The sequence below is a fragment of the Helianthus annuus genome, chromosome 12, assembly GCF_002127325.2.
Source record: "Helianthus annuus cultivar XRQ/B chromosome 12, HanXRQr2.0-SUNRISE, whole genome shotgun sequence".
In the NCBI taxonomy this organism is placed as follows: Eukaryota; Viridiplantae; Streptophyta; class Magnoliopsida; order Asterales; family Asteraceae; genus Helianthus; species Helianthus annuus.
The window spans coordinates 61,009,226-61,081,314 of record NC_035444.2 but is presented as its reverse complement, the minus strand read 5'-3'; the positions used below and the strand labels follow the sequence as shown (position 1 = coordinate 61,081,314).

The 72,089-nt window shown below is 38.9% G+C and overlaps 1 protein-coding gene and 1 non-coding gene across 2 annotated transcripts; both read right to left on the bottom strand.

Annotated features, from left to right (window-relative positions):
- Positions 1-8,861: 8,861 nt before the first annotated feature.
- LOC118485313 lies at positions 8,862-8,968 on the bottom strand. Its single transcript, XR_004875617.1, has one exon. It is a non-coding gene; the product is annotated as a small nucleolar RNA R71 (small nucleolar RNA).
- Positions 8,969-16,208: 7,240 nt separating this feature from the next.
- Positions 16,209-33,540, bottom strand: LOC110892965 (zinc finger BED domain-containing protein RICESLEEPER 2-like). Its single transcript, XM_022140094.1, has 7 exons — positions 33,299-33,540; positions 31,088-31,201; positions 28,567-28,660; positions 17,546-18,672; positions 17,368-17,454; positions 16,350-17,197; positions 16,209-16,279 (listed from the first exon to the last, which is right to left on the bottom strand). Exons 1-7 carry the CDS (start codon positions 33,538-33,540, stop codon positions 16,209-16,211), a joined length of 2,583 nt encoding a protein of 860 aa, XP_021995786.1.
- Positions 33,541-72,089: the final 38,549 nt, after the last annotated feature.

Genomic DNA, 72,089 nt, shown 5'->3' with positions numbered 1-72,089 from the left:
GGTACATTCATGAAGCCTCGCCAGGAAATGGATACGCAGATGAAATGCTTGAAGTTTGATAAAGAACGAGATGTGAAGTGTATGCGAATGATCTTGTTTATACATTGTGTGCTAATGTTTTTGAATGTATGTGGTGAATGCAGGTTGTGCGGGTCACGGAGGATCATCAAGGAATAAAGATCGAAGACCGAGTCACTTAAGGGATTGTACGGGGTTGTCTAAGGATGTAAATTTGTTGTACATAAGCTATGATTTATTCTATAATAGAGTCAGTTTGTTGTATTCGATATAAAAGAGTTATTTTAAAAGTGAACTTTCAAGTAAGACGTAAGATTTATAGTGAAAGAATTTTTATGGCACGAACTTCCGCTGCGACTTTCGCTAATTACGTGTTAGGGTGTTACAAGTTGGTATCAGAGCCCTGGTTTGAGAGAATCAAGTACAAGAAAGTAAGTACTCGAACTCAAACTTGTGTGCTCTTATGATAAGGAACCCGTACAATCCAAGACTCGATCAAGGCCTAAAGGCAAAAGCAAATGTAAGTATGTATTAGCCTATGTAATTGAAGGAAATTAATAGTATGTTATGTGAAGGGTAAGCGCAATTGTTTGGAAGGGAAGATCCGTGGATGCGGTCTAGGACCGACATCAAGGCAAGTAATAAGGCGAATTGACCCCAGGTACGTAAACCTAACGTGTGGGCATATGAAATGGTATAATTAAGCAAGTGAAAGAAAATTTTTAGCAAAATATAATAACGACATAACAAATAAGTTGAAAAGGTTACACGAGCCGAAACTAAATTCTTCGACATAAGGTGGCAATTACACGAAGGCACGAAACTAGTACGTGGAATGTGTACCTGGCCAGTACACAAGAAACGTATGACGTTCGTGAGACCGTGATAATTATTACAGGTATGTCCGATAGAGTTTGGTAGCAGCTAGGCGTGTGGGTGAAATGGGTAGTAAGACTCTCGGGGGATTGAGAGTACCTTGTAGGAATGAAAGATGTGAATGCAATGCTTGAATCCGCAAGACGGATTCAAGGAATGAAATATGCGAATGCAATGCTTGAATCCGCGAGACGGATTCAAGGAATGAAAGATAAGAATGATGCAAATCCCTTGCGGATTTGGTTATGATAGCGAATGCTATGATAAGCTATGCAAGTCGACCGGTTCAAGTTGAACAAGTCGAGTAAGGATAAGGTACCATCCGTTTAGAACGGGTGGTCGTGAATGCAATAACGAATGTATAAGTTCGACCCGTTATACGGATAGAACGAAAGATTTATGTTGAAAGCAATTAACCCGATGTGACCGGGTCGTAAGTGGTATGCTTGAATCTCATTACGAGAGTATATGCCGTTACCCATTTAATTGGGTAATCGAATGCGTAAAAGAAATGAAAGTATATAAGTGAAAGGAATGAAAAGTAGAATGAAAAGTTTGAATCCAGAAGTGAGTACGAGTCAAACAAGTAAGAATGAACTATAGGAAAATGTTTGAATTCGTAAGTAAGTACGGACCAAACAAGTAAATATCCTTTAAAGCGGATATTATCCAAATTATGTTTCAAATTTTGCATATATATTTATATGAAAATATGTTGTATGCAAGAATGGTTAAAAGGACAAATGAGTCATACGGGTCAAATGGTAAACGCCATTTGAACCCGGTAAGTAATGTTTTGATTGTCAAGTTTTATGCTTATAGGTAAGCGCAAGGTACGGGCATGCATCGCCACAAATTTGAAAGAAATAACCATCGCAAGGTATTGATAGCGAGTCAATGCTTTTGACTCACGCCAGGTATGTATAAAAGGTTATGCTTTCAATAGTAGCTTATGGCTCGACTAGAGAAGGGTGTGTCAAAATTTGGGTAACTAATAAAACAGAGGTGAGAATGTATTTAGTATGGGACTTTCGAAAAGTCAAACAAATGAAGATGATATACTAAGGAACGAACATGCATTGACCCATTACGAGCGGGCCAAACGAACAAATATTTTAAAGGAATTTGGAAGGGGGGTAGTATGTAAACAAGATAACTTGATAAATTTCATGATTGATGGAATTGAATGAAAGGCGCTAATCATCGATTTTATATGTAAGGATGGTAAAACTCTTGAGGTGATGAAACCAATAGAGTTAGTAAAAGGATGCTCGCGAGCTAGAATATGTCATAAAAATGAATAAAACCCATCCAGAGATGGCACAGACTTGTGACAAAGTGGACCGATCTGTTCTTGCAAGTCGTAATATTGCGCCAAAGTAACAAGGTTAGTGAATTGTTTAATATGTGAATGTAGATATAAGGCTATGGGTTGAATAGGTAATTCCATATGAACTAATGGTAGCACAATTGTGATATGGCAAAAATGTATATATATATATATATATATATATATATATATATATATATATGCGTGAAATAGTAGCTACGTTGTGGTTAGGGTGAGAATTTATAAGTCAACACAGGAAGGACATTGACTCATACTTGAGTCATGGATAGGAACATAAAACCCTAGAACGGGATTTTAGGTCATGATTTATTATCTCGGGGGTTACCTTACAAGGGTACGCCTAGTGGTTATACATGTAATGACAACAGAATGATACTTAATCTTCTAGCAAGTGCGAATTATGAGAGTGAAATAATAGCTATGTAGTAATGATCATAACCCCGAATGAATGTTAGCAAGATGCATGTGTACATGGTCTAAATGAACATGTGTTAATGAGAGTAACTAGAAAGAATGCTAACGGTAGAAGACCAAAGCAAAGCCCTAAGGTATGTATAAGGGTATGTATGAGTGTATGTACGCATGTAGATGTATATGTATGTGGGTATGTAAGTACATATATGTGTATGATTTTGACACATTGAGGATTAACGTTATTAATGGTGTACCTTGAGAATGATAAGTAATGCAGGTACATTCATGAAGCCTCGCCAGGAAATGGATACGCAGATGAAATGCTTGAAGTTTGATAAAGAACGAGATGTGAAGTGTATGCGAATGATCTTGTTTATACATTGTGTGCTAATGTTTTTGAATGTATGTGGTGAATGCAGGTTGTGCGGGTCACGGAGGATCATCAAGGAATAAAGATCGAAGACCGAGTCACTTAAGGGATTGTACGGGGTTGTCTAAGGATGTAAATTTGTTGTACATAAGCTATGATTTATTCTATAATAGAGTCAGTTTGTTGTATTCGATATAAAAGAGTTATTTTAAAAGTGAACTTTCAAGTAAGACGTAAGGTTTATAGTGAAAGAATTTTTATGGCACGAACTTCCGCTGCGACTTTCGCTAATTACGTGTTAGGGTGTTACAATTTAGGCATGTATCTAAGTCCACCCAAAATTTGTTTCTTCAACTCATCGTCTATCAACCTGCAACATGTATTAAAATAATGATCAACAAATATGTTGGTGAGTATACAAGTTTGAATACATAGCAAAATATTTAAATGTTTTAACTGTGCTCATATCCAACATGATAAATGTATACAAGTTACTAACATGTTGTACGGGTGTAAGCTTGATGTGCACAAAATGCAACATATAAATTACATCAATTGTGGCTTAAAACTAACCCTTTTTAGTACTAATGTTGGAAAAAGTGTGCTTTTGTCTTCCTTTTGTATTTTCAGGATTAAATGAGCTCAAAATAACAAAAGAAGCAAAATGACAGCAAAATCTAACATAAATACAAGAAAGGAAACAAAAGTGATATGCCCGACCCCCCGACAGCATCTTCCCAAGCAAAACAAAGAAGACAGAAGACTGAACACGCCCCGTGCTCAGCAAGCACGGGGCCGTGCCCAAGAAGAAGTAGAAAAGACAAACCCATAGAAGCTTCTACTGCCCACCACGGGGCCGTGCCCAGCGGACACACGGGCGTGGTCAACTTCCTGCAGGCGCATTTATTGTAATTGCGAATTACAATTAATGAAGAGAGAGAGAGAGTCAGATGGATACGGGGCCGTGCTCAGCGGACACGGGGCCGTGCCCGAGCTTCTGTTTAGCCTATAAATAGGAGTGCTTGGAGCTCTTGCAACTTATCCCTTGGCACACCACCTCTCTCACACTTCACCCACCACCCACCACTGTGACAACTCGAATTCCCAAGATTTCTATTTCGCATTTATTGCACGTTCATTGTTTGGTTAGTGGTTTATTTGCGCATTTAATTCGTTATGGAACTCTAACGTTTTGATACAAAGAAGTGCATTGTGTGAATGTGCTTGGTTATGTGTTATTTGTGAAAGACTTGTCTAATGCATAAACTGGGTGGTGAAACTGTGAAATTAATTGAGATGGTGCACTATTGTAAAATATAATAATAAAGGGTGTAAAGAGTTATTAGTGAAACCTAAATCATACTTAACCCTAAATCATTCACTAAACCTCTCACAAGAATCCAAGCACGTACTTTCATTTCTTTGGCTCTCTAGCAATCATCACCATCATCATTGGCAAGATATCCATCACTCTTGATTCCTCTCATTTCTCTAGAATCAATACAAGGTAATTGTTAATGATTGTTTGTTATTTGATTGCATCAATTCTTGATTCTTGTAGTATGTGAAAACCCTAGCCTTCATATGATATTTCTGTGATTTTGATTTGATTCTGAATTATTGATGATGATGTTTAGTTGGAGGTTTGATAGATTGTTCTTGTGATGATGGTTGTTGCTAAGTTCCGATTGATTGATTGATCCTGCATTGTGAAAGTATGTAACTAGGGTTTCTGTTCGTATGAAAACAAGAATGTAACTGCCACGATCACAATTGAATATGAACATTCGTATGTCAGAGTTTTGTAACCCTAAAACACTAGTCAGAGTTTTAATGATTTTACTTGTCTGAGTTTTTGAAACCTTGATTTAAATGTCTGAGTTATTAAGAGGGCATGTTCATCCGAGTTTTGTTATATATATACTTAGATCCGAGTTTATGATGTAAGCATAGGGTCCGAATCTATTTAGTATGATGAAGGTCCGACTTTTAAAGGTGAACTTTGTCCGAGTTTTATAGGTGAGACACTAGGTCCGACTTTCAATCTGAAACATGGGAGTCCGAGTTTTGATATAGCAAAACATATCCGACCTTTAACACTTTCATGGTCCGAGGTTGTGGGCTTCCTTTTTGTCCGACCTTTGACATGGGGGGGGGGGGGTCCGAGTTTCATGAGGAAACCCCCCATGTCCGAGTTTGTCATATTGTTACTTGTCCGACTTATATAGAGTTGTGAAGAGTGTCCGAGTTTTTAAGCATAATGTTCTGTCCGACTTTTTTTGAAATGTTTGAATTGGTCCGACCTTGCACAATGCATAAGGTCCGAGGTTTTAACCCCAAGACCCTTGTCCGAGTTTGTATAGGGGACCAGGGGTCCGACTTTTACTACACACTACTAGTCCGACCTTTTTAAATGCCTAAACCTGGTCCGAGTTTTAGATGTTAAACATGTCCGAGCTATGTAAGGGTAATCATGGGGTCCGAGTTGTTTTAAGAGTGTTGTTTGGATACAATTGTCGTTTGATTAATTGATTAGGCTCTTAACATTTGTCGGCCACTTCTTTATGCAAGTGATTGTGAAGTTTAATAAGCTAACAGGCCACCATGTGAATAGTTGGATTAATTAGTCAACCTATGGGATTAGCGGCCCAATATGCTTGTCAGCCCACTAAGTGAGTCGGTCCAATAGGATAACATTCGAACATAGTTGTCGGCCATGATTATCTAAATGCATTGATTGTCAAACGATTTGTTCCTTGATATGCTAATTCATGACATCAAGTGCCAAGCTCTCGTGTGATTACATTTAGTATGTCGATCATCGACAAGGTGCATGAGAAATTATTCTGTTTGCATGTGAATCGTGGGTTTTAATGACTTTCTATAACTTGTATGTGTTATTCGGAGATTACTGTTTGAATGCACTGTGATTACAACTTATATGTGAGCAACGTGAACGTAAACTGACTTCTTACGCCTGAACATTATAGGCTTTGACTGATTTAGTGTGTGCGCGTAACTAGACATACCGAGCAAACCAAGGTGAGTTCACACAGCCAAGGCATGGGGTTCCCAGGGTGGGAATGGGATTTGATTATTTACTGGTACTTATCTATACTGGAACGTAGTGATGTGATTTGATGAACTATTGTACATACTCCGCTGATTGAACTACGACTAGACTAGTAACACTTATTGAACTGATCTTCGCACACCTGCCAAGGGTTGGCCGCGATATTATGACTGACTTCGCACACCTGTCTTTGGAAGGCCGCGAACTGAAATTTACTAATCTTCGCACACCTGCCTGGTAGGCCGCGATACAGATAAACCTAGTCTAGAACACTCGGGATGAACATCCCCTAATATCTTCGCATACCTGCCTGGGAGGCCACGATGGAAACTAATACGATACATGACAAAACGAACGAACATACTACTACTCACACTATACTATTACTGAACTGTTAACTGTGAACTCGCTCAACTAGTTGTTGACTCGTTGCTGCATGCCTTGCAGGTCCTTAGGTACTTATGGAGCTTGTACTGGAGGCGCGGTCGTTGTGGACAAGGATCGTGATTACTACGTTGAACTGTTATGACATTTAAAACTATTAACTATGTTGGGTTACTTACATGCTTCCGCTATTGATACTATGTTTGGTTTAGAACATCAATCATATTGATTTGGGTTTTACGAATTATCTTATTTATATTATGCTATGTTCAATATGATTGATGGCTTGATCCTGGTCAGTCACGCTCCCAAGCGGTGATACTCCGCAGGTGGATTTTGGGGGTGTGACAACCACCATCACAACACCATCATCCACCACCATCATCCATTGTTCATCATAGAGTGTGTGAGTCGTCTCGGGATCCAAGATTGATCGTAAGAGTTCTTGACAATCAAAGGCCATGTTTGCCTAAGTCTCTTACATCACTTGGTGAAGACAAGTGTTTAGTGTAATACTTTTTATTTTTAATCTTTTGCACTTTTTAATTGGTTTTGTATTAATGACTTTAATTACTAGTTTCTTATGTTGAAGGTGATTCTTCCTTATCGTTTGTCCGTGGTGTCTTGGCATTATTTTACTGTCTATATAAAATAAAAGATTTTCACCATTCATATCTCCACTGTCTATATGGAGGTATGTTGGCTACCTGGTCGGGGGTTAAGGGAACGGTTTGGTAAGAGTCTTGCCATTGTTCAGTGTATAGATCCTGCAAAGGACATGGATCAAATTTAGTAGGACCTCCTTCAATACCCAAAGGTATTGGATGGCGGGGGTCCAAACTGTTTGATCCCCTCATAAGTTAAATTACTATTAAAACTTTAACCCGGCTACTTAGGACTGTATCTCTGCTGACTCAGACTACTTAGCCGAGGGTAACCTCGCCTTCAAAAGAGGGGCCTACCACATTATGCATTAATAACTTAATTAATTATCTTTCAATAATCCGACCCTTTAGGATTGTATCCTTGCTGACTCAGACTACTGGGTTGAGGGTAACATCACCTTCAAAAGAGGGGCCTACTACAATAACTAAGATAATCTCTTAAATAAGTTCAAAAGTGCGAAAATAATCAAAGGTTACACTACACACGAGTCGGATCCAAGTGATTCATCTTGTCTATCTGTTTTTATTTTTATTTTATTTTTCAGCATTTTAGTTAGTTTTATTTTCTTAGTTTAAAAACCTTTTTCTGACATTTTGATTTGGTTAGACGTTGAGGATAAACCGGTACTAAAAGCTCTTGTGTCCTTGGACGACCTCGGTATCTTACCAACACTATACTACGTCCACGATGGGTGCACTTGCCCATATGTGTGTTTAGTGTTAGTAAATATCGTGTTTTATAAATTTAAAACTTGGCTAAAAAGTGTAAAAAGGGCTTAAAATATATACCTAATATATATACACACTGACACGCATCAAGTTTTTGGCGCCGTTGCCGGGGACACAAGGATTTTAAGAAAGTTAGGAATCAACGGCTTAATCAATTTTTTTATTTTTCTTTTTAATTTTTTTAGGATTTTCTTAATTTATCAGCTTCTGCAGAGCTCAGCACGGGTCGTGCCTGGTCGGACACGGGCCGTGCCCAGAAGTATCACTGGCAGTTTTTATTTTCCGAGTTGCAGAGGGCTGAGCACGGGGCCGTGTCGGTGCAACACGGGGCCGTGTCCAACTTTCCAGTAACAGGGATCCGGAAAACAATCGCTGTATCTCCGACCACGGGCTGTGTTCAGTGAGCACGGGGCCGTGGTGAACTTTCCGACCAACATTCTTTTCTGTTTTTATTGCAGGATTTGGAACCAGACGCCACCTTCTACGTAGTGTATGAGCTCCAGTTCTAATAAAGACATAAAAGAACCTCTAGAACCCGAACGCTTTCTCAGTAAAAGACTTAAAGCTAAAAACCAAGTGAAGATTTCGGGGGACCCACTTCCAATGGCGGACCAACGTACCCTCATGGATTACCTACGACCCACCGTAGGTAATCTCGGCACCGCCATCAATGCACCGAATGTTGAAGCCAATAACTTCGAACTTCGGCCACATTTGATACAAATGCTTCAAAGCTCCGCAACCTTTCATGGGCTTGCGGACGAGGATCCCCATCTACATATTACTAATTTCTTAGAAATATGTGATACCTTTCGGATCAATGGAGCATCAAATGACGCCATCCGCCTGCGAATGTTTCCATTTTCGCTAAAAGTCCGAGCAAAAGCTTGGCTCAACGCCCTCCCAGTGGGTTCGGTAAACACCTGGGATGAACTAGCCCAAAAATTTCTATATAGGTATTTCCCTCCCGCTAAAACGGCTAAATTAATGACTGAAATTAATACATATTCACAAGAGGATGGGGAATCGTTATATGAAACTTGGGAAAGGTTCAAGGAGCTATTGCGAAAGTGTCCCCATCACGGTCTTGCGGTATGGCAACAAGTATCCACCTTCTATAATGGGTTGTTGCCACACACGAGACAAACACTTGACTCTAGCTCCGGGGGACTTTTAGGTAATCGCCGCCCACATGAAATATACAATCAAATCGAGGAAATTGCTCAAACCAATTTTCAGTGGCACACTCCCCGAGGCAATAAATCTCTTGCCCCGGGCGCCCATAAGGTTGATGAAAGCACTTCTTTGCAAGCCCAAATCGAGGCCCTTTCTTCAAAAATTAAAAAGTTAGAAACAACAAAACCGGTCTCGGTAATGGCTTGCGAATGGTGTGGTGAGCCACATGAAAATTGGAGTTGTATGAAAGAAACAGATGATCAAACAGAGTCGGTAAACTACATTGATAATAGACCTAGGCCGTCGGGTCCCTCAACGGTTACCTACAACCAAGGATGGCGTAACCACCCTAACTTTGGTTGGAGAGAACCCGACAATAATAGTAACCAACAAAGTCTGAATCAATGAACAAACTTTCAACAACCAAGAAACGAGTCACAAAATTTCCTTCAACAACAAGGTGGACGAGAAAGGCTTGAAGATACTATATCTCGCCTCATCTCCGACACTGAAAAGAAAAACTCGGATCGATTTCAACATTTGGAATCAAATTTTAGAAATCAACAAGCTAGTATACAAAACATTGAAAAACAATTAAGTCAACTAGCCCAAAATTTCTCCGAGAGACCACAAGGCGCGTTACCAAGTAATACCGAAACAAACCCAAAAGCTCAAGTTCATCTCATAACATTGAGAAACCGTACCGTGGGTCCCGCGGAAGCTCCGCCACCACCAGCAGAGGAAAGCACAACACCGCCCCAACAAGATAAGGCTTCTCCTCTACTTTAAGAGCCCACCAAGGCTCCTCCAGTTCCGTACCCTGGTAGGTTAATTCGTCAAAAGACCAATGAGCAATTCGCAAAATTCGAAAGTCTACTAAAACAATTGCATGTTAATATTCCTTTCATAGAAGTCCTAACTCAAATGCCTAAATACTCAAAATTCATGAGGGACTTCCTCACTCATAAAAGGAAAATTGAATCATTGCAATTAGTTAACCTAGGCGAAGAATGCTCCGCCCTCGTACTCAACAAACTTCCCCAAAATAAGATTGATCCCGGAAGCTTCACAATTCCTTGCTCGATCGGGGAATGCCCCATTCGTAATGCACTAGCCGACCTTGGGGCTAGCATTAACCTCATGCCCGCATCAATGTTCAAACGACTCGGCCTAGGAAAAACAAGCCTAACCAAGATGAGTATACAACTTGCCGATAGGTCCGTCAAATTCCCGCAAGGTGTCGCTGAAAATCTATTGGTCAAAGTCGACAATTTCGTCTACCCGACCGACTTTGTCATACTAGATATGGAAGAAGACACCGAAGTCCCCCTCATACTAGGGAGGCCATTTTTAGCCACCGCACAAGCAGTGGTAGACATGAATGACGGAACACTCACTTTGAAGTATGGGGATAAGGAAGTAAAGTTCGGGGTTGGGAAGAGAATAGAGGACGATGACCCGGTCAATTACATGAAGGTTATTGATTCGAGTTTGGATGATGCTCTCCGACGGTGCAACATGGGATGCAAAACATCCCACTCGGAAAACATATAACCTCACTTTGGGTCTAGCCAAGGACCCTTATAAACGTGGCGCACCACGGAGGCATTCCGCGGAACTATCCTTAGTTTAGTTTAATCTTTTAGTTTAATTTCAATTTGTAGGAATAAAACACACTCGTGATGGTGAAGGATAACAAGGGAAACGAGAAACATAGCCCCATGCACGAAAATAGGGCCATCCGACAACAATTTCTTCATTACAGTAAGCTCAGCACGGCCGTGTCCGCCCAACACGGCCCCGTGCTGCACACTCTGTAGAAAATTGCCCAGTTCAGGTAACTGGACACGGGCCGTGTTCACTGAACACGCCCCCGTGTCCAGGCTTCTGTTTCTTTTCTTTAATTTTTGTCGCTGGCACCTGAACACGGGGCCGTGCCCGGTCCTCACGGGGCCGTGTCCAGGATGCCAGTAACATAAAATTTTGCTTTTAACACCATTTTACACATTCAATCAACCTAAAAACTTGTTTTTGGGACACATTGAGGACAATGTGTAATTTAAGTGTGGGGGGATGCTAAAACCTTGAATTTTGCAAGTCCTAATAACAAGCCTTACACAAAACTCTATTGGAACCGCTAATCACCCCAAATTTTTTCAAAAATTTTCATTTTTTTTACTTGTCTAAGTTTTAGTTGGGAATTCAAGTTCTAAAAAGGTTATATTTTTACAAATTTACAACCGATAGCGTCGTGATAAAAAGAACCAACATAAGAAAATTACGAAAAGGCATGACAAACTTAGTTAAAATTTGATTATATATACTTGATCACATAAAAACCCTTTCCCGCAAAAGTGAGTTTTGAGCCTTTAACAAGCATACAATTATATATCTTTACACTAAATGCTCATTTTTCGTTTCTTGTGTGAATAGCCGCTTGGTTCGTACGACTCTAGAACTTGCCACAACAATACATTCCCGGTCCTTACCAACTTAAACCCGAGTAAGTAAATGATGGAGGCATTAGGACTAACCCCTTTTTCATTCTACACCATTATTTTTCATTTTTTTTACCACCTACCCAAACTCCCCCTAGTTAACCCCTTTGAGCCTAAACCTTTTCATTTCTTAACCCAAAATAATCACCCTTTTTACCCACCTAAACCTTTTTATTTTTAACCCTTTTCTTTTAGTAACGACGTTCGGTTTTCTTATGACTTATGTTGAAAAATAAATAAATAAACAAATTTTTATATTTTGATGAAACCAAACAAACAAACAAGTTCATCAAAAATAACTTTGGTTGAACAATTCATCAAAATAAAATAAAGATGTGAAAAATAAAAAGTCTTTCAAAAACCGACGTTTGTTACGCTTTTCGCCCTTTTACTAACCACTAACCCAACCACCCACCTTTAGCCCAAGCCTAACCCTTCACCCAAAAAGTCCTCTTGATATTTACAAAGGTATATAGTTAAAAAGGAGGAGGATTGATTGCTTGGCAAGCTTATGGTAGGAGTAAGTTCCATGCCGCTCTCGAGTGATTCACTAAAAATACACCTTCGGCCGAGTGTTGAGTGATTCCCCTGTGAGGTATGTGAACTTGTATATAAATGGAATTTTAAAAAGGTATGTTATGCCCTAATAAATAATTTATCTTATGAAACGTTTTTAATAAATCATGATGAATAGGATTGTAAATAAATAAAAATAAAACCTAAATAATCTTGGAATTCCCGACACTCTATGACAAGCCCAAAAACCTTCTCTTCTACCCATTCCATTTGGGAGTGAATAAAGCCATATTATAAAGAGTTTTGCTTGAGGACAAGCAAAGATTCAAGTGTGGAGGTATTTGATGTGCACAAAATGCAACATAGAAATTACATCAATTGTGGCTTAAAACTAACCCTTTTTTAGTAATAATGTTGGAAAAAGTGTGCTTTTGTCTGCCTTTTGTATTTTCAGGATTAAATGAGCTCAAAATAACAAAAGAAGCAAAAAGACAGCAAAATCTAACATAAATACAAGAAAGGAAACAAAAGTGATATGTCCGACCCCCCGACAGCATCTTCCCAAGCAAAACAAAGAAGACAGAAGACTGAACACGCCCCGTGCTTAGCAAGCACGGGGCCGTGCCAAAGAAGCAGCAAAAAAGACAACCCCATAGAAGCTTCTACTGTCCACCACGGGGCCGTGCCCAGCGGCCACGGGGGCGTGGTCAACTTCCTGCAGGCGCATTTATTGTAATTGCGAATTACAATTAATGAAGAGAGAGAGTCAGATGGACACGGGGCCATGCCCAGTGGACACGGGGCCGTGCCTGAGCTTCTGTTCAGCATATAAATAGGAGTGTTTGGAGCTCTTGCAACTCATCCCTTGGCACACCACCTCTCTCACACTTCACCCACCACCCACCACCATCACAACACCATTATCCACCACCATCATCCATTGTCCATCATAGAGTGTGTGAGTCGTCTCGGGATCCAAGATTGATCGTAAGAGTTCTTGACAATCAAAGGCCATGTGTGCCTAAGTCTCTTACGTCACTTGGTAAAGACAAGTTTTTAGTGTAATACTTTTTATTTTTAATCTTTTGCACTTTTTAATTGGTTTTGTATTAATGACTTTAATTACTAGTTTCTTATGTTGAAGGTGATTCTTCCTTATCGTTTGTCCGTGGTGTCTTGGCATTATTTTACTGTCTATATAAAATAAAAGATTTTCACCATTCATATCTCCACGGTCTATATGGAGGTATGTTGGCTACCTGGTCGGGGGTTAAGGGAACGGTTTGGTAAGAGTCTTGCCATTGTTCAGTGTATAGATCCTGCAAAGGACCTGGATCAAATTTAGTAGGACCTCCTTCAATACCCAAAGGTATTGGATGGCGCGGGTCCAAACTCTTTGATCCCCTCATAAGTTAAACTACTATTAAAACTTTAACCCGACTACTTAGGACTGTATCCCTGCTGACTCAGACTACTTAGCCAAGGGTAACGTCGCTTTCAAAAGAGGGGCCTACCACATTATGCATTAATAACTTTATTAATTATCTTTCAATAATCCGACCCTTTAGGATTGTATCCTTGCTGACTCAGACTACTGGGTTGAGGGTAACGTCACCTTCAAAAGAGGGGCCTACTACAATAACTAAGATAATCTCTTAAATAAGTGCAAAAGTGCGAAAATAATCAAAGGTTACACTACACACGAGTCGGATCCAAGTGATTCATCTTGTCTATCTGTTTTTATTTTTATTTTATTTTTCAGCATTTTAGTTAGTTTTATTTTCTTAGTTTAAAAACCTTTTTCTGACATTTTGATTTGGGTAGACGTTGAGGATAAACTGGTACTAAAAGCTCTTGTGTCCTTGGACGACCTCGGTATCTTACCAACACTATACTACGTCCACGATGGGTGCACTTGCCCATATGTGTATTTAGTGTTAGTAAATATCGTGTTTTATAAATTTAAAACTTGGCTAAAAAGTGTAAAAAGGGCTTAAAATATATACCTAATATATATACACACTGACACGCATCAAAGCTATATGTCAAACCAGAGTTTAACGCAATCGTGATTACCCAACATCGTCGAAATGACGAGGGTGTAATGTGTTTTCTTAACAATACCACAAGTATATGGGCGTTGCGTTAATCCTATAGCGCTATAATTGTTAAGTTAGGCTTGCAAAGTTAATGAGCATATAGACACAATGTAAACAGAGCATATGAGTTTAACAAGTAAAACAAGTCTCATGTTTAATGGTGGATAGAGTGTGATTTGTAAACATGTTTAATAGTGTTGCGTGTTTTGTATAAATGTACATGTTGCACCCAAAGTGTATAAAAAGAAAAGGGGATCGAGTATACTCACAGTTCTGCGTAGGTGAACACGAAACCCAGGAGCTGATTGATTGAAGGTTGGAACACCGAAGTCACCCTGAAATGGGTAAACAGAGGTGCAAGTATTCTAATATGTAAAGGGTTTGGATCAGATTGCAAAATACGAGAAAAGTACGGGATAAAACAGGTAACAGAACCTTTCGGACGAAAGGGCCTCTCGTGCGAAAGGGCAATGACCTTTCGCGCGAAAAAGCGTTTCCTTTCGGGCGACTGGTCTGTTTTAAAATGCGTAAAACTTGATTGTAACTGATTTAAACACAAACCGTACAGTAGTTGTTAAACAAACCGACAACAGAAGGTAAAAATGACCAAACAACCAAGTAAGGACAACCCATCTGTGCCAACACGACATGGAAAGAGTGACCTAAGTGTCGGAGGCTGGATAGGGTTAACTCACTTTATGACTGGCAAACTGTTTGGGGTTCATCACTGATATAAAACAGAAACGAAATCGAAAACAAAACTTATGAAAATAATCCCTTTCGTGCGAAAGGGTACACCCTGTCGCGCGAAAGGAATCCCCTTTCGGGCGACTGGTGACTGTTACGACGAAAAATTGCATGTTAGATCCATCCAAAACAGATCCTTTCTTGATGGAAATTAACCCTAATGCAAACCCTTAACCATGAAATGAGTTGGGGGTCTTATGGGTTCCAGATTCCATCAAGATCGTGCAGAAAATTAGAACAAAAAGTATGAACAAAATGGTAAAAATGTTAGAGTTTGTAAATCTTGATTTGATTCTCATATGGTGATGCTCCAACATCAGTTTGCCAAGCAAATTAGTGGAAACCATCATATGGTGATCGCACTTTTTATTTGGTTATGTATTAATGACTTTAATAACTAGTTTCTTATGTTGATGGTGAATCTTCCTTATCATTTGTCTGTGGTGTCTTGGCGTTATTTTACTGTCTATATAAAATAAAAGATTTTCACCATTCATATCTCCATGGTCTATATGGAGATATGTTGGCTACCTGGTCGGGGGTTAAGGGAATAGTTTGGTAAGAGTCTTGCCTTGTTCAGTGTATAGATCCTGCAAGGACCTGGGTCAAGTTTAGTAGGACCTCCTTCAATACCCACTGGTATTGGATGGAGGGGGTCCGAACTCCTTGACCCCCTCATATGTAAATTACTATTAAAACATTAATCCGGCTACTTAGGATTGTATCCATGCTGACTCAAACTAGGGGTGTGCATGGTTCGGTTCGGTTCGGTTTTGAGCCGTAACCGTAACCGAAACCGATATGATCGGTCATTACAAATCCTTAACCGATCGGTTCGGTTATTTCGGTTTCGGATAATTCGGTTAATTTTTGGTTAATGTTCGGTTACGGTTAAATAAGCGTTTTTTATTTTTTTTAATTTATCAATTTTTTTATATAGTTTGTGTAAGTTGTTGTTGACTTGTTGGGAAGGTGTGAATGATACAAATACAATTAAAAAAAACAACAGCCCACATGAAAGTCCACATGAAAGTAACAAGGATCTTCATTAACAACTAAAGCATAAACAAAATGCAACTTAAACCATTAGCAAGATAGCAGCTAACTAGACAAGCAAATGTTATACAACCCAACAAAAGGGTTTAAATCCAACAAAATAGCATCATAATGTTAACCCGAAAATCTAAAGTAGGCACGTGTTACGTGAAGCCACAACAATACAAAAAAGTGGCTAGAGTTTTAAAGTTAACAAAGTTTTAAACCAAAAATGCTAAAAGTTCTACTTCTAGACGTTAGTCCCAATCTTCATCTTCATCATCTTCAGCAATCGAGTCTTTGGGCGTTTTCTTTTCGGGTATGCAATCTACAAAAGCGCACATAAATAATTAATATCTAAGTAAAAATAAGAACATGTAAATTAAAAATGTTATTACCAATTTCCATATTCTCCAAAGCATCAACCAACACCTCTAGTTGTTCACCATGCACATAAAGATCTTGCAAATCTTTTGGTGTAGACCGTAACCAATCTTGGGCACAAATCAACCCCTCTCCAGTTTTAGGAGTAAGAGAGCTCCTATATTTATCAATCACCCTACCACCGGTGCTAAAAGCCGACTCGGATGCAACAGTTGAGATCGGCATTCCTAAAACATGCTTAGCAATTTCAGAGAGAACAGGGAACTTAATCTTATTTTCCTTCCACCAAACTAAAACATCAAATGTTTCCTCTCTTTTTTCTGTTCCATCCCGTAAATAAATTTCTACTTCATGATCATCAAGAACTTCTTCACCTTCCTCCTCTAAATACTTCTTGTAACCATCTTCTAAGTCAACATACCCAACATCATCAATCAAATTACGCGAGGATGACGAAGTACTTTGTCGCTCCTTTGTTTTAGCTACCTTTAGTTTATAATGATCAAACAACTCCATTAATGTTTCTTTCACTAGCTCCTTGATTAACTTGATTTTTATGGAACCTTTGCCATGTATCAAACTTAAAGAATAACCAAGATAAGACATCTTATTCCGTGGGTCTAAAACAAGTGCCACATACAACAAATGGTTAATATTGTCTAAATTATCCCAATACTTCTCAAACTTTGTGTTCATAGACAAACCCATGGCTCGCTTCTTCTCATCAATACTTAAACACATACTTGCTATACTTGAGTGCATTTTGGAAAGCTCAACAAAAAACCAATTTGCGGTCACATATTTAGACCCCGATATCTTCTTTGTCACATCAAAAAATATCCTAAAAAATTCCATGAATAGCCTAAGACAATAACATCTCAACTATATTATAATACATATACAATAATAAAAGGAACTTGGATCATAAATAGGCTCTATCTCTTTATATATATATCACAATAAAAGGCTAAAAGATAATGTACCTCGCATTTTCCCAATCTTCTTCATCGGGTGCCCCCAAAACTCTATCACTTTTTTTTTCTTTTCCTTGTACTCGTCTCTTCATCGGCGACTTCACTATGAAAATATGTTCTATAATTGATATCCACATCTTGAAGCCTATTAACAAAAAAACATATAGCATCATAAGATATTAGATAATTAGTATCAGACAAAGCAAATAAAATTTTGCGACAAAATATTAAAGTACCTATCAAATGCTTTTGAAAACTTAAGTGCCGTTTCCAACATTAAGAAAGTTGAATTCCATCGAGTATCCACATCAAGACATGGTTTCCTTTTAGAATCAATCTTTTCGTTCTCAACACAATCTTTGAAGGTTAGAAACCTAGAAGGAGATGATCTTATATATCTTACCGCATTTCGAATCCTAGCTATGGAATCAACTTGTTCTTCTAAACGATCCTTGACAACAAGATTTATGATTTGAGCATTGCATCTCAAATGCATATATTTTCCATCTAACACGGAATGAGGACCTTTAAGCATTCTTTTTAAAAACTTAATTGCTCCATCATCATTTGATGAAGCATTATCAACGGTTACCGTAAAAACCCTATCAATGCCCCAATCTTGTAACCAACGATAAACAAGTTTTCCTATTGTCTCACTCTTATGATTTGCTATTTGACAAAAGTTTAGAATTTTCTTCCTCAAAACCCAATCTTCATCAACCCAATGTGCGGTAAGACACATGTAATTAAAGTTTTGAACGAATGTCCATGTGTCGGTTGTAAGAGATACAGTCTGACCTCTTAAAACTTGTTTTAGTTTCTTTTTCTCTTCTTGGTACACCGACAAGCAAACCCTAGCTATTGTCCATCTAGAAGGAAACTTAAACATAGGATTTAAATCCCATACGAATTCTCTAAATCCCTCATCATCAACTATACTAAACGGTTGATTATCTTTTATGCACATACGAGCAAGAGAGATTTTACATTTTTCTTGGCTAAAAGAATGAGAAGCCAAGCTACCAATGCCTTCCCCCGAACTTTTAGGCTTAAAGCTCAATTTAGATTGTTTTAAATCAGCCTTCTTATAAAGTGGTGACTTGTGGCATACTCTCAACAAATGATACTGCAAGGGACTCGTACCATTTGTTTTAGAACCGGCTGCCATCCATTTTAAACAATAACAACATTTTGCTTTCTGAGAAACTTGATCAAATGTAAAATGATTCCACACGAATGATCTTTTACTACCACCTTCATTGTTCTCTTGTTCCGTGTTTTGCTCATCAACACTATCAACTGGTTCGTTCAATGTTTCTTTAGTTACATCAACATCAAGTGTCGCGCTACTCGATTCTTCCATCTACATTTACACAGATTTACCAAACAAATACCCTTATAAGCATTTAAATAGTTAAATTTTTCATTCATATTTGTTCTCCATTCTTTATAACCTGGTAGTTTAAGCCTACTGTTAACTTCAAATTTGCATAAAAAAAGTCAAAATGAATTTCATGAATAGCTACTGTTAAGAATAAAATCTCTTATTAATAATAGCTACCAGCCTACCATTAAGAATTTCCATCAAAAATCAAAATGAATTTCAAGAGCAAATTATACTAGCCAGTAGATATGTTAAATTTAAGAATTTCCATCAATAAAATCTCGTACCCTTTTACAACCATATGTATAGAACAGAACAAATTATACTAACCAGTAACCGTATATAAGTTTCAATCGACCTGTTAACCATTTTTATAAGAACAGAACATAGACTTACAGAGAGAAGCGACGTCGAGCAGAGAAGCGACGTCGAGCAGAGAAGCAGCGTCCAGTAGAACCGAGATCGTATGAGCAGAGCCGGAAAGTTGGAGCGTCGTCTTCTTTGAGCGGGAGAACCAGAATGACGATACGTATTATGATCTCAGTTTGAATTGGTTTTCACTTTCATTTGTTTATTAGTGTAATGGACCTACAGTTGACATTTGTTTTTTATTAATGTAAAATGGGCTTAGTAACTTGGGTCTAAAAACAATGGGCTTCTTAAAAACTTAGGACTAGATATAAATATATTCACAAAAATATGCATTGGGCCAATCGGTTCGGTTATGGATAAATCTGTTCGGTAAAATAGGCTTAACCATAACCGAACCGATTTTTTCGGTTATTATAAAAACGGATAACCGAACCGTCGGTTAAGGCTCGGTTCGGTTATTTTCGGTTCGGTAATTTCGGTTATTTTGGTAACCGTTCGGTTATTTCGGTTATACAATCACCCCTAACTCAAACTACCTAGCCGAGGGTAACGTCACCTTCAAAAGAGGGGCCTACCACATTACGCATTAATAACTTAATTAATTATCTTTCAATAATCCAACCCTTTAGGATTGTATCCTTGCTGACTCAAACTACTGGGTTGAGGGTAACGTCACCTTCAAAAGAGGGGCCTACTACTATAACTAAGATAATCTCTTAAAAAGTGCAAAAGTGCGAAAATAATCAAAGGTTACACTAATGGCAAGTCGGATCCAAGTGATTCATCTTGTCTATCTGTTTTTCTTTTTATTTTTATTTTTCAGCATTTTTAGTTTTTACTTTCTAGTTTAAACCTTTTTCTAAAATTTTGATTTGATTAAACGTTGACGATAAACCGATACTAAAAGCTCTTGTGTCCTTGGACGACCTCGGTATCTTACCAACACTATGCTCACGATGGGTGCACTTGCCCATATGTATGTTTGGTGTTAGTAAAATATCGTGTTTTATAAATTTAAAACTTGACTAAAGTATAAAAAGGGCTAAAAATATACACAAAATATATATACCACCGCACACACACCAAGTTTTTGGCGCCGTTGTCGGGGACACAAGGATTTTAAGAAAGTTAGGAATCAACGGCCTAATTGTTTTTTTCTTATTTTCTGTTTTTTTAGGATTTTTCGTAATTTTTCAGTTTCTGCAGAGCTCAGCACGGGTCGTGCCCGCTGAACATGCCCCCTGCCCAATCTTTGGTACTAGCAATCCTGTTTTAAGTCAGACAGTAGCTGAACACGGGGCCGTGCCCACTCAACACGCCCCGTGCCCAAGCATCAGTTACTGAAAACAGAACCGTAAGATCCCGACGGTTGGTAATTTCTGACACAAACATGAGCGATACTGATTTTTTTTACTATCGGCCCTCTTATGGTACGTGGTGTCAAATATGTGGTGGAAATCATAAAGATTTAGAATGTTATTTTCCAAAATATAAGCCCCACTATATAGACCCATTGTTTTCCTGTAGCCTTAAGAGGGGCGAAAGTAAAAATAATCCTTATCTCTCCCTCGAATGCTCTCAATCGACTCTTCTAGGAGAAATGCTTCTTGATGAATTATTTCAAATGGAAGACCTAATTCTTAATAGGGTAAAGGAACTTGAGATGGATATCATTAATTCATCTCAAGAAGATACCCAAGAAGAATTGTTGAGATCACATTCGGATAAAAACAACTTCGTTGTTCCCGAAACTACCTCTAACCCTCTTGAAGACTTGAGCGATTGTCGTCCCTGTGTCGATTATGCTGTGAAGGACTTCCCATCGACTTCGTTCGATGCATACATAGACCTGAGCGATTAGGCATACACCTTCTTTAACGAGAGCCTGGGAAAGGGTTGGACTTGTCCACCTACATTTAGCATAGGAATCACCCTTACCGACAACCTCTTGCGTTCTCGTCTAAATCTAGATCAATTAAGGTATCTCAGGCACTTTAGGGTTGTTCTGTCCAGTAAGGAACCACCCGATCCGAATAAATTCCTTAGAAATAGACGAAACTTCATAAACAGCCTCTAGACACGGGGCCCTGTCCAGGTCAGCACGCCCCCTGTCCACCAAAAGATTCCCGTCTGACTTTTTGTCAGAATGCGGACAAAATGTGTCAGGATCTTGCCTGCACACGGGGCCGTGTGCAGCATGCTGTCGTTTTCTATAAATGCAGCCAAGATTCCTGCACATTTGGACCACTCCAAAAGACAGAGATTTTGTGGATCTTCACACATACCATCCTAGGTATATTCTAAAGAAGGTTCCCAACAACCATCTTGTCTTTTCTACTTTTGTCTATTGCCTTCTTCTTCATTTTCACCTCAAAACACCTCCATTAAAGCTTGAAATCAACATGGTTCCAAGCTTTATTGTGATGTTTGTTGGGTTTTCATTTAAGGAATCTTGTTAAAAATAAGTTCTACAACATTGTTTTAAGTTATTTCTGCTTAAAAATGTTTTAACAAACGGAAAAATAATTTAAAACTCCAAGATTCCTTGTTTCAAAAATCTGCAGATAGGTGAACACGGGGCCTTGCTCATTGAGCACGGGGCTGTGTCCGAGGTTACTGTTTCATTAAAATGAACTCTCTTCAGTTTATTTTCGTAGAATGTCAAGCCAAAACAGTGGAACTTCGTCAGCAAATTCCAGAAACAGTCGAAGAGAACGGAGGTCCTCAATCGAAGCAACTCTCGTACGCTACGTGATGGCATTACGTGAAGCTCTTGATGAGATGACATCGGTATAGGAGGTCCTAATAGACCGTATAAATTATCTTACGGTGGGGTTGAACGTTCTTGTGACACCTCCCATGGAACCAATCCTCCCCCAAGAGGATTGGAACCTAGCACTTGGAGTCAATAATCCCACCGGAAGAGATGACATCCCCGCGGAACCTCCTCTTGACGATTTGCAAGAAGTCCCGGTGGAAGTTACACCCTCTCAAAATAATGATGCCAATTAGCCCGCCTTTCTTCTCCTTAGGGAGATAGAAGAATGGCTCGCCGACGTGTGAGGGATCCGTATCCAGAGGAAGAAGTTCTTCGAGCCGCATCCAACCGAGAGAATTATCTTTTCGGAAATTTTGCTAATAGAATAAACTTTAGGCTAGAACTTCTTGTTTTAGACGTGTTCTCTGACCTATTTATCTAGAATTTTAATTTATTAGGAATATTATGTAACTTTCTCTATCGAATGAATGATGGTTTTATAAATTATTGGTGTTTGGATGATGTTGTAATGGATAAAACACACTCAGGATGGTGAAGGATATCAAGGGAAACTTAAACCAGCACCCCATGCACAAAAACAGAGCCTCCCGCAAAATTTTCTTCATTACAGCAAGTTCGGCACGGGCCATGTCCAGCTAACACGACCCCGTGCTGAACCGTCTGCAGAAAATCGACCAGTTCAGGTAACTGGACATGGGGTGTGTTCGCTGAACACGCCCCCGTGCCCAGGCTTCTGTTTCTTTTTAATGATTTTTGTTACTGGCAACCTGAACACGGGGCCGTGCCCGGACACCACGAGCCCGTGTCCAGATGCCCAGTAACATAAAAAATTGTTTTTAAACACACTTTTACACATTCAGTCAACCTAAAAACTTATTTTTGGGACACATTGAGGACAATGTGTAATTTAAGTGTGGGAGGGATGCTAAAACCTTGAATCTTGCAAGTCCTAATTACAAGCCTTACACAAAATTCTATTGGAACCGCTAAACACCCCAAATTTTTTCAAAATCTTTTCATTTTTTTACTTGGAGTAAATTGCCACTTTCGTCCCTGAGGTTTGGGCACGTTTGCCATTTTCGTCCAAAATGACACTTTTGTACCATTTTGCCCCTCACGTTTGGCATTTTTTGCCATTTTCATCCAAAACATTAACTGAGTCTGTTTTTTCTGTAAACTTTTAATAAAAAAATAAAAAAAATAATTTTTATCTCCTCTCTTTCTGTCTTCTCTCTCATCTACCATCACCACCACAACCCCATCACCAATACACCACCACACCACTATCACCACCCCACCAACACCGTCACCACCATAACCCCTCACCACCAGACCACCACTCAGTCACCACCCATCACCACCCCACCAACACCACACCATCATCACCGATCGAAGCCCAAATCCAACGCCACCGTAATCCAATTTTCACCACCACCTCTGCTTCTGACCACAAGACACTAAAGTGTATCAACTAAACCTGTATCATGATCTGAACACCAACACTCCGGGACCGCCTTTGCATAATTGGGACCTGAACACCAACAAAGTGGACCACTCTCCCATCTTCCTTGCTGAAAACAGGAACCATGTGAAGCAAAACCAAAAAATGGTGTCCCGTTTTTCATATAATTCAACAAGGTAAGTTGTATGGTCCTCTCCTCCCTAACCGCCTGTTGAATTTCCATAACCTCTCGCCGGTTGGTCTTAATCCCTTGAAATATCCTCCCGTTGTTACCCACAACCTCCTGTCTTGAATAACCGGACCTTTTCAACAGCTTTTTTGAAGCAAACACAATCGGGTGACCCGGAATCCATGGGTCGGTTATGGTGAAGCTATGAGGCAAGTCATCGAGATGTTCTCTTACCCAAGATAAGTAACTGGTGTTAATAGAGGCAGAGGTTTAGACTTTAGAGAGAGAGAATGGGGGTGGGGGTGGGTGGGGTAGGATTTATAATTAGTTTTTTTAATCTTTTTTAGTTTTTTATTAAAAGTTAACAGAAAAACAAACTCAGTTAGTGGTTTGGATGGAAATGGCAAAAAATGCCAAACGTTGGGGGCAAAATGGTACAAAAGTGTCATTTTGGACGAAAATGGCAAACATGGCCAAACCTCAAGGACGAAAATGGCAATTTACTCTTTTACTTGTCTTGGTTTAATTTGGGAATTACAAGTTCTAAAAAGGTTATATTTTTACAAAGTTACAACCGATAGCGTCGTGATAAAAAGAACCAACATAAGAAAATTATGAAACGGCATGACAAATCTAGTTAAAATTTGATTATAAATACTTGATCACATAAAAACCCATTCCCACAAAAAGTGAGTTTTGAGCCTTTATTGAGCATACAAATACACATCTTTAAATTAAATGTTGATTTTTCGTTTCTTGTGTGAATAGCCGCTTGGTTCTTACGACTCTAGAACTTGCCATGACGATACATTCCCGGTCCTTACCAACTTAAACCCAAGTAAGTAAATGATGGAGGCATTAGGACTAACCCTTTTTTATTTCAACACCATTATTTTTCTTCTTTTTTTTACCACCTACCCAAAATCTCCCTAGTTAACCCCTTTGAGCCTAAATCTTTTCATTTCTTAACCCAAAACAAATACCCTTTTTTTACACACCAAAACCCTTTATTTTAGTAACAAAGCTCGGTTTTCTGATGACTTACTTATAAAATATATATATATATATATATACATATATATATATATATGAAGAATAATGAAGCCAAGAAATAAAACAAACAAGTTCATCAAAAAAAAAGAACTTTGTTTGAAGATTTGCTTCATTAAAATAAAAAGTTACGAAAATAAAAAGTCTTACGAAAATCGACGCTTTTTACGCTTTTAGCCCTTTTCTACTAACCACTAACCCAACCACCTACCTTTAACCCAACCTAACCCTTCCCCCCAAAAGTCCTCTTGATATTTACAAAGGTGTATAGTTAAAAAGGAGGAGGATTGATTGTTTGGCAAGCTTATGGTAGAAGTAAGTTCCATGCCGCTCTCGAGTGTTTCACAAAAATACATTTTCGGCCGAGTGTTGAGTGATCCCTCGTGAGGTATGTGAACTTGTATATAAATGGAATTTTAAAGAGGCATGTTATGCCCTAACAAGTAATTTATTTTATGTAATGTTCTACTAAATCATGACGAATAGGATTGTAAATAACATAAAAATAAAACCTACTAAAGAATCTTGGAATCCCGACACTCTATGACAAGCCCAGAAACCTTCTCTTCTACCCATTCCATTTGGGAGTGTAAGCCACATTATAAAGATTTTTGCTTGAGGACAAGCAAAGATTCAAGTGTGGGGGTATTTGATGTGTGCAAAATGCAACATATAAATTACATCAAATGAGATATAAAACTAACCCTTTTTTAGTACTAATATTGTAAAAAGTGTGTTTTTGTCTTCCTTTTGTATTTTCAGGGTTAAAAGAGCTTAAATGGACAAAAGAAGCAAAAATGCAGCTAAATCTAACAATAATATAAGAAAAGGAATAAACGTGGCATGCCCGACCCCTCAACATCATCTCCCCAAGCAAAAACAAGAGAACAGAAGGCTGAACACTCCCCGTGCTCAATGAGCACGGGGGCGTGCCCAAGTGTCTGCAGAAAAGACAAAGTTGTAGAAGCTTCTATCACCCAACACGGGGGCGTGCCCAGCGGACACGCAGAATCTAGGCAAATCTTGATAGTACGGATACGCTTCTGCACATGGGGTCGTGCCTAGCGGACACGGGGGCGTGGTCAACTAATGCAGACAAACTGCAATTAATGAAGAAAGAGAAGATGGATGGACACGGGCCCTGCCCAATGGACACGGGGTCGTGTCCGGGCTTCTGTGCAGGCTTCACCACCACAACCCCATCACCAACACACCACCACACCACCATCACCACCCCACCAACACCGTCACCACCACAACCCCTCACCACCAGACCACCACTCAGTCACCACCCATCACCACCCCACCAATACCACACCATCATCACCGATCGAAGCCCAAATCCAACGCCACCGTAATCCAATTTTCATCACCACCTCTGCTTCTGACCACAAGACACTAAAGTGTATCAACCAAACCTGTATCATGATCTGAACACCAACACTCCGGGACCGCCTCTGCATAATTGGGACCTGAACACCAACAAAGTGGACCACTCTCCCATCTTCCTTGCTGAAAACAGGAAACATGTGAAACAAAACCAAAAAATGGTGTCCCGGTTTTCATATAATTCAACAAGGTAAGTTGTATGGTCCTCTCCTCCCTAACCGCCTGTCGAATTTCCATAACCTCTCGCTGGTTGGTCTTAATCCCTTGAAATATCCTCCCGTTGTTACCCACAACCTCCTGTCTTGAATAACCGGACCTTTTCAACAGCTTTTTTGAAGCAAACACAATCGGGTGACTCGGAATCCATGGGTCGGTTATGGTGAAGCTATGAGGCAAGTCATCGAGATGTTCTCTTACCCAAGATAAGTAACTGGTGTTAATAGAGGCAGAGGTTTAGACTTTAGAGAGAGAGAATGGGGGTGGGGGTGGGTGGGGTAGGATTTATAATTAGTTTTTTAATCTTTTTTAGTTTTTTATTAAAAGTTAACAGAAAAACAAACTCAGTTAGTGGTTTGGATGGAAATGGCAAAAAATGCCAAACGTTGGGGGCAAAATGGTACAAAAGTGTCATTTTGGACGAAAATGGCAAACATGGCCAAACCTCAAGGACGAAAATGGCATTTTACTCTTTTACTTGTCTTGGTTTAATTTGGGAATTACAAGTTCTAAAAAGGTTATATTTTTACAAAGTTACAACCGATAGCGTCGTGATAAAAAGAACCAACATAAGAAAATTATGAAACGGCATGACAAATCTAGTTAAAATTTGATTATAAATACTTGATCACATAAAAACCCATTCCCACAAAAAGTGAGTTTTGAGCCTTTATTGAGCATACAAATACACATCTTTAAATTAAATGTTGATTTTTCGTTTCTTGTGTGAATAGCCGCTTGGTTCTTACGACTCTAGAACTTGCCATGACGATACATTCCCGGTCCTTACCAACTTAAACCCAAGTAAGTAAATGATGGAGGCATTAGGACTAACCCTTTTTTATTTCAACACCATTATTTTTCTTCTTTTTTTTACCACCTACCCAAAATCTCCCTAGTTAACCCCTTTGAGCCTAAATCTTTTCATTTCTTAACCCAAAACAAATACCCTTTTTTTACACACCAAAACCCTTTATTTTAGTAACAAAGCTCGGTTTTCTGATGACTTACTTATAAAATATATATATATATACATATATATATATATATATATATATGAAGAATAATGAAGCCAAGAAATAAAACAAACAAGTTCATCAAAAAAAAAGAACTTTGTTTGAAGATTTGCTTCATTAAAATAAAAAGTTACGAAAATAAAAAGTCTTACGAAAATCGACGCTTTTTACGCTTTTAGCCCTTTTCTACTAACCACTAACCCAACCACCTACCTTTAACCCAACCTAACCCTTCCCCCCAAAAGTCCTCTTGATATTTACAAAGGTGTATAGTTAAAAAGGAGGAGGATTGATTGTTTGGCAAGCTTATGGTAGAAGTAAGTTCCATGCCGCTCTCGAGTGTTTCACAAAAATACATTTTCGGCCGAGTGTTGAGTGATCCCTCGTGAGGTATGTGAACTTGTATATAAATGGAATTTTAAAGAGGCATGTTATGCCCTAACAAGTAATTTATTTTATGTAATGTTCTACTAAATCATGACGAATAGGATTGTAAATAACATAAAAATAAAACCTACTAAAGAATCTTGGAATCCCGACACTCTATGACAAGCCCAGAAACCTTCTCTTCTACCCATTCCATTTGGGAGTGTAAGCCACATTATAAAGATTTTTGCTTGAGGACAAGCAAAGATTCAAGTGTGGGGGTATTTGATGTGTGCAAAATGCAACATATAAATTACATCAAATGAGATATAAAACTAACCCTTTTTTAGTACTAATGTTGTAAAAAGTGTGTTTTTGTCTTCCTTTTGTATTTTCAGGGTTAAAAGAGCTTAAATGGACAAAAGAAGCAAAAATGCAGCTAAATCTAACAATAATATAAGAAAAGGAATAAACGTGGCATGCCCGACCCCTCAACATCATCTCCCCAAGCAAAAACAAGAGAACAGAAGGCTGAACACTCCCCGTGCTCAATGAGCACGGGGGCGTCCCCAAGTGTCTGCAGAAAAGACAAAGTTGTAGAAGCTTCTATCACCCAACACGGGGGCGTGCCCAGCGGACACGCAGAATCTAGGCAAATCTTGATAGTACGGATACGCTTCTACACACGGGGTCGTGCCTAGCGGACACGGGGGCGTGGTCAACTAATGCAGACAAACTGCAATTAATGAAGAAAGAGAAGATGGATGGACACGGGCCCTGCCCAATGGACACGGGGTCGTGTCCGGGCTTCTGTGCAGGCTTCACCACCACAACCCCATCACCAACACACCACCACACCACCATCACCACCCCACCAACACCGTCACCACCACAACCCCTCACCACCAGACCACCACTCAGTCACCACCCATCACCACCCCACCAATACCACACCATCATCACCGATCGAAGCCCAAATCCAACGCCACCGTAATCCAATTTTCATCACCACCTCTGCTTCTGACCACAAGACACTAAAGTGTATCAACCAAACCTGTATCATGATCTGAACACCAACACTCTGGGACCGCCTCTGCATAATTGGGACCTGAACACCAACAAAGTGGACCACTCTCCCATCTTCCTTGCTGAAAACAGGAAACATGTGAAACAAAACCAAAAAATGGTGTCCCGTTTTTCATATAATTCAACAAGGTAAGTTGTATGGTCCTCTCCTCCCTAACCGCCTGTCGAATTTCCATAACCTCTCGCTGGTTGGTCTTAATCCCTTGAAATATCCTCCCGTTGTTACCCACAACCTCCTGTATTGAATAACCGGACCTTTTCAACAGCTTTTTTGAAGCAAACACAATCGGGTGACTCGGAATCCATGGGTCGGTTATGGTGAAGCTATGAGGCAAGTCATCGAGATGTTCTCTTACCCAAGATAAGTAACTGGTGTTAATAGAGGCAGAGGTTTAGACTTTAGAGAGAGAGAATGGGGGTGGGGGTGGGTGGGGTAGGATTTATAATTAGTTTTTTAATCTTTTTTAGTTTTTTATTAAAAGTTAACAGAAAAACAAACTCAGTTAGTGGTTTGGATGGAAATGGCAAAAAATGCCAAACGTTGGGGGCAAAATGGTACAAAAGTGTCATTTTGGACGAAAATGGCAAACATGGCCAAACCTCAAGGACGAAAATGGCAATTTACTCTTTTACTTGTCTTGGTTTAATTTGGGAATTACAAGTTCTAAAAAGGTTATACTTTTACAAAGTTACAACCGATAGCGTCGTGATAAAAAGAACCAACATAAGAAAATTATGAAACGGCATGACAAATCTAGTTAAAATTTGATTATATATACTTGATCACATAAAAACCCATTCCCACAAAAAGTGAGTTTTGAGCCTTTATTGAGCATACAAATACACATCTTTAAATTAAATGCTGATTTTTCGTTTCTTGTGTGAATAGCCGCTTGGTTCTTACGACTCTAGAACTTGCCATGACGATACATTCCCGGTCCTTACCAACTTAAACCCAAGTAAGTAAATGATGGAGGCATTAGGACTAACGCTTTTTTTATTTCAACAGCATTATTTTTCTTCTTTTTTTTACCACCTACCCAAAATCTCCCTAGTTAACCCCTTTGAGCCTAAATCTTTTCATTTCTTAACCCAAAACAAACACCCTTTTTTTACCCACCAAAACCCTTTATTTTAGTAACAAAGCTCGGTTTTCTGATGACTTACTTATAAAAAATATATATATATATATATATATATATATGAAGAATAATGAAGCCAAGAAATAAAACAAACAAGTTCATAAAAAAAAGAACTTTGTTTGAAGATTTGCTTCATTAAAATAAAAAGTTACGAAAATAAAAAGTCTTACGAAAACCGACGCTTTTTACGCTTTTCGCCCTTTTCTACTAACCACTAACCCAACCAGCTACCTTTAACCCAACCTAACCCTTCCCCCCAAAAGTCCTCTTGATATTTACAAAGGTGTATAGTTAAAAAGGAGGAGGATTGATTGTTTGGCAAGCTTATGGTAGAAGTAAGTTCCATGCCGCTCTCGAGTGTTTCACAAAAATACATTTTCGGCCGAGTGTTGAGTGATCCCCCGTGAGGTATGTGAACTTGTATATAAATGGAATTTTAAAGAGGCATGTTATGCCCTAACAAGTAATTTATTTTATGTAATGTTCTAATAAATCATGACGAATAGGATTGTAAATAACATAAAAATAAAACCTACTAAAGAATCTTGGAATCCCGACACTCTATGACAAGCTCAAAAACCTTCTCTTCTACCCATTCCATTTGGGGGTGTAAGCCACATTATAAAGAGTTTTGCTTGAGGACAAGCAAGGATTCAAGTGTGGGGGTATTTGATGTGTGCAAAATGCAACATATAAATTACATCAAATGAGATATAAAACTAACCCTTTTTAGTACTAATGTTGTAAAAAGTGTGTTTTTGTCTTCCTTTTGTATTTTCAGGGTTAAAAGAGCTTAAATGGACAAAAGAAGCAAAAATGCAGCTAAATCTAACAATAATATAAGAAAAGGAATAAACGTGGCATGCCCGACCCCTCAACATCATCTCCCCAAGCAAAAATAAGAGAACAGAAGGCTGAACACGCCCCGTGCTCAATGAGCACGGGGGCGTGCCCAAGTGTCTGCAGAAAAGACAAAGTTGTAGAAGCTTCTATCACCCAACACGGGGGCGTGCCCAGCGGATACGCAGAATCTAGGCAAATCTTGATAGTACGGATACGCTTCTGCACACGGGGTCATGCCTAGCGGACAAGGGGGCGTGGTCAACTAATGCAGACAAACTGCAATTAATGAAGAAAGAGAAGATGGATGGACATGGGGCCGTGCCCAATGGACACGGGGTCGTGTCCGGGCTTTTGTGCAGGATTCAGCACCACAACCCCATCACCAACACACCACCACACCACCATCACCACCCCACCAACACCGTCACCACCACAACCCCTCACCACCAGACCACCACTCAGTCACCACCCATCACCACCCCACCAACACCACACCATCATCACCGATTGAAGCCCAAATCCAACGCCACCGTAATCTGAACACCAACACTCCGGGACCGCCTCTGCATAATTGGGACCTGAACACCAACAAAGTGGACCACTCTCCCATCTTCCTTGCTGAAAACAGGAAACATGTGAAGCAAAACCAAAATATGGTGTCCCGTTTTTCATATAATTCAACAAGGTAAGTTGTATGGTCCTCTCTTCCCTAACCGCCTGTCGAATTTCCATAACCTCTCGCTGGTTGGTCTTAATCCCTTGAGTGTGTGAGTCGTCTCGGGATCCAAGATTGATCGTAAGAGTTCTTGACAATCAAAGGCCATGTTTACCTAAGTCTCTTACATCACTTGGTGAAGATAAGTGTTTAGTGTAATACTTTTTATTTTTAATTTTTTCGCACTTTTTATTTGGTTATGTATTAATGACTTTAATAACTAGTTTCTTATGTTGAAGGTGAATCTTCCTTATCATTTGTCCGTGGTGTCTTGGCGTTATTGTACTGTCTATATAAAATAAAAGATTTTCACCATTCATATCTCCACGGTCTATATGGAGATATGTTGGCTACCTAGTCGGGGGTTAAGGGAATGGTTTGGTAAGAGTCTTGCCTTGTTCAGTGTATAGATCCTGCAAGGACCTGGGTCAAGTTTAGTAGGACCTCCTTCAATGCCCACTGGTATTGGATGACGGGGGTCCGAACTCCTTGACCCCCTCATATGTAAACTACTATTAAAACATTAACCCGGCTATTTAGGATTGTATCCCTGCTGACTCAAACTACTTAGCCGAGGGTAACGTCACCTTCAAAAGAGGGCCCTACCACATTACGCATTAATAACTTAATTAATTATCTTTCAATAATCCAACCCTTTAGGATTGTATCCTTGCTGACTCAGACTACTGGGTTGAGGGTAACGTCACCTTCAAAAGAGGGGCCTACTACTATTACTAAGATAATCTCTTAAAAAGTGCAAAACTACGAAAATAATCAAAGGTTACACTAAAGGCGAGTCGGATCCAAGTGATTCATCTTGTCTATCTGTTCTTCTTTTTATTTTTATTTTTCAGCATTTTTAGTTTTTATTTTCTAGTTTAAAACCTTTTTCTAAAATTTTGATTTGATTAGACGTTGAGGATAAACCGATACTAAAAGCTCTTGTGTCCTTGGACGGCCTCGGTATCTTACCAACACTATACTACTCTCACGATGGGTGCACTTGCCCATATGTGTGTTTGGTGTTAGTAAAATATCGTGTTTTATAAATTTAAAACTTGACTAAAGTGTAAAAAGGGCTAAAAATATACACAAAAATATATATACACCACCGCACACACACCAATGGGCGAGAGGACCATTCACGCGAGAGGGGTCTTTCCCTTCCTCTCGAGGTTTAAGTTCGATTACGTTATGTGTTTTAGCCGGTTTTACATATAACGAACATAAATGTATATTGTACAATTATGAAACATGTACAATAGTGTTTAAAATGTCGATTGTGAGTATAAATATGCAAACAAGTCTAACATAAATGACATGAATATGAATAAAATACTTGTGTTTTCATTATGATCAATTGTCTCGGACTACAAAATGAAACGAGATAGAATACGACATGAGTACAAGTTTCTAAAAAATAGAATGTACAACAATACTTGCTAAATTGGGAAAGTACAAATATGCGAGGCGTTACACCATCATTGGGAAGAAAGCCAATGTTGGGTCAGTGATGTCGGGAATCTCTCCTGGTAAGTTGTTTATAACTTTACATCTCTGTTACCTATCCCTTATGTTTTTTCTAACACCGAGTATATTATCCAAAACCGAAAGTGGCGCAGCCAAAGTTCAGATTCATACATTCCAAGTCTGCGCCCAAGGCACCTTCACCTCCTCCTGCTGGTGCCATAAAAAAAGGTGGAGGGAGCTCATGGGACTACGAGTGAGAAATTAGTTGAGCCAATAATTGAAGTCCCTGTCTTTGTTGTCGCTCCTAGTACTGAAGGCGTCACTCCTAGCAGCGAGCCTGTTAAAACAGCAGAGAAGGTCTTTCAGGCGGAGAAGACAGTTGGGGTTGAAAACCCGTTGAAGTGGAGAAGACTGCAACCGATGGGGTTGAAAAACCTGCACCAGCGGTTGAGAAGCCAACTCAGGAGATTAGGCAAAAAGCCAGTGATGCTGGTAAGGGTAAAGGGTAAAGGGGCTGGTGTGCAGCAGACATGTGAAGCAGGTGCGGCGCGGGTGGTGAGGGTGTTAGCTCATTTCGTGTTCGACACAAGGAGCCCTCACCAATCCCACGTTTCTTCTTCACCAAATCACCTCCATTACCCAACTCCACCTCACCTTCACCGGCAACACCAGCATCCGCCGGATCTCTGACAGCCTTCACGCCATAGGTTTCCTGAATCGGTTGAATTTGGTCTGAGCTTTGACTATCAACTCCTGAATTTGGAACTTGCATCGAGTAATTGAATCAATTGAATCGAAGTAAAGTTGAATTTAGTTCATGATGAAATTGAAAATATGAAACCCTAGATTTCTGAAATTGAAGATGAGTTGGAACGGAGGTGGTGGTGTTTTTGTTTGACTGCTACGGCGTCATTTAGTGTATGTGAGAGGGATGATCAGGTGAGGGTGAGTTTTTGCGTTTGGAGTTGCGACAGAGAGATTGTTGAAGACTACTTGGTGTTGTAGATTCTCTCGGATTCGGGTTTCTTTTGTGTTTCCTGGGTTTTGTGTTGTCCAGGATGTTCTCAGTTGGGTTGGGGCTCCACATGTACATACCACCATTGTCGATCAGACGGTTGCAGGGGGAGAAGATAAGGGATTAGGGATTAGGGTTTGGCTGTGGGGAGAAGATGAAGAAGGTGAACATATATCTGCTTTTATAGGGTAAAGGGGTATTTAATTTAATTAATTTAATGTAACTTGGCAAGTATGAATGAAACGAAGGTAACTAGAGGTGAAAAAATAATTTAATTAAAAATATGTTATAATAAATTCAGATTGACCATTTTGTCCCTAAGGAAAAAGACAAAATAACCAGATTTTATTAGCCAAATATCAGGTGATTTGATTTTTGGACCAAAATGGCAATAAAAGTGAAACCACAGGGACCTAGATTAAAAAGGTTTGAGGTTTGGATTAAAATGGTAAAAGTGACCAAACCTCAAGGACTAAAATGGCAGTTTAACCTTTTTTTTTTGTTTCTCTCTCACTTTATATTAGGCTACACGGTATGGTGATGGTCCTCCCTTGGAAGATGGTCCGCCACGTAAGCGTCACGTAGGATGGGCATGAGGATGTGGCAAAGAGGATGGAGGTAAAGAAATGGGGGGATGATCCTAAAATATATGTATATGTTGTATGTATATATGTGTGTGTGAGGAGGTTTTGTCATCATGTGGGACGACTTGAACGGCCTGAAGAAGCCGGAGAGGACGCGACGGAAGGGGGGAGAAATGGGTGGAGGATGGGCGCCGCACCGGGACGGAGGACGGAACTCCATACCGTCAGCCTTATAGGATGATTAAACATATCCCAAAAATAAATATCTATACTATCTATAATAGGAGAAGATGAGCTAATGTAAATCTACCTATGTGTCAACTCCTAAGGTATGCCACATGTCAATTATGATGTCATAATCGTTTTATAAATTTCCAATTAAATCAGTTTTAATTAATAAATAATAATGAATAATAAGTTGGTAGAGAAAGAGGGAGGAAAATTTGAATTTCAAAATTCAAAATTCAAACATGTGAACCTTGAAAATGAAGTGGAGAGAGAAAGTCCCCGCCTGTGAACCTTGAAAAACCCTGCTTTCTCTCTATTTGGTCTCTCTTTCTTCTTTATGAGACCAACAACAAGAAATTCAAGCTTTCGGGAATCAATCCAAGCCTTCAGTCTTTTCTTATCGAGCTAAGACAACACAACAAACAAACACACGTGAGCCATTTTCTGTTTGTTTTTCTTCTCTCATGGTCTTACAGTCTAGGGTTTTGCTTTGTTCATCCTCTTTGATGAACGAATATGTGGATTTTGTTGCTGATTATTGTGTAATATACATCATGTTTGCTGAGTCATGGAGTAATATACATCTGTTTCGCCTGTATAGATGAGATTGAACTTGAAGAGGATGAGCGAGAAGAGCCTGATGGTGAAGATGTTGATCCTGGAGATCGAGATGATGATGAAGATGAAGAGGATGGTATGAAGTTTGTATAATTGGTTATATTTTATTTCAATTTGGATACTGGTGATGTTATTGATTGTGTAGAAAGATTGTTAGGGTTTCGTTATGTTTTGCCCCAATTTTACAGATTATTGTTAAATTATTTGTCACTTATTTGCAGAGGTAATGAAAGTTTTGATATTTTTAGCTTCATATTAGTCAATTTATTATGTCATGTTGTTAGGGTTTCTTTTTTATTCCTATGTTTTCCCCAAATTTCAGATGTTATGTTTGAGGTCAGGATTTAATTTCAATGATTTTGTTGGGTGTTTTGAAATTTGAAGGTCATTTGGGCTTTAGGTGATTTCGCTAATTTTGGATTTTGTAGGTTCCTGCTTATCTAGGGTTTCTAAATTTTCAACATCTCATTATCGGGTAAGAAGATGCACAACAATTCAGTTCCGTTTGATCCTCAGTCACTCATTAGATCTGTGGTTTTGACTTATTATAGCGTTTGAGCTCCACTTGAATTTGAGGGAAGGATCATGAGACCTAGGATTGCATAACAACCAAGGTTTTTAGTTTTGACTCATCACAGATATGTTCATGTTTTTTTTCTTTTTTTTTTCCTTTTTAATTTGTGCCTGATTTCCATTCATGGTTTTTATAGGGCTATTTACGGGATTTTTCACCATTGCTCTTCGCTGGGAGATCCAACAGAACACACGTGTTGCTTATTTCGATGGTTAGGCCAACATTTATTTGTTCACATTTACTTGGATATGATTTCTTATTTAGGCTTTAGCATGTATGGCTTTCTCATTTTTAGCTACTTTAAAAAAAACTTTCCCATTTGACCCGTTATTAATAAAGTGGACTCTAATTGTGGACTTTATTGGATCCTTTTGAGTATCATTTATATAAATTTATAACAGCATGAGGCTTTTGTTACTTTTGTGAACTTGTGAGCATGGAATAATATTTGTAAATCTATACTATCTATAATAAGAGAAGATGAGCTGATGTAAAACTGTCTATGTGTCAATTCTAAGGTATGCCACATGTCAATGATGATGTCATAATTCTGGTTTATAATCCATCCAGCTGAGCTGTCGAGTTCTTGAACAACTCTTATGCATGTTCGACATTATTTTATAGTAGTGATATTGTTTTGCAGTCCATGATTTGAATGTGTAATTGTCAGTAAGTTTGAATTACTTCACTGAGATTTGAGAATCAAATTGCAAAAAATTGCAGGTTTTTTTATGCCAGGAGCACACATATATGAACATATTTGAGAATCAAGCTTTTTCTATTTTTTTTTGATGTTTTCTTCCTTTTCGATTCTGGCATGTGTGCAGCAAATATGGATGGACATATGTGAACATGAAGCAGAGAAGACAATATGTTAATTGAATTAGAAAGAGAGTGAGTTGAAGTGTATAGAAGAAAGGTTCATGAGGCTTCAACTCTTGTGTTTGCAAAGCATTGAAGCCCAAGAGCGTGAAAAATGGTTGCGGTAAAGAAAGGCCAAACCGAGCGAGAACTTGGTAACACCATCATGTTTCTAGAGGAGACTATTCACAAGTATTGTAATTTACATTTTCATTAATTATTTGTGGTGAGATTGTTATTATATCAATGACTTATAGTTATTCTTTTCTTAAAGCTTTGTGGATCATCAAAAACTACAAGCCGAGCTTGACGGTAAGGCATGTGCGGCTGTTCGACAAAATGGTCTTATGGCACTTTATGATACACTGTTTAGCCAGGTAAAATCCTAACAACATGATTATATTTACAGAGTTGATTCTTGAATTTGTTTTGTTTTGTTTTGTTTTGTTTTGTGATTGTTTGTTGGTATGTGGTTTATGTTTAGGTTGATCAGTGGTTTATAATCGGACCATCAAGTTCCTTCATCAGGTATTATTTCCTTTTCATTTTCACTACACTGATTTAGCGTTACCTGATGTTGAAGAGGCTTTGTTTTGTTACCTGATTATTTTCTTTTTTAGGGTTAGTGATTTAGGGTTGGAATAAGAAAATTAGATTTGCTGATCTGATTTGCTAAGAATTGATTTGAAGAACAGGATACGTCACCTGAACCGTTTGAAAACTTTTGTTGTGTTAGGACCATCATAACTTGAATACATATAATCTCCGATGAAAACAACCGTTTTTCCGGCGTGGAGGCGGTGGAGGAACCGGGTGCCGCGACATTATTTTCTGGAAACATGTTTACTTTTTCGTCGTCGTTCAACTTCACAGATGGATTGTATTGATGGTAAGTTTCTGTCTCGGATTTTCGTAATTCGTAACTTATTTTGAACAAAGATTGTTAATCTGTTTCATGTTTCAAGTTCGATTTTAGGTTTTGGGTGGTTTTTGTTTTTTCTATTTTTTAAAATACAAATATCTTTATTGATGTTGATTATGTTTTTGTAGTTGGTGTTCAATCTTGATTTTAGGTCAATATCGATTCATCCATTTTCCACCCATTGTTGTTGTTGTTTTTTCCCAAAATGTTGTTTTTTCCGACTTATTTTGAACAAAGATCGTTAATCTGTTTCATATTACTGTGAAATGAATGTTGTTTACTTTAGAAAGTCAAGTAGGATGATTGATTTTTTAAAATATTTCTTATGAATTTCCATTGCAAATGAAATGTTGATTAGTTTAAAATTCAATGCTAAAGTTAGTGTATTTGGGTGACTGTTTCTATTTTCGCAAGAATGCAAGTCGGTTTAAGTGAAATGGTTTGTAAAGTTGAGTGATGACCTGGGTGAAAACCCTTTGTGAAGAAGTATCAGCGATTAGATTCAGAGAGTCAAAACCCTTTGCTGCAATTTACCAGTGTTCTTATCCCTAACTAATCCAATTTGCAAGATTTATGTGTTGTATGCAGTTATGAGAAGGGTATTGTTTTCGAGTGAAAGAAGGTGACCATGTCCTTGTTGGATCTGTGCAGGCCTCCACTGATTGTGTTAGGATCTGAGTTTGGTTTTGATTGTGTTTTACGTTTGAATTAAAATGAAGATGAATGAGTTGTGCAGCGGAATTATAATGGAAACAAACTTTATACACAATCAAACAGGAGAATTGCTTTAATCAAACATTTTCAACAAAGAACCGAAAGACTGAATTTATTTCAATAACGATTACAATGCATGAATGAATACAAACTCCCCCTCAGCCTGAGCTCACAGTATTTGTTCGTGCAGGAAGAAGATGGTGAAAGAGCTAATAGAACAGTACAGAGCACTGTTCTATTTATAGACACGAGCAAACCACTGAAGCATCTAAGCTGACGTCACCATGAAAGTGACATCTAACCTCCTAACAAACTCTAACCTCTGATCTATACAACCTCTGCTATGCTAACTACTGATATTACAATACATTACATAAAGTAAACAAAACTACTGCTGCATTCTTCCACTGCTGTGAACCCAGCAGTACTTGTGATGATCAGCAGTGCTTGACTCAAGGCAGTAGATTGGGCAGTAGGGCTTTAGTTCTTCATCAGTCTTTGACTAGATCAGCAGTTGTAGGTCAGCAGTTTGTATGATTAATAGATAGGAGGTCAGCAGATGTTGAAATCACTTTCAAGGGGAGAGACTTGTATGCATAACATCTGCTTATTCTGGATCCACTGACCTGATCCAGTTTTGGCTCTAATTATCTGTTCCTCTGATAGGGTTCAATCCCAACAATCTCCCCCTGGAACAGATAATGCCAAAACTCTTCATTATTGTAGATCTTTATTGTCTCATCAGCAGTTCCCTTATTTGCCCTTTGAGTTGAAGTTCAAAGGCTAAGGCATCTGAGTCATCATCATCCCTGCTAAGTGGAAGATCAAGGAGATCCTGCAAATCTTCAAGACTCAGGCCAAGAGCTTGTTCCCTTGATATATTCTTCACTTCTCCACTAGACTTGAGCAATGTCAGTACGTGGGTCTGTTTGTCAGTTTTCCACTTTAGTACTTTTGAGTCTGGTGGGTTTCTTGGGAGATTTTTATTGGATGAGGTGTTTGGTGATGCAGGCCTGTTCATGACTGTCTGAGCAGTACTTGCAGATTGTTCCAATCCAACTTCTTTAATCATTATCTTAATGCCCTCTTTTACAAGGTCATTACTAGCCATTAGATCTTGGATTGTTTCAACACCCAACTGTTTTTGTGGCTTTCTTTTAAAGATGGCTGCACCAGCTGGAGCAGTGGATCTCCTGATTTGCAGCTTTGATGGTCTTTTTGAAACCACTGCTTCAGGATAGTCAGGCTTTTGTGGAGCAGTAGGATCTGTCTTTCTTAATTTCTCCAAACTTTTGTAGGTAGCCCTGACTTTATCTTCTTTCCATCTCATCACTTGATTCAAAGACCCATAATCTGCAGCAGCTAATTCCTCTTTCATTCTTTTCAGCTCTACCTTTTTATCAGGTATATTCTTTTTGAACTTTGCCCAATCTGGAGGAGTGTGCTTGACCTTATTCTTGATCATTTCTTGAATCCTGGCTGCTTCACTTTCAAGCTCAGGAATGGTCCACTCTTTGGACATGTGTTTTTTCCTTTGTACTTCTTGGTTGCCATGATGCTTTCAATGTAGTCTTTTCTTAGAGTTTCATCTGCTCTCTTTGAGATTTGTTGACACACATTTTTTTGGAAATTGCTCCAAGGAACTGACTTGTGTGAGTAAGAATTGGTAATTCTGCTGAATTTCTCTATCAGATTTTCCTTGAGCATTTCTTTTTGAGATATCCTCTGCTTGTTTGGCTTTGACTTTCAAATATTCTTCAATATTGTTTGGCCTTGGATATCCTTCAAATGACGGCAAACTCCTTTTAGCAGGGTCATCCTCATAATAAAAAGACTTGATTTCTTCTCTGACTGTTATAAGTCCAAGAGGAAATTGAACACCTGCAGGAGGTAAGGGCTTTAGAATTTGAGTTGATGTGAGAGGAACAGGCTTGGGTATTGTAACAAGTGATAGAGATTTTGAAGATGTTGGTGGTGGTGATGGAGAATCATCATCTGGTATGAGAATCCTTCTCCTTTTTATTGTAGGAGAGGCAGATGATGTTTTGGGTGGAACAGTGGTGATGGTTTGAGTGGCAGTGATTTGTGATTGAAACAGATGTTTCAACCACTGTTGTCATTACAACAGATGTTGTAACATCTGCTGTCTTCTGCTTTTTGGCAGGTGGTGATGGTGGAGATGATGTTTTTGGTGGTGATGGTGGTGGTGGTAAGGCAGTTGTTGTGGTGTGTGTTGAAGTGATAGCAGATGTTGAAACAACTGAAGTACCAGCAGATGTTGATACATCAGGAGTTACAACAACTGTTTTGGTGAAGGTTTGATGTTGGAGGCTTTTGGATGGTGGTTTTGGAGTATGCTTTGTGAGTCTGGATGGTATGGACTTGGGTTCCCTTACTTTTCTAGTAGGATTTCTTTTTGGCACAGGATTTTGAACATCCTTTAGCCCAGAACAACCATGTGCATTCAGCTCCATGTAAGCTCTTTTCTCCTCATTCCACCTTGACATATCCTTTGCCGCTCTGTCCCTTTTTACACTTGCTACTCCTTCATCAAGTGCATTTTGGGTAACATTAACCTTTTTGCTACCATCTGGCAAGGGAATGTTTCTGGTCATAGCATCCTTTTCAGGTTCAACATACAACCCATCATCTATACCCTTCTTTTTCCACTCCTGAATTTTCTCCCCCTTTTTAGCATTATCTGGGGGCAGTTGATCAATGAATAGAACAATTGGAGGTGCAGTGCCAGTGGTTGTCAATAGATGGGCCTTTATAGCCTTGATGTCAGCTTATGTGTTCCTGAACCTAGACTCCATTGTGTTCCTCAGCTCTTGGACATGTGTTTCATGTTGCTGAGCAGCCATTTGTTGTTGTTGTTGTTGGAGAAAAGGTTGGAAGAAGTTCCAGATCTCATCTGCAGCAGATGCTTGTGGTGGAGCAGGTGCTTGAGGTGGAACAGCAGTGGATTGCACCTTTTGTACTGTTAACAACTGTTGCAGCATTTCTTTGATCTCTGCAACCGAAGTATCCAGTTTTTCAACACGTTCCGTCAATTCCAGGTACTTTAAACCATCACCCAATTTAATGGGATCATCTGATTTCCCACTAGCAGTGGTTTTATCAGTGGTTGAGGTAGGGAGTGTACTCCAAACATTAACCACTGATGCCCCTTTTTCTTGGTACTTGGGGTCTTCTTCCTTCAACACTTGACAACCTGTTGATGTTGCCAGTGGTCAAAACAAATCCACTGGAGGATGTCAGAGGTGCTATGGAAGGAATTGCCTCCAATGAAGTCTCATTGATGTAACCACTGTCCAAATGCAAACCAGTGGGTTCAGCACTTGTAGTGGCTGCTTCACTTGGATTACCACCAAGAGTTACTTGTAACTCAAGGGGTGTAACCTCCTCAGGCATTGTTGGTGGGTTAACTATGATTGATACATCAGACCCAATCATTGGTTGAAGTATATTCTCATTGACAGGTGATTGAGAAGGACTGGTTTGTGCCTGGTTCAAAACAATAGCATCGAACAAAAGTTTAGTTGGTGTGGGAATTGTGGATGTGAGGCTGGGTGTAGAAAGAGAATTTGCCCCGGGCATTGGGCTGTGGATGATGGAAACAGTGATTCCAGAGCATCATAGAGTGGTGCCCGTTGTTGTACAACCTGTTCTTTTTGAGAAGAAACAGGAGGAGTTTCGGCCATGGTGGGAGATATTTCTACCAACTGCTGTGAGTAAGTAGCAGCAGTGGTTTTTTGTGACTTTTGTGTTGTCACAGGCAGTTGCTCTGGTATCTCATCTTCCAGAGTTGCCTTTTTGGTAGGTTTGGGGGGTTTTTGAGTTTTCTTTTTCTGTGGCTTTTTGTGATTGTAGGTATGGGTTTCAAAGCAGTTGTTTTGCCACTTTGATCACCTTGAGCAGTGGGCTCAGCAGCAGATACCTGAGGAGCAGTGTTTGCTGCTAAATTCTGCTCAGGCACCTCTGCTTGTGTTTTGCAAGGTGTTGACATTCTTGTAAAAGTTTCAGCAGTTAAGCTGTGCATTTGAAAAGATTCACCTTGGTTTATTATAGAAATATCATCCTTACTGAATTTCTTTTCAAAATAATAGCTTAGAAATCTTGGAAACAGTAAGAATGATTTTGTTTCAACATTTTTAACCATATCATTAAAGATTACCTGGGAATAATTAAAATTTTCTTCTTGAAGAATAGCATACCCCAGGTTTTGAATCTTTAATGGTATTTCATTAAAAGAAGTTGTTTTATTTGAAGCACACATTAACAGGGTATGGAATAAAAATCTTGTTGCATGAGGGAAGAAACCTTTTTGTAAGGTATCCCTCTTCATCATTGTATCAGCATACCCTCTTTCAATGAAGTCAATTTTTAACTCATTTTTGGGAAAGGAAGTTTTACCTTCTTGATCATTGAGTGCAAAGACTTCATGTTGGACCGGTTTCCGACCCTAAACAATCAGTATAAGGCAGTTCATCTCCAAATACAAAGGCGGAATCAATGCAAATGAAGTTACACAGCTTTTCCTTTCAATTCCTTCTCTTTTTATGCTTTCTGAATCATTTTTGACAGAGTTTGGTTACACAAAGCATGACCAGGTTTCGCTCTAACGTACACAACTGAATTACCTGGTTTCGCTCATCATGACTATATATAGTGCCTGTGGTTTCGCTCATAAGACTTGACACAAAAGCGAAACCTCCAAGATACCACATGAGCGAAACCCTAGATGACTAATAAGTGAAACCTCTCACTTACTATGACATATAAGCGAAACCTATAATACAAACCCTAATTTTGACTTTCAAGCTCCTATGTTGACTTATCTTGACCTAAGACTCAATGTAAACGTAGTCAACAGACATTTCATGCACCAACAGACTCCCCCTTGGATGTTGACGAAGTCTTCAGCTTCGAGTCTTCAGTCTTGGTCTTTTCTCCAACTCTCTGTCTTCACATCATAAGCATTCTCTCTTCACAGGTTCACAATCTTGTCCTGGCTTCATCTTCAGACTTCCCTTTGATCGTTGATCCAGATTCCCCCTTTCACAGACTCCCCCTCTCAGTATGCTAGAATCTGAGGTCTTGATCTGGTTCAAGCTTTGACAAATAACTTCCATGGGAATAATGAAGTCCAAAACCTGTGTCTCAAACATCAAACATTACAATCTATCTGTTCAATAATATATCACAAACTCAATCAGCTTTTAGAAATCCAATCAAGTATTCAGGTCCAAGCTAATGACCCTAATTACTCGATTAATCTACCAAGTTCAACTTAATGACCTTGGTTGATCATTTGACGAATCAAACTGATTTTAAAAACATTTTTCAAAGAATTTCTGAAAATAACAAGTATCAAGTTAATGAACTTGTTTTGACTTTTCAATAATTCAAACTTCAACAAGATAAGCTCTCCTCATTCTTCAGTCCAGAATCTCCTGCATCTGCTTCAATCTTCGAGAATCCAACGATCAACTCTCCACTTTGGTTTGTCAAAAATAAAGCAGAAATAAAATCTTTTTGGATTTTATAATGTGTTCTAAACTAAGAAATGAAATGCAGAAAACTTAAATTGCAGAAAGTAAACAAAATAAACTATTTACAAACTATTTTTGGCGAGCGTGTCAGGGAATCATATCAGCTTTTCAGACAAATTACTAGTACCGTTAAGCTTCATTTCATATTCACACTTAAACAATTCACCTCGATTATCGATATACTGATCCATCTTAAATTCTCACACAGATTTCAATTTACTCAGGATACGATTTAGATGTTTTATGAACTTAGCTCATTCATGTGTCCCACCTCTTGAATATACTCCCGTATCCAGAATCCCAATATTCAGTCTTACAGGTGAGTATACTACAATGATATCTGTACATAAATTAGGTATGCGAGGGCCGAGGGATCTCAGGTCGATACTTCCGTATGCGCAGAGAGATATCAGCTTCGACTTTTCAGTATGTCCCCTTTAGAGGATCTTTTAGTTACAACAGCAGCGACTATCAATTTTATTGTTTCATCTGCATGCTGAGGGTTTATGCTATGTTTCAAGCATTTGCAGAAAGTATTATCCAAGGACTAGGTCAGAACTTCCATTCAGCAGAAGTCCCGGAATAATACCCCAGACATCATTAAGTATAAAAACCTAATATATCAGAATACGAGACCTTTCAAACGAGATTTCAGGGGTTACCTATATATCCAAGTAGTGTTCCCCACAAATTTCGCAAGTTTGAAATTTTAGGTTTATATCCCGAATAAATCTACTAAATGTGCGAAAACCTATCGACACATCATTAGTGAGACTGTTTAACTCATTTAGACTTTACAATTCTTTAGCATACTGTAATTGTCTAGCCGATGTACTATCATTTTCCCTATATACACAAGCTCTTTTTCAGATTTTATATTGTTTTTGGATTTTGAAATTTTTATCATGTTTTTGTATTTTTGCATTTTTTACTGTTTTTGTATTTTCTAAAACATATCTATTTACATCAATCTACTCCCCCTAAATACCAAAACAAGTAAAAATTCGACAAACCATTGCAGATTGTTTCTCGTATTCATCCACAACAGTACTCTCATCAACGCCGATAATGTCGTCCGACACCGACAGAAGCTTCATACCGTTCAGTTTTAACAAATATTTAAACCGATTTTTATCAAAAGCTTTGGTATGTAAATCAGCTTTCTGTTCGTCAGTGTGGATTTTCTCAATTCATATCAACTTTTTCTCGAAACAATCGCGAATAAAGTGATGACGAATTTCTATGTGTTTAGTTTTAGCGTGATGTACTGGATTCTTTGTTATATTAATAGCGGCCTCATTATCAACAAAAAGAGGTGTGTTAAGAAACTGCAAACCGTAGTCGCGCATCTGTTGCTGTATCCACAGGATCTGAGAGCAGCAACTGCTAGCAGATACGTACTCCGCTTCACATGTAGATAACGCCACAGACGTTTGTTTCTTACACTGCCAGGTAACCAATGTAGGTCCAAAGAACTGGCATCCTGCAGTCGTTGATTTAGCATTGACTTTGCAGCATCCGAAATCTGAATCGGAATACCCTTCGAGCGTAAAATCACCTTTCCTAGGATACCACAACCCCAATGAAGGAGTTCCTTTCAGGTAGCGTAATATCCTCTTCACAATAATCATGTGCGAGGGTTAGATTGATATCTTGCTGCGAGGCACGTTGGGTACATGATATCAGGACGTGAAGCAGTTAAGTTGTAGGATCGAATTCTGACCCGAACGAGTCGTTCAGAGGTTTACTCTTGCAATTCAGATGCGGAATAATAAGAAAAGCAAGTAGATATAGCTTGTTCTTCCTCCTAACTGTCTTTTGTATTGATTAGAAACGATTTACAGCTTGATCTTCACACCGGCAGAGCTTCGGCGTGGAATACAATGACTGAACTACTAAGGATCGCTTATGAACAACTATATATAGGCTTCTGGAACCGCTCATGTGGACATGTGACACATGAGCGGTCCAGGTTAGTCCACATAAGCGGTCCATATGACATAAAAGCGGTCCTAACCCTCTATAACCATATAAGCGATCCACACACATAAAATCTATACAATCTCCTGTTTTCTCGTATAACGTGCCCTATACTATACAATACAATGTAAGACCTGAACCTAGACACCTAGACGGAATCAACAGATGTAGTGCACCAACAGACTCCCCCTCAGATGTTGATGGAGTCGCCAACACACCTTGACTGTAAACTTGTGTCTTCTCATCTGCAGTCTAGATCAGTCTCTGGGCTTTCTCTATCTCTCTATCTTTAGACTCCCCCTCTCGATTTACTGGCATTCTTTTGTTCTTCAGTAACATCTTCAGGATCTTTGTCTGGCAATAAACTCCTCTAATTCTCTTGATCAGATCTCTTGATTCCTTAAGTTCATCAGCATCATCAGTTTGACATGATCTTCAGAATCAGAATCTGATCTTCACAGACTTTTAGAATCGAATATCCTGGCTCTATCAAAAATCTTTAGCATTAATTTCTGAGATCGAAACCTGGCTACCTGCACAATCTTAACCCAGAAATAAATTTTCTAATTTTATCACATATCAGATACCTCTTCACCAACATATGACTCCCCTCAAAACAATCTATGATGAACCACTTGAAGAAGGTTAGATTTAACAAATACAGTTAGATTTACACAAACACTCCCCCTCAAATATTGCTCATCATGTTTAGCATTTGGAATTTTGAAAATCAGTTTTCCAACATCAGTTGTCGAAAATCTTTTTGACTCTTAAAAAAAATTTATGCTAAAACATCCAAAAATCTTTTTGGATTTTCTGAGAGACATTATCTGACATCACTAGAAAATAAAAACAGAAATAAACTATTTACAGACAATATTTTTTTTTTGTGAGTTCGTGCAAGAGGATCATATCAGTTTATGAAACCTATCACCAACACCGTTAAGCTTGATTTTCATTTTAAGCTTTAAACAATTTACCTAGATTGTCAGTATGTTTTTCCTCTTAAATTCTCAACACAAATTTCAATCGATTCGAGATACGATATTAATGTTTTAGAGACTTAAACTTAATTGTGTATCACTCCACTAGAATATACTCCTGTATCCAGATCCCAAATATTCAGTCTTACATGTGAGTATACCACAGATGATATCTGTAAAGGGGTTAGTTGATAAACCGTGAGAGCTCAGGTCAGAACTTCCGTTCAACAGAGAGATGACGGCTCGACTTTTGGTGGGTCCCCTTTAGAGGATCTTTTTGCATTTCAACAGCAGCGACTATCAATTTTATTGTTTCATCAACATGCTGAGGGCGAAGCTTATGTTTCAAAGCTTTAGCAGAAAGCATTATCCGGGGACTAGGTCAGTACTTCCATACAGCAGAAGTCCCGGGATAATACCCCAGATATCACTGAGTATAAAGACCTAGTATCTCAGAATATGGGACCTTTCAAACAAGATTTCGGGGGTTACCCATATATTCAAGAATAGTTACCCACAAATCAAGCAAGTTTGAATTTAGGTTTATATCTCGTTTCAATTTACTAAGTGTGCGAAAATCTACTGACACATCCGCAGTAAGATTGTTTAACACTTTTTAACTTTACATTTCTTTAGCGTGCCGTGATAGTCCACTGATGTACTATCATTTCCTCTTTTTCGCAACAAAACTCATTTTTGAATTTTATCATGTTTTTGGCTTTTTCAAATTTTCAAATGTTTTTGGATTTTCTGAAATTTCCCTACTCCCCCTAAAATGCAAACACATTTTAAAGAAAATTTGAAAACTTCAAGACTCTTGACCTACTAGAAACATAAAATGCAAAAACAAACTATACAAAAACTTGACAACTAACACTGAATCACATCAACTCGCCATTCACTATGCATAAACAATCTGAACTCCCCCTTTCACAAATCATTTTCTCATTTAGATTTTAAAACACTTAAGTTTGTTTTAATCAAAATGATTTTTTCGGAAAATGAATTTGTGTTGATAACAACCACTTGTAGGAGTATCAATTTTAAGAACGGGGATGTGGTTCATCATCTTGTCTATATTTTGCCATGAATAGTAAATCAAATACAATTTAATGTCCCTGATTTACCATTTGCAATTAATAGCCTCCTGTACCACTTGTAAATGTAATTACTTCAAAGTAACCAAGCATCTCAAAATTTAACCACAATTACCACTTGTGGGATCAAGATTATGATGCGTGTTAGTGTATATATGTTTTTTAGATATATATTTAAGCCCTTTTTACACTTTTAGCCAAGTTTTAAATTTATAAAACACGATATTTACTAACACTAAACACACATATGGGCAAGTGCACCCATCGTGGACGTAGTATAGTGTTGGTAAGATACCGAGGTCGTCCAAGGACACAAGAGCTTTTAATACCGGTTTATCCTCAACGTCTAATCAAATCAAAAAGTTAGAAAAATGATTTTAAACTAAGAAAAATAAAAACTAACTAAATGCTGAAAAATAAAAATAAATAAAAACAGATAGACAAGATGAATCACTTGGATCCGACACGTGTATTAGTATAACCTTTGATTATTTTCGCACTTTTGCACTTGTTTAAGAGATTATCTTAGTTATTGTAGTAGGCCCCTCTTTTGAAGGCGACGTTACCCTCAACCCAGTAGTTTGAGTCAGCAAGGATACAATCCTAAAGGGTCGGATTATTGAAAGATAATGAATTAAGTTATTAATGCAAATTATGGTAGGCCCCGCTTTTGGCGGTGACGTTACCCTCGGCTAAGTAGTCTGAGTCAGCAGGGATACAGTCCTAAATAGCCGGGTTATAGTATTAATAGTAGTTAACTTATGAGGGGGTCAAAGAGTTTGGATCCCCGCCATCCAATACCTATGGGCATTGAAGGAGATCCTACTAAATTTGACCCAGGTCCCAAGCAGGACCTCTAAACGCTGAACAAGGGCAAGACCCTTACCAAACCGTTCCCTTAACCCCCGACCAGGTAGCCAACATACCTCCATATAGACCGTGGAGATATGAATGGTGAAAATCTTTTATTTTATATAGACAGTAAAATAATGCCAAGACACCACGGACAAACGATAAGGAAAGATCACCTTCAACATAAGTAACTAGTTATTAAAGTCATTAATACAAAACCAAATAAAAAGTGCAAAAGATTAAAAATAAAAAGTATTATACTAAACACTTGTCTTCACCAAGTGATGTAAGAGACTTAGGCAAACATGGCCTTGATTGTCAAGAACTCTTACGATCAATCTTGGATCCCGAGACGACTCACACACTCTACGATGGACAATGGATGATGGTGGTGGATGATGGTGTTATGGTGGTGGTGGGTGGTGGATGAGGTGTGAGAGAGGTGGTGTGCCAAGGGATGAGATGGAATGAAACCAAACACTCCTATTTATAGGCTGAACAGAAGGCTGGGCACGGCCCCGTGTCCGCTGGACACGCCCCCGTGCCCGTCTGACACTCTCTCTCCTCATTAATTGTAATTCGCAATTACAATTAATGCGCCTGCTGTACTTTCACCACGCCCCCGTGCTCACTGGACACGACCCCGTGGTGGGCAACAGAAGCTTCTATCACTTTTGTCTTTTCTGCCAGGGCTGACCATCCTGGACACGCCCCCGTGCTCGCTGAGCACGGCCCCGTGTTGAGCTGGACACGCCCCGTGTCCGCTGGACACAGCCCCGTGTTCAGCTGGGTACAGCCCCATGCTCAGCTGGGCACAGCCCCATGCTCAGCTTTCTTCTTGTTTTTTGCTTTGGGAGATGCTGTCGAAGAGTCGGGCATGCCACGTTTCTTCCTTTTCTTTGTATTTATGTTGGATTTGGCTGCATTTTTGCTTCTTTTGTTCATTTAAGCTCTTTTAACCCTGAAAATACAAAAGGAAGACAAAAGCACACTTTTTCCAACATTAGTACTTAAAAAGGGTTAGTTTTATGCCTCATTTGATGTAATTTATATGTTGCATTTTACTCACATCAAATACCCCCACACTTGAATCTTTGCTTGTCCTCAAGCAAAACTCTTTAATATGTGGCTTACACTCCCAAATGGAATGGGTAGAAGAGAAGGTTTTGGGCTTGTCTTGAGTGTCGGGAATCCCAGATCTTTATTGGGTTTTATTTTTATACTATTTACAATCCTATTCGTTATGATTTATTTAGAACGTTTCATAAGAGAAATTACTTATTTGGGCATAACATGCCTTTTTAAAATTTCATTTATATACAAGTTCACATACCTCACGTGGGATCACTCAACACTCGGCCGAAGGTGTATTTTTAGTGAATCACTCGAGAGCGGCATGGAACTTATTCCTACCATAAGCTTGCCAAGCAATCAATCCTCCTCCTTTTTAACTTTATACCATTGTAAATATCAAGAGGACTTTTTGGGTGAAGGGTTAGGCTTGGGCTAAAGGTGGGTGGTTGGGTTAGTGGTTAGTAAAAGGGCGAAAAGCGTAAAAAGCGTCGGTTTTCGTAAAACACTTTGTTGTTTTTTTTTTTCTTTTTTTCTTCTTTTTTTTTCTTCACTTTTTTTTTCTAATGAAGCATTTTTCAAACAAGGTTTCTTTTGATGAGCTTGTTTGTTTATTGCTAACTTCATCTCTTTTTTTTTTTTTTTTTTTGTGTCACAAGAAAACCGAGCTTTGTTACTAAAATAAAGGGTTTAAAATGAAAAAGGTTTTGGTGGGTAACGGGTGTTTGTTTTGGGGAAAGAAACGAAAAGGTTTAGGCTCAAAGGGGTTAACTAGGGGGATTTTTGTGTAGGTGGTAAAAAAAAAGGAAAATTAATGGTGTAGAAATAAAAAGGGGTTAGTCCTAATGCCTCCATCATTTACTTACTCGGGTTTAAGTTGGTAAGGACCGGGAATGTATCGTCGTGGCAAGTTCTAGAGTCGTAAGAACCAAGCGGCTATTCACACAAGAAACGAAAAATGAGCATTTAGTTTAAAGATGTATATTTGTATGCTCAATAAAGGTTCAAAACTCACTTTTGTGGGAATGGGTTTTTATGTGATCAAGTATATATAATCAAATTTTAACTAAGATTGTCATGCCGTTTCATAATCTTCTTATTTGGTTCTTTTTATCACGACGCTATCGGTTGTAAATTTATAAAAATATAACCTTTTTAGAACTTGTTATTCCCAAATTAAACCAAGACAAGTAAAAAAAATGAAAAGTTTTTTGAAAAAATTTGGGGTGATTAGCGGTTCCAATAGAGTTTTGTGTAAGGCTTGTTATTAGGACTTGCAAAATTCAAGGTTTTAGCATCCCCCCACACTTAAATTACACATTGTCCTCAATGTGTCCCAAAAATAAGTTTTTCGGTTGATTAAAATGTGTAAAAGTGGGTTAAAAACAAGATTTTATGGTACTGGGTAGCTGAACACGGGGTGGTGTTGGCTGAACACGGCCCCATGTCCAGACTGCCAGTACCAAAAGTAAACAGAAGGCTGGGCACGGGGGCGTGTTCAGTGAGCACGGCCCCGTGTCCAGGTACCTGAACTGGGCATTTCTGCAGATTTTTGGGCACGGGGGCGTGTTGGGTGAGCACGGCCCTGTGCTGAACTTGCAGTAATGAAGAAAAATTGTCGAGAGGCTCTGTTTTTGCGCATGGGGTGTTGGTTCAAGCTTCCCTTAGTATCCTTCACCATCCCGAGTGTGTTTTATTCCTGCAAATTAAAACTAAACTAGAAAGCATAAAAGTTAAACTAATCTAAAACTAAGGATAGTTCCGCGGAATGCCTCCGTGGTGCGCCACGTTTATAAGGGTCCTTGGCTAGACCCTCCTTGTCGGGTGGTTCAGGCTCATCTTCAATTAGGGGGTCATTATTGCCAAAAGGATATTTCATTGAGCGCTCAAGATCTATGCTCCTTTTGAATGCCCCTAATTGAAGAGGTAGATTATTAAACTTCCGGTTTTTCAAAGCGTCATGAGTTTTTACAAAAGGTTTTCCCAAGACTAGAGGAGCGTCATCGAGGATGACAAAGTCGGTTGGAATAACCATTTGATTTGTTTGAACCAAGAAATCCTCAACTACACCGATTGATTTTATTACTTTCCGATCGGATAGAAAAATGGGTATTTGAAGTGGAGAAAAATCACTAATACTTAATTTTTCGAAAATGTAGTTAGGCATTATGTTAACACAAAGATCTTTATCAATGGTGATATTACTAATAAATGAATTTTGAAAGAAACATGGAACCGGTGTAATGTTAATTTCAAAAGGATCTTCTTTTATTAGCGAGGTTTGATCATTAGTTAACTTAACACTTACCATTTCTTTGATTTTAGCATTAGTGTTTAACTCTTTTAAAAACTTGGCATGAGGGGTTACTAAACAATGATTTTCGAAAGTAGGTGACAAGAGGTTAATTTCTTCAAAATTAGACTCTTCTTGAATTTTAACATTATCGGACTCACCCTTTTCGTTGTTTAACTCATGTGTCGGTTTTTCACTTTCTTGTTCTTCCATTTTTACATTTTCAACTATCTCTACGTTATTATTACAATTTAATTCTTCTCTTGCGCGGGACTCCTCTTCCCTTGCGCGAGATTCTTTTATGCAACGTTCGATAGTTTTAATGTGTTCTAATATCCTATTGGTCACTTCGGTGAGAGAAAAAGAATTTGGATCCTCAAAGCTTGAATCCGGTTGTTCGATCCTTGGCTCCTCATAGTACTCATATGAAGTAGATGGTTCACACCATTGCTCTTCATTGTAAGTATATGATGGGTAAGGGTCGAAACATTGTTCTTCATAATACTCATATGAGGTGGGTTGTTCACGCCATGGTTCCTCATAATAAGAATATGAAGGTGGTGGCTCATATCTTGAATCTTCAAAGTATGAGTATGAAGGCTCATACCTTGGTTCATTAAAATATGAGTATGAGGGAGGAGGTTCATACCTTTGGTCTTCATAGGATGTGTATGAAGTTGATGGCTCGTACCTGGGCTCCTCATAATGGTTGTATGAATTGGATGGTTGATATGAGTTATTATATTGAACCGAGCGTGCGTTACGACAATTAGTGCAATAATTACCCCTATAATCATCCTCATCATAGGTGTAGTTGTAACCTCCTGAGTATTGATCCATAAGAATCACTCAGCAGACCACAACTGAGTCTCGGGACCAGAAAATAAAAATAAGACGGAAACAGAAGCTGGACACGGCCCCGTGTTGGGTGAACACGGCCCTGTGTTCAGGGTCTGTATCTGGGCGTTTTAATTAAATTTACTGGTCACGTTGAGCACGGGGGCGTGTTCAGTGAGCACGGCCCCGTGTTCAGACTCTGTATCTGGGTATCTACTCTAAAAATATGCAGCACGGGGGCGTGTTCAGCGAGCACGGCCCCGTGTTCAGGCTACTGTAAATGCAAAACTAAACTAAAATGCAGAAAAAATGCGCGCGTTTTGGAAAGGTTTTTGAAAAACTGATTAGGCCGTCGATTTTAAGCTTTCTTAAAATCCTTGTGTCCCCGGCAGCGGCGCCAAAAACTTGATGCGTGTTAGTGTATATATGTTTTTTAGATATATATTTAAGCCCTTTTTACACTTTTAGCCAAGTTTTAAATTTATAAAACACGATATTTACTAACACTAAACACACATATGGGCAAGTGCACCCATCGTGGACGTAGTATAGTGTTGGTAAGATACCGAGGTCGTCCAAGGACACAAGAGCTTTTAATACCGGTTTATCCTCAACGTCTAATCAAATCAAAAAGTTAGAAAAATGATTTTAAACTAAGAAAAATAAAAACTAACTAAATGCTGAAAAATAAAAATAAAATAAAAACAGATAGACAAGATGAATCACTTGGATCCGACATGTGTATTAGTATAACCTTTGATTATTTTCGCACTTTTGCACTTGTTTAAGAGATTATCTTAGTTATTGTAGTAGGCCCCTCTTTTGAAGGCGACGTTACCCTCAACCCAGTAGTTTGAGTCAGCAAGGATACAATCCTAAAGGGTCGGATTATTGAAAGATAATGAATTAAGTTATTAATGCAAATTATGGTAGGCCCCGCTTTTGGCGGTGACGTTACCCTCGGCTAAGTAGTCTGAGTCAGCAGGGATACAGTCCTAAATAGCCGGGTTATAGTATTAATAGTAGTTAACTTATGAGGGGGTCAAAGAGTTTGGATCCCCGCCATCCAATACCTATGGGCATTGAAGGAGATCCTACTAAATTTGACCCAGGTCCCAAGCAGGACCTCTAAACGCTGAACAAGGGAAAGACCCTTACCAAACCGTTCCCTTAACCCCCGACCAGGTAGCCAACATACCTCCATATAGACCGTGGAGATATGAATGGTGAAAATCTTTTATTTTATATAGACAGTAAAATAATGCCAAGACACCACGGACAAACGATAAGGAAAGATCACCTTCAACATAAGTAACTAGTTATTAAAGTCATTAATACAAAACCAAATAAAAAGTGCAAAAGATTAAAAATAAAAAGTATTATACTAAACACTTGTCTTCACCAAGTGATGTAAGAGACTTAGGCAAACATGGCCTTGATTGTCAAGAACTCTTACGATCAATCTTGGATCCCGAGACGACTCACACACTCTACGATGGACAATGGATGATGGTGGTGGATGATGGTGTTATGGTGGTGGTGGGTGGTGGATGAGGTGTGAGAGAGGTGGTGTGCCAAGGGATGAGATGGAATGAAACCAAACACTCCTATTTATAGGCTGAACAGAAGGCTGGGCACGGCCCCGTGTCCGCTGGACACGCCCCCGTGCCCGTCTGACACTCTCTCTCCTCATTAATTGTAATTCGCAATTACAATTAATGCGCCTGCTGTACTTTCACCACGCCCCCGTGCTCACTGGACACGACCCCGTGGTGGGCAACAGAAGCTTCTATCACTTTTGTCTTTTCTGCCAGGGCTGGCCATCCTGGACACGCCCCCGTGCTCGCTGAGCACGGCCCCGTGTTGAGCTGGACACGCCCCGTGTCCGCTGGACACAGCCCCGTGTTCAGCTGGGCACAGCCCCATGCTCAGCTGGGCACAGCCCCATGCTCAGCTTTCTTCTTGTTTTTTGCTTTGGGAGATGCTGTCGAAGAGTCGGGCATGCCACGTTTCTTCCTTTTCTTTGTATTTATGTTGGATTTGGCTGCATTTTTTGCTTCTTTTGTTCATTTAAGCTCTTTTAACCCTGAAAATACAAAAGGAAGACAAAAGCACACTTTTTCCAACATTAGTACTTAAAAAGGGTTAGTTTTATGCCTCATTTGATGTAATTTATATGTTGCATTTTACTCACATCAATTACCACTTGTAGGTACCCAAAAACTACCAATTGTAGGAATATTACGTCTACATCACCATTTTACCAATCAAAATGCCGATTCCTGCTTCGCAATTATCCACCTGGAAGCTCCGGCGTAGTCCTTTCACCTGTAAAAAACATCCAAACATTAATCACACTCATTCAAACAAACATATCATAAACTAGAATGATGCCGATTCCTGATCCACGATATAAACTTGGGATCTCCGGCATAGTCCTTCGACTATTCTGGAAAACAAACTTCCCTCCAAGTCTTCTCAGACTTGAGGGCTTTCAACTCTTCAGCTGTAGGGTTGTATGTCGCCTTTTTAGTTACGTAAATATCTTTTACCCCTTTAGCTTTCCCATTCAACATTTTCCCGAATATCTTTTTAACATTCCCGTTGAATGTTTTCTCGACATCAAATTCTTTTTCATCGTCATAAAATTGATTTGAAATTTCAATTTTTCCAATTTTCTTTTTAACCTCCTCAAACTTCAATGATGGAAGAACATCATCATATTCTAAAATTTTCTCCACAACTTGTGGCTCTTCTGGCTTTGTGGAACCAGATTCATCGCCGACTTTTTCTTCTACCTTTTTAGCAACCCACACTTGGTTGTCATTTCCTTGTCTTTTGTAAAATTTTGTCTTTTTCTTTGAACATTCTCCAACTTCATTTTTCGAATTTTTAAAAATCTTGGATTTCTCAGATTTTTCTACAACTTTGTCTTTCATCTTCTGAGAAGCTCCCTGTTTTGCTTTGATATCTTTCGAACAATCCGATGCAATGTGACCAGCTTCATTGCATTTCAAACAGGTTTGAGTATTTCTTGGATGAAATACTCCAGTTCCATTCTTTCTCTTCTCAGCAAGAAACTCTTTGTTAGTTTGTCTCCAAAATGGTTTCTGTTGTTCATCTTCCGAGCTTCCACCTGTCACAAATTCAGTGTTTGAATTAGAATTTTTCTCATTTTTATGATTTTCTTGTGGAACAAAACCTAAACCTTTCTTTTTGTAGCTACGATTTTGGTTAGGTTTCTTTGGAAAACCAGGACCAGAATTGTAACCTTTTTTCTTGTTTAAACGTTGTTGAACTCTAGAAGTATATTTTTTAGCTTTATCAAAATTTTTCAAAGCTTTTAATTCAGGAATATTAACTTCTATTAGTTTAAAAGTTTTGTTGATTAATTCCGTTTTGATGCTCATTATCGGAAACTCTTTGTTGTAATATAATTTGTCAGAACCATTCAAAGTATAAACAACTTCGAATGTTTCATCATTTAAATCTGCCTTTGATAACAAAAATTCTTTACTATAAGACCGTTTAACCGACGAATTTTGACTGTTGACTGACGACTTTGGCTTTTCAGACTCAGATTTCGACTCTGTCTCCTCATCAGTATCCAACACCTGATCGACCACCTTTTTTATTATTTCAGACTCATGATCAGTATCGGATGAGGTAAACGTCACATCAATGTTTTCTGGTAAGATGTCATTTGTGTCGGTTTTAAGCTTTATATTGACTGCTTTTGCAAGTTGCTCCTCATTTGGTTTCCTAGGTGAATACCCATCCCAAATTGGAGGCGGACACTTGTTATAGCTAACAGTTGTTTTCTTACCACAGTCTTTCTTTTCTTTTGGTTTCTCGTCTTGAAAAGCTTTCATACCTGCAACAGTTGGGTAAACACGATCAATAACATAATCAGAGGTAGAATAACTCAATAATAACCTCCTGATTCTCTCATTTTCAATCTTTTCAGTTTCCAACTCTTGCTTCCATCTTGCACTTTCTTCAATGTAGAAATTTATAGCTTTTTGCTTTGACATTAAAGTTGCATTCATCATAGTCAGCGCCTGTTCTCTTTCTGTGTTTGTCTTTTGGAGACCAGTTACTGTTTTGTTCAACACGTCGTATGATTCCTTCACATAATTGAGATTGAACAATAACTGCTCTTTCTTTTTCTCATACTCGGCTATGATGTCATCTTTGGCTGCACAATCCTTGCAGGCTTCCAGACACTTCTCACATGGCTTGACGACTTCAACAATTTTTTCAACTTCGACTGTTTTAATAACTTCAACCACTTTTTCTACTTCTTTCACAACCTCACCAATCTTCTCAGCAACATTTTCAGAATTCTGAACATCACTTTCAGATTCAGATTGTTGTTCTTTTTCAGCTTGTTTCTCTTTTAGCTTCTCCATTTTTTCTGCAAAATAAAAATGAAAACTTTCAGGAGACATATGAGATTTTGCAATATTTATATGTTTCTCTTCCTCATCATCACTGCTGTTGTGATCAGGTGATTGATCAAAATGTACAGACTTATCAGAATGACCATCTGATACATCAGAATCCGATGGTGTTTTGTCAAATACAACATCCTGTTCTTGCACAGTTTCATCTTGTACAATTTCATCTGAACTATCTGAAACATCTCCAGAGTTTTCTGAAAGTTTATCAGTACTATCTAAACTTTCATCAGATGATACAGACTTTTCATCTTCACTTCTCATATTCTCTCCAATTGATCTCATCCAAGTAGCAAACAAATTTGGCTCTCGGACGATCTTGGCAATGAAAGCTTTAAAACCTCCCTTTTCATCCATAAACATATCCCAACTAAAACCATCTGGTAGTTTCTCATCATCTTGATCGATAATACGTTCTGCTGAAGCTTCAGATGATATGTAATCACTCCAGCTGAAATCTACAACACATGCTCTTTTGGAATCTTCAATCTTTCTCCCATAAGCTGCCTGAGGTTCTTGGGATTGACCAACTTGTTGATAGATAGCTTTGCGGTAGTAATCATCTTTCCCGAATGGATTCTGTGCTCCGCTAGCTTCTCTTCCTTTGCACTCCCGCTTGAAATGGCCCTTCTCCCTGCATCGAAAACACGTAACTTTAGATTTATCAAAACCTAAAGTAGAAACATGTGCATCAAGAAAGTCATTTCTCCCGGTAATGGTTTTGAATTTCTCAGCCCGACGAAGAACACTCGCAAGACACCATTTGATATCCATAAGTTCCATTTCCTCGGGGTCTATTTGATCATAATCCTCTTTGGTGAGCATAGGATTTCCGATCCGACCAGCAACAAGACCTTCATAAGATAACAGAACTGAACCCAGAAGTGCCATGTGGTCTTTAGCAGTGTCTTCAGAGAAGCTTTGACCTTCTGGAAGGTTGAGAGCTATGTTGCACTGAATCACATATCCGTTTCCAGTTTTTGTACTCTGAGACTGAAAACTTGTGTTAGTCTCTTTTGGATTCACACTTGGAAACGATGAAAACCCGCTGCTGCTCTTGTTTGAACCCTGATCATTTTTTTCTGATGAATCACCAGCACTGAAAGCGGTTTGAATTTTCGGACTTCTTTCAGCTTCAGAAACTGGAATACTACCTTTATAGTACATTTTAACATCTTGTTGACCACTAGGATTATTCATCCTCGCGATCTTTTGCTGTTCAAGATCCTGACTCTCAATTTTTTCAATAAACTGACCAATTGTTAGTTTGTCATAAACACCCGTGTTTTTCAGTATCATCAAATACGTTCCCCACTCTTTCTAAGGTAACGCGTCAGCCAACTTATCAACCCATTCCTCACGACCTTTTTCAACTCCCAACATCGATAACGAACGCACTAAGTGACAGTATCTCTCAATCAGCTTTTTAGTATCCTCTCCCGGCAAACTGCTAAACAAATCAAATTCCTTTTTAAGCAATGCCTTCTTGCTTTTGATCATACTTTCACTACCCTCGAATTTAACCTTAAGAGCGTCCCAAATCGATTTTGCAGTTTTGTCATGTTGTAGCAGAATGAATATATCTTCTTTAATCGCCTGCTGTAACAGACTGATCATCATTTTCTCTGCTCTATACATTGCACGTTCTGGTTCTGAGAATTCAGATATCTGTTTAATGACTTGCAACTCTGTTCTAGGCAATGTGTACTTTTCCAATATGCATTCCCACGATCTGAGATGATTTGCCTGAACCCAGTTTTCAAAACGATCCTTCCACCCGTAGTATTCTTCAATACTCATCAGTTTCGGGGGTTTCTGGGTGGTTCCCGTCTCGTTTTCAAGATTCATGGCTTGAGCAATCGCGGCTGGCGATGATGATGTAGCAAAGGCGTTGTAAAACTCAGAATTCATGAAGACTTGGCACGATTTTCAAGACAACTGACAGAAAAGCGGTTCAACAGTGAACAGAAAAGCGATCCAAAACGATTCTTTGGAGCGGTCCAGAAATTAATCTAAGAGCGATTCAAAACTTTCTTTTCGAGCGATCCAAGAATGAACTAAGAGCGGTCCAAAGATGTTCACTCGAGCGGTTCAAACACAAATTTTAGAGCGGTTCAGAATCCGAATTTCGAGCGGTCCAGGTTCTGTCTTACGGGCGGTCCAAGAATGCACTATGAGCGATCCAGAAATAGGTTTTGGAGCGATCCAGATGCCAAACTGTATGAATGAGCGGTCCAAACCAATTATCTAAGGGCGGTTCATGATGATGTCACTACGAGCGGTCCACATTTCGAACAAGTTTTTATCTGTTTTTAAACTGAATTTTGGTCTGAAACTTCCAAGGGTTTGTCTCGGTACTATAACGCACAGTTTGTGAGCTTTTGAATGAATTTCAACCGTGAAATCTCTCTGAATCAGAAATAGAAGGTGTAGAAGTAAGAAAAAACAGTGAAATCCGGCTATAATCTGCATAAAACCTCCTCCCAAGCTCTGATACCACTTATAGGATCGAATTCTGACCCGAACGAGTCGTTCAGAGGTTTACTCTTGCAATTCAGATGCAGAATAATAAGAAAAGCAAGTAGATATAGCTTGTTCTTCCTCCTAACTGTCTTTTGTATTGATTAGAAACGATTTACAGCTTGATCTTCACACCGGCAGAGCTTCGGCGTGGAATACAATGACTGAACTACTAAGGATCGCTTATGAACAACTATATATAGGCTTCTGGAACCGCTCATGTGGACATGTGACACATGAGCGGTCCAGGTTAGTCCACATAAGCGGTCCATATGACATAAAAGCGGTCCTAACCCTCTATGACCATATAAGCGATCCACACACATAAAATCTGTACAATCTCCTGTGTTCTCGTATAACGTGCCCTATACTATACAATACAATGTAAGACCTGAACCTAGACACCTAGACGGAATCAACAGATGCAGTGCACCAACATAAGTACATCAAAGAATCTATCATGGATCGGTAAAATGTTTCATCAGCCCTGTCTCCGGTGAGATCTGGGTGAATCCCATGATTTGTTGCAAGTAGGGTAGCAGCTGGAGTAGAACTTGACATCCCAAATTTCTCTAGAATATCATGAACGTACTTCGTCTGGTGAATGAAAATTCCCTCAGGTAGTTGTTCAGCTTGAAGACCCAGAAAGAATTTCATCTCCCCCATTGATGACATTTCGAACTTTTGCTTCATCACTGATTCAAAGTCTATGCAAAGATTTTCATTTGTCGACCCAGAGATTATATCATCCACATAAATCTGAACTATCAGAAGATGACCGTCGACCTCTTTAGTGAAGAGAGTGGCATCCACTTTTCCACGAATGAACTTGTTGGCTAGTAGGTGTTGAGACAAAGTTTCGTACCAAGCTCTCGGGGCCTGGTGTAAACCATACAGCGCTTTGTCCAATAAGTAGACCTTGTTTTTGTGGATTGGGTCAGTAAAGCCCGGCGGCTGACCAACATAAACCTCCTCTTTAACCTTCCCATAAAGAAACGCCGATTTTACATCTAGCTGATATACTTTGAAGTTTTTCCAAGACGCAAATGCAAGGAAAATTCTGATTGCCTCTAGTCGTGCTACAGGAGCATAAACTTCTGTAAAATCAATCCCCTCCTGTTGACTAAAGCCCTGAACAACGAGTCGAGCTTTGTTCCTTACAACAACTCCTCTGTCGTCTCTCTTACATTTAAATACCCATTTTGTATTGATTTTTCTATGACCATCCGGCAAATCCACTAGCTTCCACACTCCCAACTTTTCAAACTGACTTAACTCTTCTTGCATCGCAATGACCCAAGAGTCTTCAGTAAGCACCTCTTTGTAAGTTCTCGGTTCGATCTGCGAGATAAAACAACTTAATGAAAATTCAGTTTGTAAAGGTGCTACTGTAGAATAAAAACATGTAAGGCCCTGGTCAATTTGACGTCTCGTGCGAACGCTTGCTTGCAATTCTCCTATGATCAACTCCTCTGGATGATATGAAAGTGTTCGCGGCATTACTTCGCTTGGAACATCTACATTGCCCTCCAAATTAGTAACATTCTGATCTGCATCTTGTTCACCAACTTGGTTTATTTGACTTGAAATCTGGATTTGCTCCCCCTCAGAATCTGAATCACCATGATCAAATACTGGCATGTTATCAGCTTCTCTATTATCATTCTGATCCGACTGATTACCAGGAGCAACTTCATCATCATGTTCACCAGCATTGCGAGGACCTGCTTCATCGTCATTTGAAGTTTCCCGAGGTCTTCTAAAATACTCAGCTGGGAACCTTTGCTGCGACTCATATTCACGCAAAATATCCAGCTCATCAAAGAAATCTTCATCTTCCTCTGATTCTTCTCTCATGTCAAACGAATCCCAAAGTTTGTCATAATGATAACGCCAGGAATCTCCAGGATTCTGCGGCGGCATAGTATAACCTTGACATTCAACATTTCCAGCTTCAATAATTCGCTTCTCACTTGGAACGAAGACACGTCGCATCGGATTTGCATAACCAACAAATATTCCCTCAATGCACTTCGGACCAAACTTTCCGGGAGGCTCTATAACAGTACAAGGTGACCCGAACGGTTCTAGATACTTCAAATTTGGTTTGCGATTATTGATTAGCTAAAAGCATGTTTTGTTGAACTTCTTAACAGTGAGAACCCTATTGAGCGTATAGCATGCGGCAGAAACAGCTTCAGCCCAAAAATTAATCGGTAACTTTGAATCTGCGAGCATAGTTCTAGCCCTCTCGATTAGTGTCCGGTTGTTGCGTTCTGCGACTCCATTCTGCTGCGGAGTGTACGGAGCACTAAACTCATGCAATATACCTCTTTCATCACAAAATTCTTCCATCTTACTGTTCTTGAATTCAATACCATTATCACTTCGAATTCTTTTGATATGCCTTTGGTACAGATTCTCAATTCTCTTGAACAACGCCATCAAACTGTCAAACGTTTCGTCTTTCGTCTTCAAGAAAGAAACCCACGAAATCTGGAATAATCATCAGTAACGACCAAACAGTAATAATCTCCTGTAATACTTTTGACATTCACAGGATCAAACAAATCCATGTGAAGTCTTTCCAGAGGTCTCGAAACTGAATTGACTTGCTTTGTAGGGTGTGACTTTTTCTTCTGCTTGCCTTTAACACAATTAATGCACTCCCCTTCCAGATGAAAACCTTTGACATGAACTCCTGTAACCAAATAGTTGTGCACCAAGTGATTCATCTTCCTTAGGTGAATATGCCCCATCTTTCAGTGCCACAATCTCGATTCTTTCTCAGTTGCTCTGGACACAAGACAATGATCCTGACCCGTGGTTGTAGTAGCTATGCTCATGTCCAACACGTACAGATCATTAACTCTCGGTGCCCTCATGATAATCCATTCTTCAGGTATTACAAATCCCGGTTTCAAGATCAAACATTCTTTGTCAGTGAAGTGAGTAGTATACATCATGTCACATATCTGGGAGATACTCAGCAGATTATTCTCCAGTCAGCAATGTAGTTAACTCTCTCAAACGTCACAATCCCGTTGGATAACGTTCCTTCACCAATAATTCTTCCTCCTTGATTACCAGCAAAACCTACGTATGCTCCATTTATGTTTCTCATATCATACAGCAACGCAGTCTTCCCTGTCATATGTCTTGAAGCTCCACTATCCATGAACCATCTGGATACAAGTTTTGGAAGATCCTGCACATAACAAACTATGACTTAACCAACTTCAATAAAGATGCCGATTCATGCTTCGCGATCAAGGAAGCTCCGGCAATTCAAACTGCTTATTCAAACACTGAGTCCACCCAGGCCTCATCAGCCTTAGGTGTAACCTTGACTCTCGCAATTTGAATTTTGAAATTTTCAGCCTTAAGAGGTGGAAAATTTGCATCATAATCAATTTGAATTGAATCCTCAGAAAGTGAAATCTTTTTCTCAGTTTTCGGTTTCCAAACTTGTTGAGATAATGCAACCCATTTATAAAACTTGTCGTTTTCAGTTACCACTTTCTTTACAGGTTCATTTTTCATCTTGGTGTTATCATTTTTCACACTCTTTTTCTCAACAACCATTTGTGCTTTATCCTTCACCTCAACTTTCTTTTGTTGAATCTTCACAGTTTCAGTCTTAGGCTTCACGTTGGTACACTTTCGTGTAATATGACCAACTTGATTACATCTGAAACATGTTCTAGTATCAACCACTCGACTTATGCCTTCAGACTGAGCCTGTGAAGCTCTTTTCTCAAAGAACTCTTCATTTGATTTTGAAAAAAAATCTTTCTCTTCATCAGCAAGTGAACTTGAACTGTTCACAAACTTTTTCTTTTCAACAAACCTTTTATTTTGAACATTTCTTCTCTGATAATTCTTACCACCCTGATAACCACCCGACCAATTGTGTCTGTTGTTATTGTAAAAACGCGGTGGATTAACAGATTTCTTGTAGTATGATTTATCTTTCTCAAAACTCATTTTTCTCTTTGTTTGACTCAGATTGTTCACTTCCGACAACTCAACTTTGACCAATTTGAAAACATTTGTCAATTTGTTCACATTAACATTCTCAATCAGAAACTCTGAATCCGAAAACAACTTATCTGAACCCAACATCTTGTACATGACAAGATTTGATTCTTCATTTAAGTTGTTCTTGGACTTTTGTTTCGGAATGTATTTGTCCAAGAAACACCCATCTTCCTCAGTAGTGTCACTATCCGTTTTTAGCACATTTTCAACAACACCTTTTACAATATCATTTTGGACACTATCATCATTGGAAGATGTGAACGTGACATCAATTGAATCTGGAAGATTCATTTCACTTTCTTCTTCAATTTCAACCAACCCAGATTGCTTTTTCGTGTAATTATCCAAAATCGGCGGTGGAACTCTATGAAAACCCACCCCGGTTCCATCAGAATAAACATCTTCGCCTACTTTGTTTTTCCCGATGGGTTTGGGAACAATGTGTTGCAAAACAAAGCTTGCGGAGCTGTAACTTTTAAGCTTCAACTGGATTCGTTCGTTTTCAATTTCAGCCTCTTGAAATTTAAGTTTCGGTTTAGCGATTTCATCCAGTTGTTTGTTGATTGATTCTTCTTTTACTCTGAGCACTGCTTTTAGTTGAACATTTTCTTTATGAGTTTTACCATTTCGATCATCATTATCTTTCATTGTGCTTTTGAGTTTTTCAAACTTCTCATAAATCTGACGGTTTTCAAGAATTAACTTTTCATTTTCTTTTTTAACTCTTTCATGATCAATTTTATCATTTTCAATTTTGGTAGTTAATTCTTTTATCCGTTCAGTTGAAGCTTTAACTCTTTTGTCACGATCAAGAATTTGATTCTCAACGCTTCTGACTTTTGCTGTCAGATCTTCAACTTTCTTTCCGTTGAGATACGTGACTGTATTACAAAATTTGCACTCTTTGTTGCAATTTTTGCAATCAACATTCCCATCAATTTTCTTATCTGACGCATTTGTTGACAAGTTTGAACTGACCTGGCTTTTTGACTCAGACACGGAGTTAGAGTCTACCTCAAGTGCTTTAGCAGCCAGCACTTTGTCAGCCATTTTTCTGAGGTTTTTAGCAGTTAACTCCTGCGTTGTGTCAATAACCCCAGTGTCAACTTTCTTTGCCTTCTCATTCTCTTCTTTCTCCTTCTTCTCTTTCTCTTCTTTCTCTTTCTCGTCTCCAGTTCCCCACCATTTATTCTGCCAATAATCATCCTCATCTTTGAATTCCTTGATTATGGCTTCCAGATCAAGAGTTTTGTCATCGACTGCAATATTTCCATATGGGTCAAGATAACACTCTCTGTCCGGATCCCATCTTCTCGCTCTCTTCGCTTCCGGATAGATACCAGAAATTCGAATTATTCTGTTTTCAGCCAACATTTTTCTGTGTTTATACTTCTGCTCTTCAGTTCTGTTGTCTTTCCATGGAATAGGTTCGGTTTTTGCCATGAATGTGTAGCCAACCGCATCTTCCTCAGGTAGAACATCTTTACTCCAATCATAACTCTCATCATCATAAATCACCGCTAGAGCTCTAGATTTCTCTTTATTGTCTTCAACCTGCTTCAATCTAGGCGGCTCGGATTTATTCTGATGATATATCGCCTTCTTGTAATAGTCTTCTCTAAAAGGGTTCTCTGACTCATCAGCATATGCGTTTCTGCATTCTCGCTTGAAGTGACCTTTCTGCTTACACTTGAAGCACGTCACCTTGGACTTATCAAACCCCAGCTTGGTAGATGGACCACCAATTGTCTTCCTGCCAGTTATTTCCATGAAACGCTGTGCTCGACGAACCGCACTGGCCATGCACCAACGAATGTCGATTAATTCCATTTCTTCAGGATCTATTTGATCATAGTCCTCTTTCGTTAAGTTGGTGTTGCCTATCTTCCCTGCTACTAACCCTTCATACGATTCTAACACAGATGCTAGAAAGATCATCTGCTGTTTAGCCGACTCCTCATCAAAATTCTGAGCATTCTTTAAGTCTATTGCGATGTTACATTGAAAACGATTATTTGCATCAGAATGACTTGCAGATGATGAAGATCCACTGTGATAACCACTGTGATTTCCACTGCTTTGACCACTTTGACTTTCTTTGCTTGCTGTGGACACATTCTCAGCAGAAAAAGCAGTTTTGGGAGAAGTTGCTTTTGGCATCATGCTTTTTGGATAATACAAATCCAAATTCTGCTGGTAAGATGAGTGATTGACTTTGTATGTCTTCTTCAGTTCCAGCTCGTGACTTTCAAGTCTCTCAATCAACAAATCCACAGTCAACTTTGCAGGCTCGATAGTGTTCTTCAGCATCAGCGCATAATATCTCCAATCCATCTCGTCTGGTAACGAATCGAATAACTTGTCTACTAGCTCATTGTTAGAATACGTAATTTCATGCCTGGCTAGCTCCAGTTTCAAATGTCCAAACCTCTCGATCATCTTTGATACTGACTCATTCTTTAGACAGCCAAATAAATCAAATTCTTTCCTAAGAAGTTTCTTTTTACTTTTCACAATTTCAGCACTTCCTAGACATTTTGTTTCTAGCTTTTTCCAAAGATCTTTGGCATTTGAATAATCGATCAATGAGATTATGCCCTCCCGGACGGACTGAAATAACAAAGCCACACATTTTTGCTCAGCCACAAATGATTCAATCTCCTCAGCTGATGTTAAAGTTTCACCATTTTTGTTTCCATCTTGATAACCAGTTTTCAGACTCCTCCAGCTGGGAAATGCAAATGCCATCAACCAATCTTCAAACTTTCTTGACCACCGACTGTATTCCTCGATAGCCATTAGCTTTGGAGGTTTATTGAAGGTTCCAAAGGCACTTTCAGATTCCCAAGCTTCCATTTTCTTCGCATTCGGCGGATTCTCATTCTCTTTGCTTGTAGATGAATCGTCTCCCGAATTTCCAGCAAATGCGTACATGTCACTAAACGGGTTCAAGAATATGTCATCCATCTTGAATATTCCTGCAAAATCAGCAAACACTTAGAACAATTTTCGAAATTTTGAACAACAGTGACAAATAAGCGAAATTAGCTTGTATGTCTACAAAAGCGAAATAGCAGCGTAGTGACACAAAAGCGAAATATCACTTTGACAGAAAAGCGAAATCAGATATGTTCCTTTGAGCGAAACCCTATGAGCGAAATAGGTAATGTATGTATGAGCGAAATAGGTAATGTTCCATTGAGCGAAATCAGACAAAATATGTCCGTATGAGCGAAATAGCAAGATGTCTCTAAGAGCGAAATAGTAATTTTGAACAAAACCCCCTCGTTTACCGAAAAAGCGAAACCCTATTTTTAAGTAGTTTTTACCATTTTTAAGTTGTATTTTAACCTGATTCTTTCTAGGGTTTGTTATTTGTATGTTTTACACGTTATACTCGAAAATCGGGCCATTTCAACCGTAGGAACCAGTTCAAATCGAAAAAGTATTTGAGAAAGAGAGTAGAAATGAGAGAATCTGGTAGAATCAAGCTGTAGTAGTATGAACTCCTCGTCCTGAGCTCTGATACCACTTGTTGGACCGGTTTCCGACCCTAAACAGTCAGTATAAGGCAGTTCATCTCCAAATACAAAGGCGGAATCAATGCAAATGAAGTTACACAGCTTTTCCTTTCAATTCCTTCTCTTTTTATGCTTTCTGAATCAATTTTGACAGAGTTTGGTTACACAAAGCATGACCAGGTTTCGCTCCAACGTACATAACTGAATTACCTGGTTTCGCTCATCATGACTATATATAGTGCCTGTGGTTTCGCTCATAAGACTTGACACAAAAGCGAAACCTCTAAGATACCACATGAGCGAAACCCTAGATGACTAATAAGCGAAACCTCTCACTTACTATAACATATAAGCGAAACCTATAATATAAACCCTAATTTTGACTTTCAAGCTCCTATGTTGACTTATCTTGACCTAAGACTCAATGTAAACGTAGTCAACAGACATTTCATGCACCAACACTTCAGAGATGGATTGTGGTGTGATTTTGACAGCTTTGCCCTTTAAGGAAGAGTTAATGGTAGTGACAGTCTCACCTTGTTTTTCAAGGGTTGCATTTTTCCAAAACTCTCTTTGGGTCGTCAAGTAAATTGGTGCATCTGCTGTTAACAAAGTTTTGTACTTTGAAGCAGTGATCATATCGAGGATGGAATCGAAAGCATCTGTGGTGCCGGGTTTTGTGTGAAGACCCAGAAGATTGTGAGAAGGTTTTTGTGGAATTTTTGTGGTTTTGGCCTTTTGAGAGGCTTCTTTGGAAGATGATTTTGCGGAAGACTTCGACTTAGTCATTTTGAAGAAGACGATCGAAGAAATTTGTGAAGGAATTTGATGAAATGTGAAGGAAACTGCTTTGAGAAGAGAATTTTTAAGAATTCAATTCGACAGTAAAACCCTGTTTGGGGTTTTGAAATGGGGTTTTATGGAAAAAAGTGAGTGCTGACGTGGCAGCGGTTACAAAAGGTCTGACCACTATGTACTGTTCACGTGGCATCCCTTGATGAAGCGAAGGACAGTACTTTTGTGAAAACTACTGATGAAGGCAGTGGTTTCAACGGTAATGAAGACAGTGGATGATTTTTACTATCAGTGGATAGCATATCAGTGGATACAACACTGATTTTGAACAACAGTGCTTATCAAAGGAATATGGGAACAGGGAATGACATTCAACAGTGGACAGACTTTTGAAGTATAGCAGACTTTTGAACTCATCAGTGGTTATGGCAGACTTTTAGGATTTTAATGAAAAATTCATTTTTAGCTATTTTTAAGGATGGATTTTTGATTTTCTAAAAACATTTTAATGCTTTTATTCATAGAAAAACAGGATTTTGCCTGTTATTCCATGTTTAGCATGCCAATCCTAGAGATCAAGCTTTCAAAGGTGGATGTGTCTAATGCTTTGGTTAGCACATCTGCCAGCTGATCCTTAGTTGGAACATGATGCAGAGAAATCAAACCTTTTTCATAGCAATCCCTCACAAAGTGATGTCTGATGTCGATGTGTTTGGTGGTTGAATGAGAAACTGGATTTTGATGATATTTTCTGCTGCCTGGCTGTCCAACATGAGTGGTGTCTTCAAGGCAGTGATACCAAAATCCAGCAACTGATTTTGAAGCTAGAGCAGTTGGGCTGTACAGCTTGCAGCAGCTATATATTCTGCCTCAACAGTGGATGTGGAAACAGCTGCTTGCTTTTTGCTTTGCCAAGACACTAAGCAATTGCCTAGGAATTGGCACCCTCCTGGAGTGGACTTCCTTGTTTTGTCACATCCAGCGAAGTCACTATCTGAGAAACCTGAAAGCTCAATTTTACCATCAGCTGGATACCAGATACCAAGTGTGGGAGCACCTTTTAGGTATCTGAATATCCTTTTTACAGCAATAAGGTTTGACTTTCTAGGGGCTGATTGGGATCTTGCACAGACACATGTTGCAAACATGATATCTGGCCTAGATGCAGTCAGGTACAATAAAGACCCAATCATGCTTCTATATAAGGTCTGATCAACCAAATCATCCTTCTCATCAGACATGACTAATTTATTGGTTGCAATGGGTGTACTGCATGGCTTACAATTATCCATATCAAATTTCTTTAAAAGTTCTTTGGCATATTTGCCTTGATGGATAAAAGTGCCATTTTGCAGTTGTTTTACTTAGAGACCAAGAAAACACTGGAGTTCACCCATTGCACTCATTTCAAACTCAGCTATCATGAGTTGTCTGAACTCCTCACACATTTTGTTACATGTGCTTCCAAAGATGATGTCATCCACATAAATTTGGACAATCATCAAATCCTTCCTTCTCCATTTTAAAAACAGTGTTTTATCAATTCTGCCTCTGGTGAAACCAATGGAAAGTAGAAAGGTGGAAAGAGTTTCATACCAGGCCCTTGGTGCTTGTTTCAAGCCATACAAAGCTTTATTTAGCTTGTAGACATGATCTGGATTAAATGGATCCTCAAAGCCTGGAGGTTGACAAACATAAACCTCTTCTTGAATCTTACCATAGAGGAATGCACATTTAATGTCCATTTGATACACCTTGATGTTGTGGTTGACAGCAAAGGCCAGAAATAATCTGATAGCTTCAAGTCTAGCTACAGGGGAAAATGTTTCATCATAGTCAATGCCCTCTTCTTGTCTATACCCTTGAACCACAAGCCTGGCTTTAATCTTGACAACAATGTCCCTTTCATCAGTTTTGTTTTTGAAGACCCACTTTGTGCCAATATGACTTACATTCTCTGGCAGTGGTACAAGCTCCCATACTTGTTGTCTTTTAAACTGTTGGAGCTCCTCTTGCATGGCTTCTACCCAGCTATTGTCTTTCAGTGCCTCTTGGTACTTGACTGGCTGATGGAGTGATAGAAAACCAGCAAAAAGACAAATGTTTTGGGTTTGGCTTCTTGTGAGCACACCTTCATTGATGTTGCCAATGATTTGGTCAGGTGGATGAGATCTCAAGAAGATTAAATCTCCTTGGTATGGGATGATGGCATTTGTTGGTGAAGGCTGCAGATGTGTATCATCTGAGCTAACCACTGCTGGTGACTTTGATGATCCAGTAGTGGCTTCAAAAGGTGGTGGAATAGGAGGTAAAGATGTGGACAAATGCTGACTTTGGTCAACTGTTTGAGGACTTTTATCAACAGTGTTTGATGATGTGGAAGCATGGGTTAATGGGCTACTTTGCTCAACAACTGTTGAGGTAGTAGTGGTTAAGCTTTGACAGATGTTTTGAACACCTGCTGCTCTTCCCATTTTGACAGACTTTTGAGGGATGATGATTTCATACCCATGGTCTGGTGTTGAATCCTCTGATGGACCTGCACTGTTAGTCTTGACAGCAGTGTTTTCAAAAGTGAATTTATCAAGATCAAACAAATCAGCAGGATTTGCTGGGATTTTCATTGATGAAAGTTCACTGAACTTTACATTCAAAGTCTCCTCCACTGCCTTGGTCTGTGTATTAAACACTTTGTAGGCCTTGGCAGTGGTTGAGTATCCCAGGTGATACCCACAATCTACTTTGGCTGCAAATTTTGAGATTGAATCTTTTAAATTCAAAATAAAACATGGGCAGCCAAATACTTTAAAGTATGAGATCAGCAGTTTGATTTTATACAGAATTTCATAAGCAGTCTTTTTGTGCCAGGGGTTGATTAAAACTCTGTTTTGGACATAGCAAGCAGTGTTTACTGCCTCTGCCCAGAAGGTCAAAGGTAAACCTGAGTCAGCAAGCATGGTCCTAGCAGCTTCAATCAGAGTCCTATTCTTTCTTTCAACTACCCCATTTCGCTCTGGTGTTCTAGGGATGATGTACTGTCTTACAATCCCTTTCTTCACACAGAAGGCATCCAACTCCTTATTTTTGAATTCTGTGCGATTGTCACTCCTGAAGACTTTTACTGGAAGGTCAAATTGCTTTTCAACCTGTGTCACAAAGTCTTGCAAAATGCCTGCAGTCTCATCTTTTGAGTGTAAAAAGAAAAGTCCATGTAAACCTAGAAAAGTCATCAATAATAACCAAACAATATCTCTTCTTTTTGAGACTCATGACTTGAACTGGGCAAATAAATCCATGTGCAGCATTTGCAAACACTGGGTTGTTTTGGACTCTTCAATGGACTTAAAAGAGCTTTTATGCTATGTTCCTTTTAAACAGGAAACACAATGCTCAGGACATGAAAACAATTTTTGTGGTAAGCCTCTTACTAGGCCATTTTTTGAAACTTCAGTGATTGTCTTGAGATTTGTGTGCCCCAGTCTTCTGTGCCAAAGTTCTGTCTCTTTGTTAGAGGCAACTGAGAACAGACATGCATCAGTTCTGGGACACTCTTTTGACATATCAACAACATAAACATTGCCACTTCTTTGAGCAACAAGTTTTGTTTTTCCACTTTTTATTATTGCTTCAATCTTTTCAACCATTTCTGGTCCAACAATCCTACAACACTCCTTTGTGAAGAATGACCTATACCCCTTATCACTCATTTGTGAGACACTCAAGAGGTTGAATTTCAGATTGTCTATCAGATTGACATTTTCAAATTTTACATTTCCAGACTGAACTATACCAGACCCCAG

Excerpts from the sequence above, each read along its gene's own strand:
- LOC110892965 (XM_022140094.1), bottom strand. The coding sequence starts at position 33,540 with ATGCAAGTTCCAAATTCAGGAGTTGATAGTCAAAGCTCAGACCAAATT. Across the intron at positions 31,202-33,298 it reads GCGCCGCACCTGCTTCACAT|CAAGGAAGATGGGAGAGTGG; the intron begins GTCTGCTGCACA and ends TCCTGTTTTCAG. Across the intron at positions 17,455-17,545 it reads TTTTCAAAAGCATTTGATAG|GCTTCAAGATGTGGATATCA; the intron begins GTACTTTAATAT and ends TTTTGTTAATAG.